General features: G+C 41.4%; 1 protein-coding gene across 2 annotated transcripts; it reads right to left on the bottom strand.

Moving 5' to 3' along the window:
* Positions 1 to 8,238: 8,238 nt before the first annotated feature.
* Positions 8,239 to 52,954, bottom strand: GSDMC (gasdermin C). 2 transcript variants are annotated; one of them, XM_005564063.5, is made up of 14 exons: positions 52,337 to 52,954; positions 43,152 to 43,372; positions 41,965 to 42,148; positions 32,001 to 32,166; positions 29,000 to 29,105; positions 26,902 to 26,946; positions 12,704 to 12,826; positions 12,113 to 12,154; positions 11,869 to 11,898; positions 11,547 to 11,573; positions 10,436 to 10,575; positions 9,997 to 10,126; positions 9,461 to 9,534; positions 8,239 to 8,763 (listed from the first exon to the last, which is right to left on the bottom strand). In XM_005564063.5, the coding sequence occupies exons 2-14, from the start codon at positions 43,366 to 43,368 to the stop codon at positions 8,524 to 8,526; spliced, it is 1,524 nt and encodes a 507-aa protein (XP_005564120.3). In that variant the 5' UTR covers positions 43,369 to 43,372; positions 52,337 to 52,954; the 3' UTR covers positions 8,239 to 8,523. The 2 variants fall into 2 exon arrangements, with proteins under 2 accessions (XP_005564120.3, XP_073856158.1); XM_074000057.1 differs by lacking the exons at positions 43,152 to 43,372; positions 52,337 to 52,954 and having other exon boundaries at positions 32,107 to 32,166; positions 41,965 to 42,119.
* Positions 52,955 to 72,089: the final 19,135 nt, after the last annotated feature.

Consider the following 72,089-nt stretch of genomic DNA (forward strand, 5'->3'; position numbering starts at 1 on the left):
ATTGGATTTTATCCAAACTTCAACTGCTCTTTAAAAGACACTGTTAAGAGAATGAAAAGACAACTGACAGATTAGGAGAAAGTATCTGCAAACATATATCTGATAAGAGACATAAAGAACACTGATGACTCACTAATAATAAGACAACCCAATTTTAAAATTACGAAGAATTTGAGTAGACATTTATCCAGAGAATATATGCAAATGACCAATAAGCACATGAAAATATGTTATTAGCCAAAAGGAAAATGCAAATCAAAACCACAGTGAAATACCAAATCATATCCACTAAGATGGCTATATTCAAAAAGACAGATGTAACAAGTGTTCTCAAGGATGTGGAGAAACCTGAACCCTGTTACACTGCTGGGGGGAATGTAAAATGATACAGCTGGTTTGGAAAATGGTTTGACAGTTCACTAAGATGTTAAACACTGAGTAACCATAATACTTAGAAAATCCACGCCTAGCTATACAGTCAAGAGAAATGAAAGCATATATCTAACATAAAAATGTGCACATGAATATCCATAGCAAAGTAATTCTTAATAACCAAAATGTAGAAATAATCCAAATGTCCATTGATCAATGAATGGATAAAATAAAATGTGGTATATCTGCACAATAGAATATTATTTAGACTTACAAAGAAAGGACATTCTAATAAAAACTACAACATGGGTGAACCTTGAAAACATTATGCTAAGTGAAGGAAACCAATTGCAAAAGATCACAAATCGTACGATTCCATTTACATGAAATGTCATTAAGCAAATCCATAATGCCAGATTAGTGGTTGCCTAGGATTGGGGAGAATGCTCAGTGGCTGAAAATGGGTGTGTGGGGTTTCCTTTTGGGACGATAAAAATGTTCTAACATTTACTGTGGTGATAGTTGCACAACTCTATGAACATATGAAAAAAACATTGAATCACACACTTTAGGGGAATTAGGTTGTATGTGAATTATATCTCAAAGCTGTTTTTAAAAATGTAAATTATGTACATTTTTACATTTTATACATGTAAAATGTAAAAATGTAAATTAAAAAATGTAAATAAATAAAACATCTGATAAAAGACTGGTATCAAGAATATATAAAGAACTCTCAAAACACAATAAGAAAATAAACAACAAAAAATTTTTTTTGATACAGTCTCTCTCTGCTGCCCAGGCTGGAGTGCAGCAGCATGATCAGAGCTCAATGAAGCTTCAAATTCTTGGGCTCAAGTCATCCCTTTGCCTCAGAGTCCTGAGTAGCTGGTTCTACAACACCTGGCTAATTTCCTTTTTTTTTTTTTTTTTTTTTTTTTTGGAGTGCAGTGGTGTGACCTGGGCTCACAACAAGCTCCATCTCCCGGGTTCATGCCATTCTCCTGCCTCAGCCTCCCAAGCAGCTGGGACCACAGGCAGCCGCCACCACGCCCGGCTAATTTTTTTATGTTTTTGTCGAGACAGGGTTTCACCATGTTAGCCAGGATGGTCTCGATCTCCTGACCTTGTGATCCGCCCGCCTCAGCCTCCCAAAGTGCTGGGATTACAGATGTGAGCCACCGCGCCTGGCCAGACAAAATATTTGAATCAACATTTCGCCAAAGAACACATGTATGGCAAAAACTGAAAATTAAAAGACATCATTAGTCATTAGGGAAATGAAAATCAAAGCCACAATGAGACACCACTATATAATTATCAGAATGGCTGCAATCAAAATGCATGACAATGCTATTGAGACTGCTCTGGAGAGTAGAGAGAAACTGGAACTCTACTGGGAATGCAAAATAATGCAGCCACCTTCAAAAAGAGTTGGCAATTTTCTATAAAGTTAAAGAGCACATACCATACAACCCAGCAATGCAATGATTAAGCGTTTAAAGTGAAATGAGAACTTATGTTCACAGAAAAACATGCTCACAAATGTTTTTAGGGTCTTTATTCAAAATTGCTGAAAACTGGAAACAATCCAAATATTCTTCACTGATGAGTGGATCAAGAGACTGTATAAAATGGAATAACAACAAACAAACTCAGAAATGAAAATGAACAGCTGATACACGCAAAAAACATGGATGAATCTAAAGTGCTTTAGGCTAAGAAGCCAAACTCACAAGGCTACCTAGAGTATGATTCCATTTCTGTGTTAGGACACAAAACCAATCAATGCTTATAATGGACTGAAGGTCAGAAGAGTGGCTAACTACAAAAACCCACAAGGGAAATTCAGGAGGGTGACAGTATTCTGTGTTTTGATTGTTGTGGTGGTTACATACTTGTATGCATTTGTTAAAACTACTAGAATTTTTAAGGGTGAATTTTATATTATGCCAATGATGCTATATGAAAAAGGAAACCTTCTCTGACCCCCCATACCAGAGGTGCTCCCCCATTTGGGTGCTGTCACACCATTATGCCATTTGTCTCTTGGGTTGAAATAACAATATTTTACATATAATACAATCATGCCATTATGAGCATTAATTTTACTGGTTTCATGTTTACTGTTTTAATGCGGCTGCTGGGAAAGTTAAGATTTTATATGTGGCTGCATTCTATTTCCGTTGGACAGCTGTGCCTTAGCACCTGCCTAAATTGGTAGGAGAGGAGACCCTTGGACCTTTAACCCTCACCAGTTAGAAAAAGAAATAGTTTGGCTATATTCTTTTCAAATCCATCCTTTGGTATTCCCACTATAAGTTCTATGCTGAACTAGACTCAATATAGATGTCTCACTTTTCCTCGTCCTTTTCCATTCAGTAGAAAATCAGCAGATCATCTTCCCGTCCCAGCTGGTGCACGCTCCCCTTTCCACGTCCATTCACCCTGAGAGTTTCTCCACACTTGCACAATATGCCTGTCAGTCAGTCACGTAGTTAGACAACAAGGAACCTGAACTGCAAAGCTCCCTCCAAAGGACGCCCCTTTGTACCGTACAGGCTTAACAAAGTCAGTATTTATTTTTGTCTTCTGGAAACACTTGTGTGATGTGAGCCAATTCCTCTAATAACTCTCTTCATAGATATATGGTTCTGTCTTTCTGGAGAACCCTAACTTGATATTTCTATTATTCTCACTTTTTTTTTCCCATTCCCTAGAGAAGAATGGGCTCAATCAACGTATGTCAGAATGGGACAGCAAGGAAGGCAGACGTCAGCTTCAGGAGCAGGGACAAATCCAAGGGCCAGGACCCTGGGAAGCACCTCTGAAACGCCTGGCTGTAGGAATCTGGACATCTGTACAAGCGGAATTAATGTTTTTAACACCTCCTTTCTGTCAAGCACCTTGCATATATTGTATAATCCAATCTTACAACAATATCCTAAAGATAAAGCAAAAGGACAAAAAAAAATCTTGCCCCAAACCCATTCCCTTTCCATTTATTCCCTGTAGGTTTACAGGAATAAGTGAAGTGCCTGACGGCGGAGAAACTGTGTTAACAGGATTGCCACACCTATAACTTCTGAGTAACATCCCAGAACTGACACACAAAATAGTCCCGTTCCTTTCCATTGATAGTATTCACAATGCATTTATTTTACTTTTGCCTCCTCTAATATTCATAAAAGTCCCATGCCCTCCCTTCTCAGTCTTAGGAATCTGATATGCAGCCCATTGAGAACCTAGCTTAGAGCTGTACTTTCTGCATATCACCCCCAGACAAGATTTACCAAAATGGAGTCTTACTTCCTATCATTTACATTGTAAAACCTACGGACTTGAAATATAAAATCTTAATTACATATGCCACTCCTCCGTGCACCAACATGCTGAGGGTCCTGCTTCAGGTAAGGTTCCTTGATTGATGATATTCTGTATACCTAGATGTGCCAAGAGGGTGAGCCGTCCCTGAGGACATGGAGTTTCACATTTATGTTCATTTGCTTCACCATAGTAACTGATATGGTTTGGCTGTGTCCCCACCCAAATCTCATCTTGAATTGTAGCTCCTATAATTCTCAAGTGTTATGGGAGGTACGGGGTGGGAGATAATGAATCAAGCGGGCAGTTTCTCCCATACTGTTCTCATGGTAGTGAATAGTGGTAGTGAATAAATCTCATGAGATCTGATGGTTTTATAAGAGGTTTCAAGGGACAAATGAAAAGATTTCTCTTTTCGTTTGGTTCTCATTCCCTCTTCACCTGCGTCTTTTTTCTTTATAAATTACCCAGTCTCGGGTATGTCTTTATCAGCAGCATGAAACCGGACTAATACATTTTACTATTTATATGCATGCCATAATATCATGTCATATACCTTAAATATACAAAATAAAATATATTTTAAAAAAAAACAAATTTCACATATCAGAACCTCCTAGACCTCACCCTATGCAACTCTACCTTTTGCTGATTGATTTGCATCCTTTTGCTATAATAAAATGTAAATGCAAGTATGACACTTTCAATGAGTTCTGTGAGTTGTGTCAGTGAATTATTGAACCTGAAGATGTAGTGAGAAACACCAAGTTTCTAGCCAGCTGGTCAAAAGTGAAGATGTCCTGGGAACTCCCAAATTTGTAGCTGGTGTCTGAAGTGAGGGCAGTGCCCTGCATCTGCAAAATTCAGTCTGACTCCAGGTAGTTATTGTCAAAAGTCATTTTTCTGATCTCACAAAAGTGGTATTGGCTACAGTGACCCGGACTCACTGAAACATGTGCTTTGGGAAGAGAAAGAATGAGAGGGTGAGAGATGAATACTCATTGATTCCTGAATGGCTACCTAGTCCCTAGTGACCTGTGATACAAAACTGCACCTGTGCAGTGACCAGTTATGATAGAAGTTGAGGATCTCTGTTTTCTGATTGCTAACTCTGATCTTAACTGATAAGAGTTAAGCAATGGAATTTTTCTCTTTTTGAGACAGAGTCTTGCTCTGTCACCCAGGTTGGAGTGCAGTGGCACGATCTTGGCTCACTGCAGCCTCCACATCCCGGGTTCAAGCGATTCTTCTGCCTCAGCCTCTAGAGTAGCTGGGACTACAGGTGCACGCCACCACTTCTGGCTAATGTTTGTAATTTTAGTAGAGACAGCTTCATTATGTTGGCCAGGCTGGTCCCAAACTCCTGACCTCAAGTGATTCACCCGCCTCAGACTCCCAAAGCACTGGGATTACAGACATGAGCCACTGAGCTGGGCCAACAATGGAATTTAGGAAAGAGAGATCCAACTCCTAAGGGGGCTGCCTCATTGTAATGCATCAGGAAATGCAAAGTAACAAGAAAGAGCAAAACATACAATTCCTTGCTTATTGTGATCCATGGTTAAAATGGAAGAAATAGACAAGTCAAGCTTAGATTCTGGCTGGCCTGACTACAGCCTCAGGACTCAGGATCGTCATGGAAAGAATGTGCTGGGGCAGATCCTGATGCTGGATCAAGTTCAGATGCTGGCCCACTGGAGATATAGCCACTAGCCTCAAAGCCATTTCCAAAGGGAAAGGTTATGCTGAAACCTGGACAGTGAAGAAGACTGGTGTAGTTCCTAAGAGAATGGGGAAAAATGAAGAGGGTGAAATAAAGGAGAAAGAGAAAGGATGTCAGGCGTCTCATCCCAGCAGGGTGGAAATCTTTAAATGCCTATAAAGAAATGGAGTGAATAAAGCAGATGTTCATGGGCCAAAAAAAGCTCTTAATGCCACAGTCTTAGGATTTGGGATGGGAGCCCCTGCTGTTCCTCCAACAATGAAGAGTCTGCTTCATTCACCCTAGTTTGAAGGAATTAAGAAATCTGACCTCAGATCACCTGCCATGATGATCCCACAATCTAATCAGTACAAGGATTGACAAAAGGACCTGAGTTCCTTGAATGAATTCAGGGAGTTCACGTCAGAAGTCATTTCCAAAAGGGCAAAATCCCTTGATGAGGTGAGGGAACTCGGGTACAGAGAATGTTTAAAATTGTAGAAGGAGAGAGAGAGGCCTGGGCAATCATCCAAGACTGCCCAGACCTCCAGGTGAGCCCTCCTTCCCTTCCACATGCCATGACCTTAAGCACTGGAAAACACAGGTTTTAATCCAAAGTTTGCAGAGGAACAGAAACCATCTCATTTCATTTATAAGATAGTTGAGAAAAACTCATTTACCCTATTGTCTTTGTGTAAATAGAGTTTGGACAGAGCTGCTCATGCTGAGGATGAGCTTTACATGGCAGGGGAAGGTAGAGGGTGACAAGAGATTCCATACAAACACACTACAGGAAAAGAAGCGAGTAGAGGAATCAATTCAGGTAGAAAACATAGCTCAAGAAAAAGAATTGTTTTATGCCATGGAAGAATTTAAGATAAATACTTTAATAAGGCAAAACCTCAAACTGCAAAGATAAAACAACAGAAATATGTGAAGAGAGATTGCAAAGCTAAGGAAAGGAAGTGAGATCACAACACAATATCTGAACTGATAAACTGGAAAGAATTATAGTTGATAGTTGAGTTATAGACATAGAGCAAAGACCTGCCGTGATCTCAGAGAATGCAGACGAAAAAAAATCAAAGATGCAGGAATTAGACAAAATAATATATGACAGTCCTACAGGACAATTGGTACCTGTGAGGTAGAGAATCTAACTAATAGAATATGAAAGATATTTAATTATTATAAGAGGAAAAATTCCTAAAAGAATTGAATCTGCAGCTCAGAAGGCACAGTGTCCCAGGAAAAGTGACACAGAGTGACCGAGACACGGGTATTGCCTGATTAAAGTGCTTAACTTCAAGGATGAAGAAATAATTCTTCAGGCATACATTTAGATGTACATGCAAAGAGTTTGGGAAAATTTGACTAGCCTTGATCTTCTTCAAGGCATAAAGAAGTCAACAGGAGACCTTTGCATGGCTACAAAAGACTGAGGGCAAGAAGGTGTTACCTAAAAATATAATCTCTCCCCAAGGAGTTCTTCAAGAATAAAGGCAACAGGCAAAGTTTCTCAAATATGAAGGGACTTGGGGAGTGAAGCACTACTGAAAAAATTATTTGATCACAGCCATTCAAGGAATAAAATAAAATGACTGGTAGTTAGCAATGAACAAATTTAAATAGACTGGAAATGGTGGCTCACACCTGTAATCCCAGCACTTTGGGAGGCCGAAGCGGGCAGATCAGTTGAGGCCAGGAGTTCAAGACCAGCCTGGCCAACATGGTGAAACTCCGTCTGTACAAAAAACAAATACAAAAACTAGCCGAGTGTGGTGGTGCATGCCTGTAATCCCAGCTATTCAGGAAGATGAGGCACAAGAATCACTTGAACCTGGGAGGTGGAGGTTGCAGTGAGCTGAGACCATGCCACTGCATTCCAGCCTTAGTGACAGAGCGAGACTCTGTCTCAAAAAAAATAAAGAATTAACACTAAACAGACATGAGGAATATGGTTACACTCCTTGGCAATTTACAAATAATAAAATAATTGGAGATAGGAGATGATAGAAGAGCAAGATGGGAGAAGAACTCATTTTCTTGCCTTTTTTAGCAAAAAATAAGTAAACACTGTCTAAAAGTGAAGACATGACGTGAGCAATAAGGATTACTGGAATACACTGGAGTGAACTAGTGATAAGGCACTTGATTATTGTCATGTGGAAATGCGGGCCAAGGTGATTCTGATGAGACATCATATTTAAAATCTTGGTTGATGATTCTAGATGACAGGGAGCCTCTAAAGGATTTTAGGCAGAGGAGTGACATATAAAGGTTGCATTTTTTAAATTATTCCCCATGCCTGCTGTGATAAGAGCCTCCAGGATTCAAGGAGAATTTGAAGAGAACAAGATGGTGGCAGGACAACCAGCTGGGAGCAGTAGACCAGCTGTCCAGGTGAGAAGAGGAGGGCTATAGTGAGTCGGCTGGCTAGACTGTGTTGATTGGGGGTTAAGGGGAGAGAGAGGAGTCAAGGTGGACTCCCAGGTTTCAGCTTATGAGGCCAGGTGGCATTAGCAAATGACACAGAGAGCACAGAATGAGACAGATATATGACCAAGAAAATGTGATAAAATGTTAATAATGGAGGAATATGCACATACATACACACGTGGGGGCTAATATGAAACGTCAGAATCACAAAATGTTTCAAGAAAAAGAAAAAAAACCTCTTCTATATCCTTCACCCATATTCCCCAATTATTAATACTTTATCACATTTACTTGGTCATGTATCTATCATCAAGTCAACTTACTTTTTGTTGCATTTCAATATCAGTTACCGTTATCAGTACACTTCACCCAAAACAATTCAAAATGCACACTGTTAACTAGAGTCAGTATTTGTTTTTATTATTTTGAAGTAAAATTTATACATAGTGAAATGCTTACATCTTTAACATACTATTTGAGGAGTTTTGACAAATATATAAACTCTTATCAATATATAGAGTATTCCACCACCCCAAAACATTTCCTAAAGTCTCTACCCATTACTGTCTCTACTCCACCTGGAAATGCAGAGAGGCACAGCCCTCTCTCTTGCACCCATAAGGACACTCACAGCGTAGACTGGGCAAGGGCCAGTATCTCTGGACTGACTGCCCATCAGGGAGAGCTTAGGCCTCAGCCAGCTGCTGTAGCAATGAGAGAGTCCCATAGAGGGCAGACAGGGGTATCTTTGCTTCTAGATCCCAGGTTGACCTGGGGTTATCCAGCTCCATCCTCAGCCCACACTCCTCCAGCAGGCCATAGGTGATGGCCAAACCCTCACTCTGGAGTGGGGCAAGGAGCTCGGGTTTGAGGGTGAAGGGAATGCTCCAGGGGTATCTGAAGTTCGGCTCCAGGATGCTCCTTACCTAGAAGAAGGATGATCAGACTCTACAGACCAGCCTTTAAGATCAGGAAGAAAAGGCTTCTACCCAGCGTCCAGGGGCCATGCAGGATAACAGAAGGAGCAAGAGCTTTGGGATCCAGAGGACCAGAAGTAACATGCTCGTCATATCCTATGATCCGCAGATCAAGTTATGGGAAATCAGGGAGCATTGGTTCCACATCTATGAAATGGTGAAAATAAAACTCTCCTCGTAGAATAGTGGTGTTTTTATTTCTAAATGTATATGCACATATGTAAGAATACAGTAAATGCATATAAAGGTACGTATTTATATGTACATATACTTGGAGAGAGAAATTAGCAAATCATAACAGTGTAACTAGAGCAGAAGTAATTAGCAAATGGTAACAGTGTGAGTAGAGCAGGAATATTATATCCCCTTAGTCCTCAAAGTCCTGTGCTCCCATATGGCTATTTTAGACCATTGGGGAATGCTGCAGAGATTGCCATGGAAGCTAAGACCCTCCTGAGGGAGGCTCATACCCACTGGACCAGGTGTCCAGAAGGACACTGCAGCTAGGGATTTCCCAGTGGCCACCGTTGGATAAGGACTCCCCTCCCAGCATAAACCTGTATCATCTCTTTCCTCAGAATCTTTCTTCTTACCTCTGGTTCCCTCACCCTCTTCCCTGAACTTCTGGCCCCTGGGAAGTTCTCACCAGTTCCTGTTGCTGAAGCAGGATCCTCATCTCCACAGAACAGGCCAGCAAATCGTGTTGGATGTCATTCAGCACTGAGGGTGGAGGACATGTGGGGAAAGACAGTAGTGAAGAATCCAGATTTTTCCTCCCACCATAAAGCAGGAGACTCCCTGAGAGAATAACTCCAAAGTAGAGGAATAAAACCCATTAGACTTAAAGGTCAAGCTCCCTGCCCTGGGAAGCCCTTCAGAATGGTCTCCAGGATGCTAAATAAGAGGGACCAGAGGATGGGATTCAGGGGCTGAAGGCTGGAATCACCCACCTCCAGTGATCTGTGGATGAACATAAACTGGTGACTTCCTAGGCCTTAAACTCATTCTGTATCATATGGCAAGTTATCACAGTGAGCCCTCTGACCTTAGAGAGAGCTGTGATGTAAGGACGAAAGATCATGGCATTCAAAGGGTTTTGGACACATGGCATCTAACACAGCTTTTTGGGGGTCTGGGGACCAAACTTATGATTCTCCCATTCTTCCCTTTAATTAATCTTACCCATTATGGCTTCAAGGAGATAAAGAATGGGGTCCTTTGGGTTAAACCATGCAAGGTTTGAATCCTGTTGAAGTTTCTTTAGGATGGCACCACCAGGGCCATCCAAATGACCTGAGCTGTCCAATTCCAGCTATAGAAGACAGGTATTATTGTTAATAAATAATACTAATAACAGTAACATTATATAATTTTCCTGTGTCTACTGGTGATAACCAAGGGGTAGGGGTGAGGGTTCTCTACCTCCTACCGGGGTTTCCAAGCAGCCTCAGTAGTGGGGGTGGCACTTTCTGGCCCATTGTGCCCGGCGCCAGAGTCCCGAGCCTTTCTCATTCCCCTGGCATCTTGCTTATTCTTCCTCCCCCCTGTAACTTGGGAGTCGTATCTCCTAACCAATCCCATTTACAGCTTACCAGACCTATGCAACTGTGGAGCCCCTCACCATGTCCATCAGGTCCTGTAGAGCCCCTCTGTCTCCGAGCATGGCCAGGATACTATAGAACACGACATCCTGAACATCCTTTGAGAGCTGAGCCAGTGTCTTTATTTTCTGGAAAACCTCCTCTTGTAGATGCTTGAAATCTGCTCTCAGGCATCATCAATGCCAACCAGAAAGTGGGGCAAGTATTTGATTAGAACATCCTTGAAATGATAGCCTGTTTGCATGAATATGAGCCAAACTCTTCCATCCCTTTCAGCTACTAACCAAAATTGTCTCTGCTAATGGCACACTTGAGCTCTGTGGATAGAGCTGTCATAGAAGCTAAAAAGATGGACAATCCAGCATTCTGAAAAGAGGAAATAGGATACTGGGAGCAGAGATTGAGCTTTTGAAAAGACATCATCACTAATGGAAGATAATGACAAAGTGGTCATTTCTAGGACATGTCAGGAATACTGTAAAATCTAGCACTGGGCTTTAGAGGCGAAAATCTTAGGTGCTCTGGAATCAGTTTCCATATTGGTTAAATGGGATGCTATGAGGATTAAAAGAGTTTATGTAGGCCAAGCATGGTTGCTCACACTGTAATTCCAGCTCTTTGGGAGGCTGAGATGGGGGGATTGCTTGAGGCCAGGAGTTCAAGACCAGCCTGGCCAACATAGTGAGATCCCATCTCAAAAAGAAAGAGAGAGACAGAGTTTATGTATGTAAGGCACTTGGCACATATAGGCTGCCCTTATTATCGGGCAACTTTGCCAGTATCCTCAAAGTCTATGAAGAATTAACCATGGGGTGGATGTTGGGGGCCCTCTGTTTCTCCCAGGAGGCATCAGGCGCCCTCAGGGTGATCTGCTTGGGATGACAGATCACTGGATTGGAAGCTCCAATGAGGCAAGAACTTATGTCTGTTTGGTTCACAGCCATAACTTTCAAGTTCAGAATAATGTTTGTTGTCCAATAAGTCCTCAATAAACGTTTGTTTGTTTCATGAGCAAAGTGTAAATTTGGAAGTGGATCTAGATTTCTGACTTGCATGGAAACCACCAATTTAGGTGCTCAGATTTGCAGCTCCCACCTAGAAGCCCCAGGTTTCCCCTTAATAAATACTTACTTTGCCAGAAGGGTTCCTCTATTCTTCCTAGAAGGAGAATCAAGTCATCATCTCACTTCCTCATCCCCCCAAATTTGCTTTTCAGATGTTTTGGAGGGTTCTGCTCTCCTACCACCTCCTCCCTCTCACTTAACTTCTTCCTGCCCCCATCACCATTCATCCCTCCATGTTCTCAGCCTTTCTGGACCCTTTCCATTCCATATGACCAAGGGCCAGTCCCTAGGGCAGTGGTGGCAAAGGCAAGGCAGGAGCAATCTGCCCTACTTACCCCATGTGTGCAGGATGGGATCCCCACCACCACCTCCAGCAAACTCACACTCACCTACTGGGAGAATGCAAACTTGTTCGTATTCTAAAAAGAGAAATGAAATTCCTCATCAAAGAGGCTCAAAGACTGGATTTCTCCAGTCTTCTGCCTTTCTTTCCCTGAACCCCTCTTCTCTATCTGTTCCAGCCCTTTTCCCAAGGGGCCAGACTCCAAGACCTTGGGTAATAGTACCAAAGGCAATCAGGTGAGTTTTTGTTGTGCAGATTGTCCTGGGAGGGGAGGGCCATATTCCACTCACTTGGCAAATGCCCTCTCAAAAATTTCGGTTTCAGAAATAGCTCTGGAAAGAGAAAGAAAAATGTTTACTCACCAAACGTTAGTCTACCCCTACTTTTCCTCTTCTACTTCTTTCCCTCTTGGTCTCACCTCTAACTCCTCTATCCTCCCCTTATTTCCCACATGTACCATCAGTTCAGTTGAAAAACTTCCCTAGAAAGATGGATCCCCAGGCAGCCTCTCTCCCCAACAGACTCACACCATTCCCAATGTTCAAAGGAGAAAGCCTGGTTTCCCTGTGGCCCCAGGGGACAGTGGCGCAGTCAGAGGAAGGGGTCAATTGCAGGAAATGGAGGAGCCTGATTGGGGGAAAGTTCTCTGTGGGTCTGTGTGGGCTGAGCCCAAGCAGGTCTCTTGTGGGAATTCAAAGGGGGTCAGGGATCAGCAATGCCTCAGTTCTAGGCAAAAAAAACTGCCAGAGGAGGATGAGCGAGATGGTGCAATAGAAGCCTACCTGGTTCATACACCCCACACAAACACCAAATTTTAACAACTGTCTGCACAAAGAAAAGCACGATCATAGAAGCAAAAATCAGGTGAGTAATCACAGTACCTGGTTTTAACTTCATATCTTTGGGCGAGGCATTGAAGAGGGTTGGAGAGATAGTATGAAATGATGGTAGCCACTCCTCACTCCTCGCAGCACAGGAGACTAGCCTCTGGGAAATTTTGTACTCTTGGGAGAGAGGGAGAGCACAGTGACTGGGTGAAAAACTTTACATTGAACTCAGTACTGCCTTGTCATAGCAGAGAGCAGAGCCAGGCTGGGCTCAATCAGTGCCAGTGCACAAAGGGAAAATTTGGATAAGACCCAGTCAAAGGGGAATTGCCCATTCCTTCTTTCAGAACTCAAGTTTCTTGGCAAGCCTCACAAATGCCAGCCAGAGTGCTCTGGAGTCCTAGGTAAACTTAAAGGTCAGTCTAGGACAGAAGGACTGCAATATTTAGGCAATTTCTAATGCTGAGCTGGGCTCAGAGCCAGAGGACTAGAGTGACATGTGACCTAAAGAGATACCAGCTGGGGTGACTAAAAAAAGGTGCTTGTGCTACCCCACTCCCAACCTCAGGCAGTGCAGCTCACAGCAAGGAAAGTGTTTCATTCCCTTTGTTTAAGTGGAAGAGAGTGAAGAGTAGAGAGGATTCTGTCCCGCATCTGGGATGCCATCTCAGCCACAGTAGGATAGGAGACTAGGTAGAGTTGTGAGGCCCCCGTTCCAAGCCCTAGCTCCTGGACAACATCTCTAGACACCCCTGAGTGAAAAGGGAACCTACTGCCTTGAAGGGAAGAACACAGTCCTGGCAGAATTCATCATCTGCTTAATAAAGAACCACTGGGCCCTAAATAACCAGCAGCAGTACCCAGGTGGTATGTAGTGGGCCTTGGGCTCTGAGATGTACTGACCAAAGTTGTGACCCAGCATATTCCCAACTGTGGTGGCTATGGTGAAAGACTCCTTCTATTTGAGAAAAGCAGAGGGAAAAGTCAAGAGGAGGCTTTGCCTTGCATCTTAGGTACCAGTTCAGCCACAGTGGTGTAGTGCACCAAGCAGGCTCTTGGGGCCCTCAAGATCAGGTCTAGGGTCTTCAACAGCATTTCTGGACCTGCCCTGGGCCAGAGGAGAGCCCATTTCCCTAAAGGGTGAGACCCAGGCCAGACAGCATTTACCACAAGCTGACTGTTGAGCTCCTGGGCTGTCAGCAAACATATGCAGTGGCCTGGCAGAACCCCTCATGGGCCAGTGGTAATGGTGACCACAGAGAGAGCTTCTCTACCTGTGAAAAGGGGAGGGAAGAGTGGGAAAAACTTTGTCTTGTGATTTGAGTGACAGCTTAGCAGTAGTAGAGTAGAACATAAGGTAAATTTATAAGATTTTTTACTTCAATCCCTAGCTGCCAAACAGCATCTCTGCACTTACCCAGGTCCTGGGAAAACTCAGTGCTCTGAAGGAAGTGAAAAAACCTCACTGGTTTTGTCACCTGCTGATTGTAGAGCCCTAGGGCCTTGAGTGAACACAGGTGGCAGCCAAGTAGTGGTTACAGCAGGCCTTTGGTGAGACCCAGTTCTGTGCTGGCTTCAGGTCTAACCCAGTGCAGTGCCAGTGGTGGTGGCCACAGGGGTGCTTGCATCACCACACTCCCAATTCCAGGTGGCTCAGCAGAGAGAAAGAGAGACCCCATTTGTTTGGGGGAAAGTAAGGGGAAAAAGCAAGAGTCTCTGCCTGGAATTCCAGGTAATTTTTCTGGATCTTATGCAATACCACCAAAGCAGAACTTCTATGAGTCTAAAACAACCACAGAGATATTCAACAGGAAGTCCAAGTCCCTTTGAATACCTGGAAAGCCTTCTCAAGGACAGGCACAAACAAGCCCAGACTGAGAAGACTACAATAAATACCTAACTTGTCAATGCCTAGATACCAAAAACACCTACAAGAATCAGGATTATCCAGGAAAACATGACCTCACCAATGAACTAAACAAGGCACCAGGGACAAATCCTGGGGAAAAAAAGAGACATGTGACTTTTCAGATAAAGAATTCAGAATAGTATTTTGAAGAAACTCAAAGAAATTCAAGATAGTATGAGAAGGAATTCAGAATTCTATCAGGTACATTTAAAAAAGAAATTGAAATAATTAAAAAGAATTAAGCAGAAATTCTGGAGTTGAAAAATGCAATTGACATACTGAAGAATGCAAGAGAGTCACTTAATAATAGACTTGACCAAGCATAAGGAAGTATTAGTGAGCTTGAAGACAGCCTATTTGAAAATATACAGTCAGAGGAACCAAAAGAAAAAAGAATAAAAAGCAATGAAGCACACACATATGATCTAGAAAATAGCCTCAGAAAAATCTGAAAGTTGTTGACTTTAAAGAGGACATAGAGAAAGAGATAGGGTAAGAAAGTTTATCCAAAGGAATAACATTAAATAATTTCCCAAACCTATAGAAAGATATCAACATTCAAGTACAAGTCAGTTATAGAACACCATGCAGATTTAACCCAAAGCAGACTACCTCAAGGCGTCTCATAGTCAAAGTCTCAAAGATCAAGGATAAAGAAAGGATCCTAAAGCAGCAAGGAAAAAGAAACAAATAACATACAATGAAGCTGCAATATGTCTGGCAGCAGACTTTTCACTGGAAACCGTACAGGCCAGGAGAGAATGGCATGACATTTAAATTGCTGAAGAAAAAAAACTTTTATCGTAGAATAGTGTAACTGGCAAAAATATCCTCCAAGGATGAAGAGAAATAAAGACATCTCCAGACAAACAAAAGCTGAGTAATTTCATCAACACCAGACCTGTCTTATAAGAAATGTTAAAGGGAGTTCTTCAGTCTGAAAGAAAAGGACATTAATCAGCAAGAAGAAATCACCTAAAGATACAAAACTCACTGGTAATAGAAAGCACATGGAAAAACATAAACATTATAACACTATAATCGTGGCATGTAATACTCAAGCAGAAAGACTAAATGATGAATGAATCAAAAATAACAACTACAACAACTTTTCAAGACATAGTACAATAAGACATAAAGACAAACAACAAAAAGTTAGAAAGTGAGAAGGTAAAGTGTAAAATTTTTATTTTATTAGGTTTCTTTTTGCTTACTAGTTAATTTGCTTATGTAATCAATGTTAAGTTCTCATCAGTTTAAAATAATGGGTTATGAGACAGTATTTGCAACTCTGACAGTAACCCCAAATCAAAAATCTTACAATGGGTACACAAAACATAAAGCAGAAAATAAAACACCACCAGAGAAAATCACCTTCCCTAAAAGGAAGGCCAAAAAGAAGAAAAGAAGGCCACAAAACAAACAGAAAACAAATAACAAAATGGCAGGAGTAAATCCCTATTTATCAACAATAGCATTAATTGTAAATGGGCTAAACTCATCAATCAAAAGATGAAGAGTGGCTAAAAGGATTAAAAAAAAAAAAAAAAAAAAAAAAAAAAAAAAAAACAAGATTCCATGATCTGTTGCCTACAAGAAACACACTTCACCTATAAAGATACACACAGACTGAAAATAAAGGGATGGAAAAAGATATTCCATGCTAAAGGAAACCAAAAAAAAAGGCAGAAATAGCTATACTTATGTCAAACAAAATAGATTTCAAGACAAAAACTGTAAGAAGAGACAAAAAAGGTCATTATATAAAGATAAGGGGGTCAATCTAGCAACAGGATATAATGATAGTAAATATATATGCGCTCAACACTGGAGTAACCAGATATATAAAGCAAATATTATTAGAGTTAAAGAGAGAGATATTATTAGAGCTAAAGAGAGAGAGAGCTAAAGAGAGATTCTTAGAGCTAAAGAGACAGTAATAGGTGAAGACCTCAACACCCTACTTTCAGCACTGAACAGATCTCCCAGAAAGAAACTCAAGAAAGAAACATGAGACTTATTCTGCACTATAGAACAAATAGACCTAATAGATACTTACAGAAAATTTCATCTAAAGGCTGCAGAATACACATTTTTTCTCCTCACCATATGGATAATTCTCAATGATACACCATGTTAGGTGATAAAACAAGTGTTAAAACATTCCAAAATATTGAAATAATATCAACCATCTTCTCTGACCACAATGGAATAAAACTAGAAATCAACAATAAGAGGAATTTTGGAAACTATACAAATACATGGAAATTAAACAATATGCTCCTGAATGACCAGTGGGTCAAGGAAAACATTAATAAGGAAATTGAAACATTTCTTGAAACAAATGAGACTGGAAACACATCATACGAAAAGCTGTGGGACAAAGCAAAGCAGTACGAAGAGGCATATTTCTAGCTATAACTGGACAAATCAAAAAAGAAGAAAAATTTCATTAAAAACTACCTAATGATGCATCTTAAAGAACTAGAAAACAGGGCGGAGCAAGATGGCCGAATAGGAACAGCTCCAGTCTCCAACTCCCAGCGCGAGCGACACAGAAGACCGGTGATTTCTGCATTTTCAACTGAGGTACTGGGTTCATCTCACTGGGGAGTGCCGGACGATCGGTGCTGGTCAGCTGCTGCAGCCCGACCAGCGAGAGCTGAAGCAGGGCGAGGCATTGCCTCACCTGGGAAGCGCAAGGGGGAAGGGAATCCCTTTTCCTAGCCAGGGGAACTGAGACACACAACACCTGGAAAATCGGGTAACTCCCACCCCAATACTGCGCTTTAAGCAAACAGGCACACCAGGAGATCATATTCCACGCCTGGCCGGGAGGGTCCCACACCCACGGAGCCTCCCCCATTGCTAGCACAGCGGTCTGTGATCTACCGGCAAGGCAGCAGCGAGGCTGGGGGAGGGGCGCCCGCCATTGCCGAGGCTTAAGTAGGTAAACATAGCCGCTGGGAAGCTCGAACCGGGTGGAGCTCACAGCAGCTCAAGGAAACCTGCCTGTCTCTGTAGACTCCACCTCTGGGGACAGGGCACAACTATACAACAACAAAAGCAGCAGAAAACTCTGCAGACGCAAACGACTCTGTCTGACAGCTTTGAAGAGAGCAGTGGATCTCCCAACACAGAGGTTGAGATCTGAGAAGGGACAGACTCCCTGCTCAAGTGGGTCCCTGACCCCTGAGCAGCCTAACTGGGAGACATCCCCCACTAGGGGCAGTCTGATACCCCACACCTCACAGGGTGGAGTACACCCCTGAGAGGAAGCTTCCAAAGCAAGAATCAGACAGGTACACTCGCTGTTCAGAAATATTCTATCTTCTGCAGCCTCTGCTGCTGATACCCAGGCAAACAGGGTCTGGAGTGGACCTCAAGCAATCTCCAACAGACCTACAGCTGAGGGTCCTGACTGTTAGAAGGAAAACTATCAAACAGGAAGGACACCTACACCAAAACCCCATCAGTACATCACCATCATCAAAGACCAGAGGCAGATAAAACCACAAAGATGGGGAAAAAGCAGGGCAGAAAAGCTGGAAATTCAAAAAATAAGAGCGCATCTCCCCCGGCAAAGGAGCGCAGCTCATCGCCAGCAACGGATCAAAGCTGGACGGAGAATGACTTTGACGAGATGAGAGAAGAAGGCTTCAGTCCATCAAATTTCTCAGAGCTAAAGGAGGAATTACGTACCCAGCGCAAAGAAACTAAAAATCTTGAAAAAAAAGTGGAAGAATTGATGGCTAGAGTAATTAATGCAGAGAAGGTCCTAAACGAAATGAAAGAGATGAAAACCATGACACGAGAAATACGTGACAAATGCACAAGCTTCAGTAACCGACTCGATCAACTGGAAGAAAGAGTATCAGCGATTGAGGATCAAATGAATGAAATGAAGCGAGAAGAGAAACCAAAAGAAAAAAGAAGAAAAAGAAATGAACAAAGCCTGCAAGAAGTATGGGATTATGTAAAAAGACCAAATCTACGTCTGATTGGGGTGCCTGAAAGTGAGGGGGAAAATGGAACCAAGTTGGAAAACACTCTTCAGGATATCATCCAGGAGAACTTCCCCAACCTAGTAGGGCAGGCCAACATTCAAATCCAGGAAATACAGAGAACGCCACAAAGATACTCCTCGAGAAGAGCAACTCCAAGACACATAATTGCCAGATTCACCAAAGTTGAAATGAAGGAAAAAATCTTAAGGGCAGCCAGAGAGAAAGGTCGGGTTACCCACAAAGGGAAGCCCATCAGACTAACAGCAGATCTCTCGGCAGAAACTCTACAAGCCAGAAGAGAGTGGGGGCCAATATTCAACATTCTTAAAGAAAAGAATTTGAAACCCAGAATTTCATATCCAGCCAAACTAAGTTTCATAAGTGAAGGAGAAATAAAATCCTTTACAGATAAGCAAATGCTTAGAGATTTTGTCACCACTAGGCCTGCCTTACAAGAGATCCTGAAGGAAGCACTAAACATGGAAAGGAACAACCCGTACCAGCCATTGCAAAAACATGCCAAAATGTAAAGACCATCGAGGCTAGGAAGAAACTGCATCAACTAACGAGCAAAATAACCAGTTAATATCATAATGGCAGGATCAAGTTCACACATAACAATCTTAACCTTAAATGTAAATGAACTAAATGCTCCAATTAAAAGACACAGACTGGCAAACTGGATAAAGAGTCAAGACCCATCAGTCTGCTGTATTCAGGAGACCCATCTCACACGCAGAGACATACATAGGCTCAAAATAAAGGGATGGAGGAAGATTTACCAAGCAAATGGAGAACAAAAAAAAGCGGGGGTTGCAATACTAGTCTCTGATAAAACAGACTTTAAACCATCAAAGATCAAAAGAGACAAAGAAGGCCATTACATAATGGTAAAGGGATCAATTCAACAGGAAGAGCTAACTATCCTAAATATATATGCACCCAATACAGGAGCACCCAGATTCATCAAGGAAGTCCTTAGAGACTTACAAAGAGACTTAGACTCCCATACAATAATAATGGGAGACTTCAACACTCCACTGTCAACATTAGACAGATCAACGAGACAGAAAGTTAACAAGGATATCCAGGAATTGAACTCATCTCTGCAGCAAGCAGACCTAATAGACATCTACAGAACTCTCCACCCCAAATCAACAGAATATACATTCTTCTCAGCACCACATCGTACTTACTCCAAAATTGACCACGTAATTGGAAGTAAAGCACTCCTCAGCAAATGTACAAGAACAGAAATTATAACAAACTGTCTCTCAGACCACAGTGCAATCAAACTAGAACTCAGGACTAAGAAACTCAATCAAAACTGCTCAACTACATGGCAACTGAACAACCTGCTCCTGAATGACTACTGGGTACATAACGAAATGAAGGCAGAAATAAAGATGTTCTTTGAAACCAATGAGAACAAAGATACAACATACCAGAATCTCTGGGACACATTTAAAGCAGTGTGTAGAGGGAAATTTATAGCACTAAATGCCCACAAGAGAAAGCAGGAAAGATCTAAAATTGACACTCTAACGTCACAATTAAAAGAGTTAGAGAAGCAAGAGCAAACACATTTGAAAGCTAGCAGAAGGCAAGAAATAACTAAGATCAGAGCAGAACTGAAGGAGATAGAGACACAAAAAACTCTCCAAAAAATCAATGAATCTAGGAGTTGGTTTTTTGAAAAGATCAACAAAATTGACAGACCACTAGCCAGACTAATAAAGAAGAAAAGAGAGAAGAATCAAATCTACGCAATTAAAAATGATAAAGGGGATATCACCACCGACCCCACAGAAATACAAACTACCATCAGAGAATACTATAAACACCTCTACGCAAATAAACTGGAAAATCTAGAAGAAATGGATAATTTCCTGGACACTTACACTCTTCCAAGACTAAACCAGGAAGAAGTTGAATCCCTGAATAGACCAATAGTAGGCTCTGAAATTGAGGCAATAATTAATAGCCTACCAACCAAAAAAAGTCCAGGACCAGATGGATTCACAGCTGAATTCTACCAGAGGTACAAGGAGGAGTTGGTACCATTCCTTCTGAAACTATTCCAATCAATAGAAAAAGAGGGAATCCTCCCTAACTCATTTTATGAGGCCAACATCATTCTGATACCAAAGCCTGGCAGAGACACAACAAAAAAAGAGAATTTTAGACCAATATCCCTGATGAACATCGATGCAAAAATCCTCAATAAAATACTGGCAAACCGGGTTCAGCAACACATCAAAAAGCTTATCCACCATGATCAAGTGGGCTTCATCCCTGGGATGCAAGGCTGGTTCAACATTCGCAAATCAATAAACATAATCCAGCATATAAACAGAACCAAAGACAAGAACCACATGATTATCTCAATAGATGCAGAAAAGGCTTTTGACAAAATTCAACAGCCCTTCATGCTAAAAACGCTCAATAAATTCGGTATTGATGGAACGTACCTCAAAATAACAAGAGCTATCTATGACAAACCCACAGCCAATATCATACTGAATGGGCAAAAACTGGAAAAATTCCCTTTGAAAACTGGCACAAGACAGGGATGCCCTCTCTCACCACTCCTATTCAACATAGTGTTGGAAGTTCTGGCTAGGGCAGTCAGGCAAGAGAAAGAAATCAAGGGTATTCAGTTAGGAAAAGAAGAAGTCAAACTGTCCCTGTTTGCAGATGACATGATTGTATATTTAGAAAACCCCATTGTCTCAGCCCAAAATCTCCTTAAGCTGATAAGCAATTTCAGCAAAGTCTCAGGATACAAAATTAATGTGCAAAAATCACAAGCATTCTTATACACCAGTAACAGACAAACAGAGAGCCAAATCAGGAATGAACTTCCATTCACAATTGCTTCAAAGAGAATAAAATACCTAGGAATCCAACTTACAAGGGATGTAAAGGACCTCTTCAAGGAGAACTACAAACCACTGCTCAGTGAAATCAAAGAGGACACAAACAAATGGAAGAACATACCATGCTCATGGATAGGAAGAATCAATATCGTGAAAATGGCCATACTGCCCAAGGTTATTTATAGATTCAATGCCATCCCCATCAAGCTACCAACGAGTTTCTTCACAGAATTGGAAAAAACTGCTTTAAAGTTCATATGGAACCAAAAAAGAGCCCGCATCTCCAAGACAATCCTAAGTCAAAAGAACAAAGCTGGAGGCATCACGCTACCTGACTTCAAACTATACTACAAAGCTACAGTAACCAAAACAGCATGGTACTGGTACCAAAACAGAGATATAGACCAATGGAACAGAACAGAGTCCTCAGAAATAATACCACACATCTACAGCCATCTGATCTTTGACAAACCTGAGAGAAACAAGAAATGGGGAAAGGATTCCCTATTTAATAAATGGTGCTGGGAAAATTGGCTAGCCGTAAGTAGAAAGCTGAAACTGGATCCTTTCCTTACTCCTTATACGAAAATTAATTCAAGATGGATTAGAGACTTAAATGTTAGACCTAATACCATAAAAATCCTACAGGAAAACCTAGGTAGTACCATTCAGGACATAGGCATGGGCAAAGACTTCATGTCTAAAACACCAAAAGCAACGGCAGCAAAAGCCAAAATTGACAAATGGGATCTCATTAAACTAAAGAGCTTCTGCACAGCAAAAGAAACTACCATCAGAGTGAACAGGCAACCTACAGAATGGGAGAAAATTTTTGCAATCTACTCATCTGACAAAGGGCTAATATCCAGAACCTACAAAGAACTCAAACAAATTTACAAGAAAAAAACAAACAACCCCATCAAAAAGTGGGCAAAGGATATGAACAGACATTTCTCAAAAGAAGACATTCATACAGCCAACAGACACATGAAAAAATGCTCATCATCACTGGCCATCAGAGAAATGCAAATCAAAACCACAATGAGATACCATCTCACACCAGTTAGAATGGCGATCATTAAAAAGTCAGGAAACAACAGGTGCTGGAGAGGATGTGGAGAAATAGGAACACTTTTACACTGTTGGTGGGATTGTAAATTAGTTCAACCATTATGGAAAACAGTATGGCGATTCCTCAAGGATCTAGAACTAGATGTACCATATGACCCAGCCATCCCATTACTGGGTATATACCCAAAGGATTATAAATCATGCTGCTATAAAGACACATGCACACGTATGTTTATTGCGGCACTATTCACAATAGCAAAGACTTGGAATCAACCCAAATGTCCATCAGTGACAGATTGGATTAAGAAAATGTGGCACATATACACCATGGAATACTATGCAGCCATCAAAAAGGATGAGTTTGTGTCCTTTGTAGGGACATGGATGCAGCTGGAAACCATCATTCTTAGCAAACTATCACAAGAACAGAAAACCAAACACCGCATGTTCTCACTCATAGGTGGGAACTGAACAATGAGATCACTTGGACTCAGGAAGGGGAACATCACACACCGGGGCCTATCATGGGGAGGGGGGAGGGGGGAGGGGGGAGGGGGGAGGGATTGCATTGGGAGTTATACCTGATGTAAATGACGAGTTGATAGGTGCAGCACACGAACAAGGCACAAGTATACATATGTAACAAACCTGCACGTTATGCACATGTACCCTACAACATAAAGTATAATAATAATAATTTAAAAAAAAAAAAAAAAAATTAAAAAAAAAAAAAAAAAAAAAGAACTAGAAAACAAGATCAAACCAAACCCAAAATTAGAAAAAAAGAAATAATAAAGATCAGAGTAGAAATAAATGAAATTAAAGTGAAGAAAACAATACAAAAGATCAATGAAACAAAAAGATCAATGAAACAAAAAGTTGGTTTTTTGAAAAGATATACAAAAATTGACAAAACTTTAGCCAGACCAATAAAAAAAATGGAGAGAACGCAAATAAATAAAATCAGAGATGAGAAAAGAACACTACAACTGATAGAGCAGAAATTTAAAGGATCATTAGTGGCTACTATGAGCAACCATATGCAAATAAATTAGAAAATCTAGAGAAAAAGGATACATTCCTAGACATATAAAACCTACCAAGATTAAACCATGAACAAATTAAAAACCTGAACAGATCAGTACTGAGTAATGAGATTGAAGCTGTAATAAAAAGTCTCCCAGTAAAGAAAAGCCCAGGACCTGATGGATTCACTGCTGAATTCTACCAAACATTTAAAACGAAATATGAATACTAGTCTGACTCAAACTGTTCCAAAAAATAGAAGAGAGAATACTTTAAAACTCATTCTATGAGGCCAGTATTACCCAGATACCAAAACTAAACAAAGACGCATCAAAAAAAAGAAAAAGAAAAAAACCCTATAGGCAATATCTCTGATGAATATTGACGCAAAAAGTTTCAACAAAATACTAGCAAACTGAATTCAATGAAACATTAACAAGGTCATTTACAGCCAGGTGTCATGGCTCACACCTGTAATCCCAGCATTTTGGGAGGCCAATGTGGGCAGATTACTTGAGCTCAGGAGTTTGAGACCAGCCTGGGTAACATGGTGAGACCATGTCTCTACAAAAAATACAAAAATTAGCCAGGCATGGTGACACAGGCCTGTAGCCCTAGTTACTTGGGGGCTGAGGTGGGAGGATCATTTGAGCATGTGAGGCAGACGTTGCAGCGAGCCATGTTCATGTCACCACACTGCAGCCTGAGCAACAAAGTAAAACCCTGTCTCAAAAAAAAAGAAAAGATTCATCATGAGCAAGTAAGATTTATCCCAGGGATGCAAAGATGGTTCAACATACGCAAGTAAATCAATGTGATACATTCTATCAACAGAATGAAGTACAAAAACCATATGATCATTTCGATTGATGCTAAAAAGCTATTTCACAAAGTTTAACATCCCTTCATGATAAAAAACCCTTTAAAAACCAGGTATAGAAGAAAGATACCTCAACATTATAAAATCCATATATGACAGAGCCACAGCTAGTTTCATACTGAGTGGGGAAAAACTGAAAGCCTTTCCTCTTAGATCTGGAACATGACAAGGAAGTCCACATTCATTATTGCTATTTAGCATAGTGCTGGAAATCTTAGCTGGAGCAATCAAACAAGAGAAAGAACTAAAGGGCATCCAAATTGGAAAGGAAGAAGTCAAATCATCCTTGTTTGCAGATGATATGATCTTATATTTGGAAAAACCTAAAGGCTCCACTAAAAAAACTATTAGAACTATTAGAACTCCACTAAAAAAACTATTAGAACTAAAAAACTATTAGAACTATTAGAACTAAAACTATTAGAACTGTATTCCTCAGTAAAGTTGAGGAATACAAAATCAACATACAAAAATCAGTAGCATTTCTATATGCCAACAGTAAACACTCTAAAAAAGAAATTTAAAAATTAATCTCATTGACAACAGGGATAAAATTAAACACCTAGGATTTAACTTAACCAAAGAAGTGAAAAGTCTCTACAATAAAAACTATAAAACACTGATGAAAGAAATTGAAGAAGACATGAAAAAAGTGAAAAGATATTCCATGTTCATGGATTGGGAGAAATACTATTGTTAAAATGTGCATACTCCCCAGAGCAATCTATAGATTCAATGCAATCCCTATCAAAACACCAATGACATTCTTCACAGTAAGAAAAAAAAAATTCTAAAATTCATATGGAACCACAAAAGACCCAGAATAGCCAAAGCTATCCTCAGCAAAAAGAACAAAACCAGAAGAATCACATTACTGGCTTCAAATTAAACTGCAGAGCTATAGTAACCAAAACAACATGGTACTGCCATAAAAGCAGACACAAAACCAATGGAACAAAATAGAGAACTTAAAAACAAATCTATGTACCTACAGTGAACTCATCTTTGACAAAGGTGCCAAGAACATACAATGGAGAAAGGACAGTCTTTTCAATAAATGTTGCTGGGAAAACTGGATGTCCATATCCAGGAGAATGAAACTAGACCCCTATCTCTTACCATACACAAAAATCAAATCAAAATCATTTAAAGATTTAAATATAAGGCCTTAAACTATGAAACTACTAAAATAAAACATTAAGGAACCTCTTCAGGACAATGGTCTAGGCAAAGATTTCTTGAATAAATAACCCACAAGCACTGGCAACAAAAGCAAAAGTAGACAAATGGGATCACATCAAGTTAAAAAGCTTCTTCACAGCAAAGGAAACAATTAACAAAGTGAAGACACAACCCGCAGAATCGGAGAAAATATTCGCAAACTACCCATCAGAGAAGGGATTAATAACCAGAATATTTAAGAAGCTCAAATGACTCCATATAACTAAATCTAATAATCTGATTGAAAATGGGCAAAAGATGTGAGTAGACATTTCTCAAAAGAAGACATACAAATAGCAAACAGACATATGAAAATGTGCTTACATCATTGATCATCTGAGAAATGCAAATCAAAACTACAATGAAATATCATCTCAGCCCTGTTAAAACGGTTTATATCCAAAAGACAGGCAATAACACATGCTGGGGAGGATGCAGAGAAAAGGAGACTCTCATATGCTGTTGACAGGAATGTAAATTAGTACAACCACTTTGGAGAACAGTTTGGACCTTCCTCAATAAACAAAAACTAGAGTTACCATATGATCCAGCAATCTCACTGCTGGGTATATACACCAAAAGGCAGGCAATCAGTATACCAAAGAGAGATTTAAGAACAAACAAACCATGTTTGTTGCAACACTGTTCATAATAGTCAAGATTTGGAAACAAACTAAATGTCCATCAACAGATGAATGTATAAAGAAAATATCATCCATATACACAATGGTATACTATTCACCCATAAAATAAAGAATGAGATCCTATTATTTGCAAAAACATGAATGAAACTGGAGGTCATTATGTTAAGTGAAATAAGTCAGGAATAGAAAGACAAACATCTTATGTTTTCACTTACTTGTGGGATGTAAAAGTCAAAACAGTCAAACACATAGAGATAGAAGGATGCTACCTGAGACTGGGAAGGGTGGTGGGGGGCCTGGGGGAGAGGTAAGGATGGTTAAAGGGCACTTTTAAAAAGCTAGAAAGAATGAATAATACCTAGCATTTGATAGCACAACAGGGTGACTACCGTCAAAATAATTTAATTGTACATTTTTTAAAAACTAAAACAGTATAACTGGATTGCTTATAACATGAAGGATAAATGCCTCAGGCGATGAATACTCCATTTTCCATGATGTGATTATTACACATTGCATGCCTGTATCAAAATATCTTGCGTACCTTATAAATATATATACCTCCTGTGTACTCACAAAAATAAAAAAATAAAAAGACCAGGCTTTGGAACTCACCATCTTGAAAGGTTCTCTGTTCATCATCATCTGAGATGAGAATGGCTGAATGGAAAGAACTTCCATTAGGAGAGTTGAGGTTATTCCTGCCTGAGTCTTTCCCACAGCCCCAACCTGGACCAGGGAACCCCTTGTATCAAAACCACTGGGACGCCTGTTAAATGTGACCCCTGGCCTCACTCTGTGCCTTCTGAATCACTTTGAAGGGTGCCATAGAATCTGTATTTAAATAAGCAATTTAGGTAATCATTTTGCCATCCAACATTTGGAAATTACCTTGATAGAGTAAAGGAATTCAGCTCCCTTTGACCTTCACTAGGTAGGATTGCTTCCTGCTGCCCTTTTCTTACTGACCTGCCTTACTTACCACTCTCAATCTGGCATCTTCTTGGATGATTTCACATTCCATGTAGAGAAATATGCTGAAGTCTGAAACTCACCTAACACTAAAGTGTAAGTGTTCAACAGGGGAAAGAGCCTATGAAGAAGACAAAAAGGTTGTATAAGGGTTGAAAAGTGTGAACTGAATGAAGTTAGAGGAAAAGCTAACCTCACAGCAGTGACTGCAAGTCGTGTTCTGACTACTAGCGGGGAAAGTGGCACTCCTCTATGTCAGACGTCTCATCTGTAAAATGGAAATGAGATCTTCTCTCCCTAGCTGATGCAAGGAATGGAGATACATGTCCAGCAATGTAACTGACACCAATTCATCTTCACCCTCTCCAGTTCATCAGGATCTTTCCCCTAGCCTGAGAACAGGCTTAAGTCTTCACCATCTCGTAAACTCCCTTTCCAAAGCTAAGTATCCTCCTTTAGTTATCTCCTCCTCCCACCTATTGTCTCCTCACAGCCAACTTCCTTCAAGAACCATCTACACACTGGTTCCTCACTTCCCCTCTTTGCATTCACACTTCAACTACTGTAGTTTATTCTCCAATGAATCTACCTGGCTTCAGTCACCAATGAATACTGACTTGATTCTATCTGGATACTACCACATCATGTTTTGTGGGGTCTTCTTTTACCTGACCACATCATTCTTTGTTTGTTGTTGATGATGATGATATTTTGAAACTACAGCTCCTTTTCTTTTCCTTCTGTTAAAATCATCTTATCATTCACCATGACCTTTGGTAGTGCCACCATCTCATGGTGCCCTTCGCAGGAGTCTCTGACCTCTCCCGAGAGTGGGAATCCCATTCTCACCCCTTCTCCTCATTAGAGAGTTGCTTTGGATATGGTCAGTCTTTCCAGAAGCCAGAGTCTACTAACTGAAAGATTGGAGAGAGTTCAGCCTCATTCTGTCTATGGCCACTGGTGGGAGGTAACTGACATCAGGACATTCCCTTGACCATGTTGCAGTGAGGATACTATAGGCAGTAGAGTGTGAGAGTGAGTGTGCGAGAATGAGGAGCTGAGCTCGATCTGTATTTGAATGAGCTCTAGCTGGGACTCAGCATTTGGGAAGGGAGAGAACAAGAACTCTGAGAGCTGGTTGTGTTCCCAGCACTCACCATCACACCCAGGTATGCAACTGACACAGATGCTTCTGCCCACATGGAGTCAAAACCCAAAGTGTGTGTGGTCAGGAACTGTGCATTTTGAGGCTGATGAAGGAGGGAAAGATGTAGATAAAATTCAGGCTTATGTTCTTAGGGCATTGTGTGTGCAGTTTTGTTTGTGATTGTGATGTTGTTACCTCATAGGACCTTAATATGGGATTATGGGTAAGCTTGGGTAATTCTCTGTGACTGAAGAGTTGCTGAGGGTACTTAAGTGAATAAGGATGGTTAGGAGTAGGGTTGGAATTTGCCCAGTGCTAACAACACTCCAAGATGAACAAGTTGGATTATTTTGCATGTATGAGGCTGTCTCTGTATCTCCCAGTAGCAGCATTTCAGCCAGGCCATGCTTGGAGGTACCTCTGTGTGGTAAGATGGGTGTGTGCCCTGGACAGTAAGAAATGTGCATGCTTCTCCTTGGATAGGCAGAGCAAAGATTGCATATTATGGCTATTTTCCTCTCGCTTCTCTCTCTCAGGAGAAGCAGACACCCCCCTCCACCACCATCTGCCTTGCTGAGCTCTGCTTACTCCCACCTTTCTCCTTGATAACCAGCTGTTTTCTCTTATAAGCCATCACCATGCCCTTCTGCAGAGTCAGCGCCTTCTTCTTCACTCTGAGACTCTCTCCTTGGCCTTGACCCTGGGGAGAGAAACCAGACAATACAGTATTAAATGTATGTAATTTTAAAGGTCAGATGGCTCTAGAAAGCTCATGAGGAAAACCACCAGCATTCCCTGCTCTCATCCTCCCTACTGCTGACTTGTGATTTCCAATCACTGCTCTTTCTTCCTTGTTTCATCCTGTGCTCATCTTCCCATTTCTCAATTTCATGTTGATATTGCAATGTTTTTATTTCTTTCCAGATTTAACTATTTATTCTCTTTTTGATTATGATGAATTTGTTTTCCTTCTCTTTCCTCATTCCTTATTTCCCTTCTCCTATCTTCCTAAAACATGAATATCCCAATTTTTAAGGTAATATTCACTGTTTATACTTGGACAAAACTGCTTTTCACCACTCCCATCTTTCCTTTATCACCACATTCAGTTAATGTGATGTCCCTGTGCCTTCTCTGTTTCTTTACTCATTCTCTCCAGAGGAGATGGGGGACACATTTTTTTGAGAACTTGTGCGTCTAAAAACATTTTTATTGTACCTCTCACACTTGATTGCTATTTTGACTGGTCATACAATTCTTGGCTGGAATTCTCTGGAATATGACTTTATTTCCCTTTTAGAAATATTTATTGTTGTCTTTTTGAGGTAAGTGTTCTGAAAATTCACTCTTAAGTTTTATGGGGTAGATCTATGTTGACTCAAGAAACCATGCCTTCAGTGGACATTTTCATTCTGGAAACACATTCTTTGGGTCTCAGAACCTTCCTTGTATTTCCTCCTAAAAGATTTTCCACATTGCATTATGTCTTTGTTCTCCCCTTCTGGAACTCCTATTATTCAGGAGTAGTTAAATCTCCTTGACTGATCCTCAAGTTTTGTTTTGTTTTAATTGAGACAGTGTCTCATTCTGTTGCCCAGGCTGGAATGCAGTGGCACAATCATGGCTCACAACAGCTGCAACTTCCAGGCTCAAGCAATTCTCCCACCTCAGCCTCCCAAGTAACTGGAACTACAGGCATGCGCCACCACATCTGGCTAATTTTTTGTTTATATTTTATAGAGACAAGGTCTCACTATGTTGCCCAGGCTGGTTTTGAGCTCCTGAGCTCAACCAATCCACCTGCATGAGCCTCCCAAAGTGCTAGGATTACAGGCATGAGCCACTGTGCCTAGCCTCCAAATTTTTTTAATGAATATTCTCCTGTCTTTTTGCTTACTTTTTCCTGGAAATTTCTTTGATTTTGCTTTTTGATTCTTCTATTTAAGTAAAAGAATAATAAATTTCTACTACTCTATTTTTAATTTCTAAGAGCTATAAATACCCTTTTTACAGAGCATTATTCTTTCATGAAAATAAAATATTATCTCTTTAATGGGATCAAGTATTTCTTACCTTCCTATGTTGTTTTTGTTTCCTCTAATTTCCTAATTTCAAAGTGTTTTTGTTTTGTGTTTTAGGCTTTCCTCAAGTGTCTGTGATTTTTTTCTGTTTCGCTAACGAGTGAAGCATGAAAGCTGCTAAGTGTGCCTAGGCAGGGCATGTTGAGTAGAGGTTTCACTTTGGGGCAACCAGGCAGGGATTAAACTATCTCTTTGGAGTCTCCAGTCGTTGGGGGATTTTTAGTTATTTCTTCTGTACTGGTTAATTTTCCTAGGAAATAATTCTTCAATATCCTGCCTAGGCTGTGTGTTGTGGGGGTAGAAAGGGTAGAGACATGATGCCTGGAGCTGAATGGGGAAAGGGACTCAATGTTCCCACTCTCAATGAGGACTTGCACCTATTTCCCTTTTCCAATATGGCTTCTCACTCCCACCCTTCACTGTAACTAGTCTCCGTAAATCTAGAATCCACAGGGAATAAGTTTTCCACAAGATCTTCTGCCAGAGTGGTGAGGGTAGGTGCCTGGCTATGCAGAGGTGGGAGGGGATTTGGGCTCTGAGTATTCCTTATAAAGATTCCCTGGAGTGATTATTACACATTGTATGCCTGTATCAAAATATCTCATGTACCCCATAAATGTATACATCTACTATATACCCACAAACATTTTTTAAAAAATTAAAAAGATTTCCAATCAATATTCTTACTTTCAGTCCCACCTATACCCTATCTTCAGAGATAGCTAGTGCCTCCGATTCCTGAACCGTTTGGGGATTCTTGTTTCTAGACTTTCTTCCCTGCTGCAGGTGGGGGTCCACTATTCCAGCTTTCCGGAGTCTGTTACCATTTGTCGAATTTTTAGCAGTAACTCACTGGCATTGGGAAAGTTAGTATGCATATCAGGTTTCTTCTTTAGTTTCTAAAGCTCTTAAGTAAGGACAAATTACACAGACATAGTGTAAAAGCACATTATAACACATACAAACTTTATATGTCCTTGACCCATACTTAATCTGAATATTTGATAAATGAATTTATTTATATTAAAAATATTATACTTGGTTATTGTGAATGACTCGTGTAAGTCACATGTTCTTGAAAATACTTTGATCTCACTCCTTGAAATATTTCTCATCAGGTTATCTTAAAGTACTTTAACAACTGGGGTTTGGTGCTAGTGGTCCCACATCTCTTCTAGCCACAAAACTAGACTGTATATAACACAGAGGTCACACACTTGCATTCTGCAGAATTTATCATTTACCCAAAGCAAAACACAATACTAAATAATTAAATATATTTCTGATTTTGTCAATACTGCATGACCCCATAGTAAAACACTATAATGGAGGATATTAGAATATACTCTCAGATCAGAAGTCAGGATATACTGACAGGTAAGAAGTGGGAAATAATGACTCCATCCTTTGTAATCCCTGGAAACAGAGTCCAGAGCCCTCTAGGAAATGAAGCTTGGCTGCCAGGATGGGCTATATGTTTTGTATTTCAATCCCACTTCAGGACAACTTTATACCTTGCCATAGGTAATCCAAAGAGAAATGTTCCCTAAAATATTCACACCACTGCTATTGTACAGCACAGTATTGTTGATCAGTTCAACAGCTTCTGTCACCACGTACAGGTTGTCCCCTCTCCTCCGGCACTCCTTCAGAAATGATGGCTCTGGATCCAACAGTTTCCTGGGGATTTAAGGAAGGAGGAGGAGAGTCAGAGTGGGAAAGCAATGCCTTTTCAGGTTACCCTGGGAGCCCTTCTCTTCAAGACCTGGGAGGGGTGCAATGCCTTTGGACCCTGAAAGGTGAGCCCCCAGTGGGTGTTAGGGCAGCAGAAAGTTTTATCTGACATACAGAATGAAGGAGATCCCATTGATGGTGGTTCAGGTGTGAGAGTATATGTACCATATTGTTAAAGGCATCTGCATTTTGCTAAATTATACTGGTCCTGTTAAGGGGTAATTTATAGAATTTCAACACTAGGGTCTCTCAGGAAAAAAAAGGCTAGAAGCAGACAGGTCCAGATGATTGAGAACGGTCTTTAGGAAGTCCTGTTGTCAAAGCTGGGTATTCACATCAAACATGTCCATTAGCACAATCAGGGTGGGCTGGAGAGCAGACAGATAAAGTGGGATGAAGCAGGGAAGACTCTGGATGATTTTATGACCTTTACAGATTTACTGCCCTCGGTGGGTGGATTGGTAGGGCTGACTTGATGATGTAGTTTCTGGGGATACATATGAATGGTTTGAAGTACTGAAGACAGATTTCATTTCTATTTCAGTTCTTTCTGAGGCTCAACCTTGATTCTATTCAAGGCACCCATGGAGTCAGTGTCCTAGATAACAGTCATGTGGAATATTGAGGGATTCTTAATTTGCCTTTCAGTAGAGGAGGTCACTGAACACACAATATTAGGTTTTGTCATTGCTGTCTTCTTACCATGTCCTTAGATGCTATGTTATGTGACATCTACTTATCTTCCAAGCTTCATGTTATATCTCCTTTATCCTGGTTGTCTAGGCTTCCAACTCACTGACCTTGCCACTTATCCTTCATTAGAAGGGTAAGAGTAAGAGTTTTACTTTGGCAGAATCACCCTTCCCCCAAGCGCCATCACAACATGGATGGAGTTCCCCTGGGCCCACAATCTCTTCAACAGGAAAAAAGAGAGCCAAAGTAGCTATCCAGCTTCAAAAAGCATTCCAAAGCACATCCTAGGAGGTCCAGCTCTGTCCCATGTCACAGAGAACATTGAGGGAATCGGCAGGACTGGACCACCTGGGTCACCTAGAAGCAAAGAAGTGGTCAAGGCTTCAGCAATCACTGCATGGATCTTGGCAGTGACACTGCATTCCTACTAGCAGTGGCACCCAATCAGAGAGACCAGCCAGCAGCTTGCCCGCCTGCAGACCCAAGCCAACCAAATTGTCTGGCCAGGAAGTATGGTAGGCAGTTTCTGTCTGGCTTGCATCCTTAGCCAGTGGTATAGCCTCACTGTGGAGGTCAGTCTCAGAGCCCAACCTAAGTTCCTTGTGAGACAGGAAAGCCAGCCAGCAATGCTGCCTAACTGTGGAGCACAGCCTCTGGCCCCAACGGACCAAGGATCCTCCACAACTCTGCCCAGCCTCAGGGCCCAGCCTAAGACTTTGCCCAAATAGGAAGGCCAGCCAGCAACCACACCTAACTGCAGAGCACAGCCTCTGCCCTGGCCTGAACAGGAAGTCCAAACAGTGATGCTTTCCAAGTTCAGAGCCCAGCCCCAGGCCCTGCTCAAGCAGGAAGTCAAGCTGGTGACTCTGCCTAACTGTGGAGCATAGTCTGTTACCCTGCCTCATGAAGGAGCCTGATCAAGAACCCAACACAGCCTTGAAGTTCTGCCTGCAACCACACCCAAATGTGGGGACACAGGCTACAAACCCAGCCAATCTGGGAGTTCAGTGACCATGACTGACCATGGAGCAAAGTGAGTAGCCCTACCTGGATCAAGTTCCCAGTCAGTGACCCAGCACAAGCACACAGTGCAGCCTGTGCCTCTACCCACACATGGAACCCAGCCTGTGGCCTGCCCAACTACAAAGCACAGCCTGAGACCATCACCAATTACAAAACCTAGTCTGTGGCTCCATCTGAACATGGCATTCAGCCAGCAGCACACCCAGTCAGGGAGCACTTCATGGGCCCCCACCCAACCAGGGGCAATTTCAGAGCCCAGCCTAAAGCCCTGCCCAATTATATACCTTAAATAACAGTATCACAAGGAGCACAGGCTGCAACAACATCTGACAAGAGGTGATTGTGGGGTCCAGCCAGTGGCCCCACTTGACCACAAAGCCAGTCAAAATCCCCACCCTATGAGGGAACCCAGCCAACAGCTCTTCCTGATCACAGAACCCAGCCAGTGATCCAGCCCAACCATGAGCACAGCCAGCAGTTCCACCTCAGAGTGTGGGCAGTGGCTGCACCAACTAGAGAGTGTGAATAGCAACCCACACTTACTCATGAACACTAACAGCCAGTCCATCTAGAACCAAAGGCTGGACTGACTGGTGAAGGTCTATCTCTACTGATATGAACTTGTTAAGGCTAGAAGAAGTGGCTGCTGCCTCAAAAGCACAAAAAGAAATGCAAGATACAAGGATTATGAGGTATCAGGAAAACGTTATACCACCAAAGGAAACTAATAAAACGCCAATGACTGACTCTAAAGAAATGGAGATCTATAAACCAACTGACAAAGAATTCAGAAGTTCAATGAACTACAAGAAAATACAGATAGACGATGAAACAAAATTAAGAAAATAATATACAAAATTAGTTCCACAAAGAAATAGAAACCATTAAAAAATCCTACAGATAAAGAATACAGTAACTAAACTGAAAAAAAATTAGGAAAGTTTCAACAGCAGATTCAATCAATCAAAAGGAAGAATTAGTGGACTCAAAGACAATTTGAAAGTACCTAGTCAGAGGAATAAAAAGAAAACAGAATGCAGAGTGAAAAAATATATATGGCACTTATGGGATACCATCAAGTGAAACAAAATATAATATTCTCCAGAAACATAAGAGAGTGAGAAAGAGATAAAAAGCCTATTTGTAGAAATAATGATAGCCAAGGGCAGTGGCTTACACCTATAATCCCAGCACTTTGGGAGACCAAGGTTGGAGGATCACTTGTGTCCAGGAGTTCACAACCAGCCTGAGCATAATATTGAGACCATGTCTCTCCAAAAAATAAAAATTTAAGCAAGTTGGTGGCACACACCTTGAGTAGCTAGGACCTGTAGTCCTAGCTACTCAAGAAGCTGAGGTGGGAGGATCACTTCAGCCCAGGAGGTAGAGGCTGCAGTGAACCAGGATCGTGCCATTGCACTCCAGCCTCAGTGACAGAGCAAGACCCTGTCACAAAAGAGAGGAGAGGAGAAGAGCAGAGAGGAGAGGAGAGGAGAGGAGGAAACTCCCAAATTTTGAGAGAGAAGGGGGCATCAAGATTTGTGACACTAAAAATTTCCCAAATAGGTTGAACCCAAAAGGGTCTACACCAAGACACAGTACAATTAAATTATCCAAAGTCAAAGATAAAGAGAAAATACCAAGCGTAACAAGAGAAAAGCTACTCATTACATACAGGGGAGTTATCTATGAGACAATCAGCAAATTTCTTAGGAGAAACCTGGCTAGGAAAGGATGATATATTCAAGATACTGAAAGAAAAAAAAACTGCTGTCTTGTTCTGTTTTCTGTTGCTGTAAGAGAATATGACAGACTGGCTAAATTATATAAAACTGAAGTTTATTTGGCTCATGATTCTGGAGGCTGGGAAGCCTCAGAGCATGGCACCAGCATTTGGTGTTATGTCATCTCACAGAATATGGTGAAAAGCAGAAGCAAACACACAAGACAAAGAGAATATAAGCGCTGAACTTCACCCTTTTGTCAACAGCCCACTCCTGCAAAAACTACCCAACTCCCACAATAATGATATTAATCCATTCATGAGGGCAGAGCACCTTACAAGAAATGCAAAAGGGAATTCTTCAAGTTGAAATGAAAATATGTTAATTAACAACATAAAACACATGAATGTGTAAAATTCGTCAGTAAAGGAAAATATATAATCAGAGTCAGAATTCTGTAATATTCTAAATGTGGTACATAAATGATTTTCAACTCTGGTATAAAAATGTTTTAAGTATATTAAAAATAACTCTACAATAATTTGTTTTTAGATATACAGTATAAAAATATGTAAATCATAATATCAATAACCTAAAATATCAATGAGGGGAAGAAGTAAAGGTATAATGCTTTTTATGCAATCAAAATTAAGCTGAAGGCCAGGCATGGTGGCTCATGTCTGTAATCTCAGCATTTTAGGAGTCCAAGGCAGGCAGATTACTTGAGGCCAGGAGTTCAAGACCAGCCTGGCTAATACGGCAAAACCCTGTCTCTAATAAAAATACAAAAAATTTGCCAGTTGTAGTGGCACACGCCCATAGCCCCACATACTTGGGAGGTTGAGGCATGAGAATTGCTTAAATCTAGGAGGCAGAGGTTGCAGTTAGTTGAGATTGTGCCACTGCATTCCAGCTTGAATGACACAGTGAGACTGTCTCAAAAATGTCCAAAATAGGTTGACCCCCCAAAAAAAATTAATCCCCCAAAATTAAGTTATCAGCATAAAATAGGATATTATAACTATAAGAGATTTTATGTAAGCCTCATTGTAACTACAAAGGAAAAACCTGTAGTAGGTATGCAAAAGATTAAGAGAAAGGAATCAAGCATCCTACCACAAAAAGTAATCAAATCACAAAGGAAGATGGCAGGTGAGAAAAAAGGAAAGAAAAAAACTATAAAAGTCATAAAACAATTAAAATGACAATAGCAAGTAGTTACCTATCAATAATTATATTAAATGTAAACAGATTAAATTTTCCAAACTAAAGACAGAGTGGATAAATATATAAGAAAGCAAGATCCAATGACTTGTTGCCTAAAAGAGATTCGTGTTAGCTTTAAGGACACACAGGCTGAAAGGGAAGAGATGGAAAAAGAAATTCTAATGCAAAAGATGGCCAAAAAAGAACAAGGGTGGCCATACTTACATAGACACACACACACACACACACACACACGCACACATACACACACACACACATATTATATATATATATACACATATATGTCAGATAAAAAGGACTTAAGTCAAAAACTGTAACAAGATAGAAGAATGTCATTATATAATACTACTATAAATATGCACGAAACATCAGAGCACATAAATATGTAAATCAAATATTAACAAAACTAAAAGGAGAAATAAAGAGCAATACAAAATTAGTAAGAGACTTTAATACCCACTCTAATGGCCACATCACCCAGAAAAAAAAAATCAATGCAAAAATATAAGACTTGAAAAAAATATTATAAACCAAATGAGCCTAACAGACATATACAGAACATTCCATCTAACAGCAGCAGAATACAAATTCTTCTCCAGAGCACATGGAACATTCTCCAAGATAGACCATATGTTAGCCCACAAAACAAGTCTTAACAAATTTAAGAAGACAGAAATTATTTCAAGTATCTTTTCCAATAACAATGGCACAAAACTAGAAATAACAAGGAATTTCAGAAAATTCACAAATATGTGGAAATTAAACTGAACAATCAGTGGGTCAAAGAAGAAATCAAAAGGGAATTCAAAAAATATCTTACACAAACAAAAATGAAAACACAACATACCAAAACTTATGGGATACGGCAAAAGCAGTTCTAAGAGGAAAGTTTATAAACACCCACATTAAGAAAATAGAAATAATTCTGATCAACAACCTAACTTTATACCTTATAGAACTAGAAAAGAAGAACAGACTGGGCACAGTGGCTCACACCTGTAATCCCAGCACTTTGGGAGGCCAAGGCGGGCAGATCACAAGGTTAGGAGACCGAGACCATCCTGGCTAACATGATGAAACCCCATCTCTACTAAAAATACAAAAAAAAAAAAAAAAAAAAAATTAGCCAGGTGTGGTGGTGGGTGCCTGTAGTCCCAGCTACTTGGGAGGCTAAGGCAGGAGAATGGCGTGAACCCAGGAGGCGGAGCATGCAGTGAGCGAAGATCACACCGCTGACCACTGCCCTCCAACCTAGGCAACAGAACAAGACTCTGTCTAAAAAAAAAAAAAAAAAAAAAAAGATTAGAGCAGAATAAATTAAATGGAAAATAGAAAAACAATAGAAAAGGTAATAAAACTGAGGGGTTTTTTGAAAAAAATTAAAAATTGACAAACCCTTAGCTAGACAAACCAAGAAAGAAGAACTCCAATAAATAAATTTATAGTTAAAAGGAGACATACAAATGATGCCACAGAAATAAAAAAGATCATGAGAGCCTATTATCAACAATTATATATCAACAAACTGGGGCATCTAAGAGAAATGGATAAATTCCTAGAAACATATGACATATTGAGATTGACTCATGAAGAAACAGAAAATATAAACATATCATTAACAAGTAAGGTGATTGAATCAGTAATCAAAAAAGCTCCCAAAAAACATGCCCATGACCGAATGCCTTCACTGGTGAATTCTACTAGACATTTAAAGAAGATTACATCAATGCTGCTCAAACCAAAAAACTGAAGGGGAAAGAATAATTCAGATTCATTGTGCAAGGCCAGCATTACTCTAATACCAAAGCCAGATAAGCACATTACAACAAGAAAAGAAAATTACAGGCCAATATATCTGATAAACATAGATGCAAAAGTCCTTAACAAAATTTTAGCAAACCAAATTTAACAGCACATTAAAAGGATCGTACAGCATAATCAAGTGGAATTTATCCCTGGAATGAAAGGATGGTTCAACACATGCAAATCAATAAATACAATACAACATACTGACATAATCAGGGACAAAAACCATATGATCACCTCAGTAGATGTAGAAAAAGCATTTGGTGAAATTTATCATCCTGTCATGATAAAAACTCTCAGCAAATTAGATATAGAAGAAATGTACTTTAACATAATGAAAGCTATACATGGTCATAATAAAGTCCACAGCTAACATTATGCTCAATGTTGAAAAGCTTTTCCTTTAAAATAAGGAACAAAACAAGAATGTCCACCCTCACCACTTCTCTTCAGTATAGCACTGGAAATGCTAGCCAGTGAAATTAGGGAAAAATAAATAAATAAAAGGCACCTAAATAGGAAAGAAAGAAGTAAAATTATCTCTTTACAGATGATATTATCTTATACATTGAAAATCCTAAAAACTTCATTTTAAGAATATTAGAACTAATAAATAAATGCAGTCAAGTTGCGGGATACAAAATCAACATTAAAAATCAGTTGTATTTCTATAAATTAACAATGAACTATCTTTAAAAATCAATTTATAGGCTGGACATGGTGGCTCTCACCTGTAATCCCAGCTCTTTGGCGGGCTGAGGCAGGTGGATCACCTGAGGTCAGGAGTTCAAGACCAGCCTGGCCAACATGGCAAAACCCCATCTCTACTGAAAACACAAAACATTAGCTGGGCATTGTGGCAGGCACCTGTAATCCCAGCTACTTGGGAGGCTGAGGCAGGAGAATTGCTTGAACCCGGGAGGCAGAGGTGGCAGTGAGTCAAGATCATGCCATTGCACTCCAGCCTGGGTGACAGAGTGAGACTCTGTCTTAAAAAAAAAAAAAAAAAAAAAAAAAATCCATTTATAATAGAATCAAAAATAATAAAATACTTGTGAATACATTTCACCAAGGAGGTGAAAGGTCTATATACTGAAAACTACAAAATTGATTAAAGAAGACAAAAATAAACAGCAAAATTTTGGTGCTCATGGATAAGAAGAATTCATATTATTAAAATGTCATACTACTCAAAGCAATTTATAGATTCAATGCAATTCTTATCAAAATACCAACGACAATCTTCACAGAAATAGAAAAAATAATCCTAAAACTCTTATGGAAAGACCCAGAATAGCTAAAGCAATCTCAAGAAAAACAAAGCTAGACACCCCATACTTCCTGATTTCAAAGTATATTACAAAGCTACAGAAGTTAAAACTTACGGCACTTGCGTAAAATCAGACATATAAACTAGTGGAATCAAGTAGAGGGCCAAGAAATAAACTCATATGTGTATGATCAATTAATATTTGACAAGCGTGACAAGAATAGATAGTGGGATAAAGGATAGTGTCTTCAAAAAATGGTGTTGAGAAAACTGGATATTCACATGCAAAAGACTGAAACTGGGTCCTTACCTTATACACAAAGATCAACTCCAAGTAGATTAGAAACCTAAATATACGATACGGAACCTTAAAACATTTTTAGAAGAAAATACAGGGGGAAAGGTCCTCAAGATTGGTTATGGCAACAGTTTGTTTGATATGACACCAAAAGCACCAGCAGCTAAAAAAAGAAAAGTGGTATTCAGCAAACTAAAAAGCTTCTGCACAGCAAAGGAAACAATCAACAGGGTGAAAATGCAACCTACAGAATGGTCAAAAATATTTGCAAACCTGATAAAGGGTTAATATCTAAAATATATAAAGAATTCATATAGCTAAATTGCAAAAACAAAAACAAAAATCTTGATTTAAAAAATGGGCAAAGGACCTAAATAGATATTTTCTCCAAATAAAAGACATACAAATAAGCTAACAGGCACATGAAATGGTGCTCAAAATTACTTATCAGGGACATAGAAATCAAAACCACAATGAGACAAAACTTCGCATCTGTTAGGATGGCTTTTAACAAAAAGATAAGTGTTGGCAAAAGATGTGAATTAAAGGAAATCCTTGTATGCTATTAGTTGGAATGTAATTGATATAGCCATATGGAAAACAGTATGTTGGTTCTTCAAAAAACTAAAACTAGAACTACCATATGATCCAGCAATCCCATTTCTGGGTATACAGCCAATGAAAACTAAATCAGTAGCTCAAAGACATATCTGCACTTCTATGTTCATTGCAGCATTGTTCACAAAAACCAAGACACCAAAACAACCTAAGTGCCTGTCAGCAGATGAATGGAAAAAGAAATCATAGTATGTGTGTACAATGGAATATTATTCAGCCATAAAAAAGGAAGAAACCCTGCTATTTGCAACAACATGGATAAACCTTGATGGCTTTATGCTAAATAAAAATCAAACAGAGAAATACAAATACTGTATAATCTCACATATATGTGGAACCTGTAAATGTCAAACTTATAGAAACAAAATATAATGGTGGTTAGCAGGGGTTAGGAAGTCAGGGAAATAGGGGGACATTGGTCAAAGGGAACACAGACTAACAATACTGTATTGTATATTTGAAATTTGCTGAGAGTAGATATTAAATGTTCTCACCATAAAAAAAAAAAAACGATAACTAGGTGAAGTAATAAATATGTTAACTGCCTTTATTGTGGTCTTTTCACAATATATACATACATCAAATCATCACATTGTACACCTTAAATTCACACAATTTTATATGTCAACTATATCTCAATAGAGCTGGAAAAAAAAAATAAATCCCAAGACAGTAATGTACATGTTATTTAAATAAATAGTTTTAGAGTCTTTGTCTCACTTAAATTAATACTTTGTTAATTTATTTTTTATTGCTTATTTTCTTACTCCCTGCCCATCCCTTGTCTCCACTAAATGTAAGCTGCTTTATGACAGGTATTTACATCTGTCTTGTTTTCATTCTATCCCCAATGAATAACAACACAGTAGTGGGTAGTTACTGCTCTAATAAGTATTTGTTAGGTAACTAATAGCTATTACTCGAGTAAAGGAAGGTATGAATACTTAAAAAGAGTAGCAAAATCTGGGATGTCATCATCTTGATTTTCATTCCTACAACAAGACTTGCTAGACGTATTTTTGTGTTCAAGGATAGCACCCCCTGGGATACTGATGATCCATTCCCTTCCTCTCCCATGGCCTCACCTTTTTTGAAAGTCTTCCAGGTTTGGAGATGGGATGGTAACAATTTGAAACTCAAGGGAGCATCCATGGTCCACAGAGGCCTCCCCTGACACACTCACTTCTACACCAACATTCACACTCACATCAGCCTTATGCTTCTGGATCACAATGTCACTGAAGTGGAACGGTCCTGTCACAACAGTTTCTGGGAAAGAAAAGATGACCATAGGTTTAGCCAGGAATTCATTCAAGAATTCAAAGGTTTAGCCAAGAACAGCTGGTGAGCAGAATGAAATCACAAAGACCTATTTTGCCCCAACCCTCCCACTCATTTAAAACTCTGTTGAAAACTAACTAATCAACTGAACGTAAATTATTACAGACAGAAAATGTTTAAATGTTTAAAGGGGCACCGTGTGACAGAGATAAAATCTTCACCCTGAGAAATAGTGGTGTCAAATGTACAGTGTCCAGAAGACCCCTGGGATCATCCTTCCAGGCACACTGTCTCCTCTGCAGCAGGCACAGCACCCAGCCGCAGAGGGCAGCACACAGGGGCCGAAAATGTTTGGGATGTGGAGCCAGACAGACCTGGGTTTGGATAGCAGTTCTACCAGTTCCCAGAGACAAACTGTTTTTGGTTTGGTGGTGGTGGTTGTTTTGAGACAGAGTCTCACTCTGTCATCCAGGCTGGAGTGCATTGGTGCAGTCTCAGCTCACTGCAACCTCCACCTTCTGGGCTCAAGCAATTATTGAGTCTCAGCCTCCCGAGTATATGAGAGTACAAGAGTGCACCACCCTGTCTGGGTTTCGGCATGTTGACCAGACTGATCTCGAACTCCTGGCCTCAAGTGATCTGCCCACCTCAGTCTCCCAAAGTGCTGGGATTATAGGCATGAGCCACAGTGCCCAGCCCCCAGGTACATAACTTTGAACAGACAATTGTATAACCTTCTATTTACTCTTATGTAAAATGGGGATAATATCCTCATGAGCCTGATGCAAATATTAAATGACCTAATGAATGCCTACATCCAGATAATTAGTAGGATTCTCAATTTGTCTTTGTTTCTTGCCCCTTGTCTACAGGCAAGGCTAGTCCTGAGAGTTCTTTTCTAGGTGCTCAGTTATTTTTGGATGCTGGGCCATCTTTTTCTGACCACCCATGTTTTTCACCCCTCACCTCCTAGGCCTCTGGCTGACAATACCTGGGACTGAAGAACTTGGCTCCAGGATATCATTGAGGGAGAATCCAACTGGAACATAGTCAGATTGTCCCCAAATAGATGAACGAGAATCCTTCTTTCGTAATATAACAAACTGACGTAATTTGGTGGCACTCAGTAGGTATTTGACAGGTGTCAAGTCTTTGCTTCCAATCTCTTTGATCAAATTTTTGCTAATGCGTTCAAACATGGAGGGCATGTTGCTAGGAGGAGATGAAAGGAGAACATCAGTTGGGAAAGCAAGAAAATGGTTAAACTCTCACCAATTATTGATATTTCCCCTAAAGGAAAATATCTACATATGAGATTAGCAGGTCTTAACTTAAAATAGTGACTAGATTATAACTTTCTCAACTTTGAGTTCATTTTTTTGTTGTTTTTGAGACAGGGTCTTGCCATGTTGCCCAGACTGGTCTTGAACTCTTGGGCTTAAGTGATTCTCCCACCTCAACCTACCTAGCATCTGGGATTATAGGCACACACCACCACAACTGGCTTCCAACTTTGGGCTTCTAAAGACAATTTGGGCTTCTGACAGAGGCACTGCTGTGAAATTCATTGCCCCTTATGGTTGGAGTAGGAAATCCTGGGTATCTCCTCACCTCTAACCCAGGGATACTCTAAATAACAAGAAGAAGGAAGGGCTCAATACTGTCATCAACTAAAGGGCCAGAGGGAAGGCGGGGTTTATGTTAAGATGATATGAATAGTGGTAGAGAATATGTTGGTGTTTGCAATTTTACAGAGAAAGCCACACTGAGAAGTGACAGTTGAACAATAATGTAGAGGAGGCAAGGTATAAACAATGAACATTATGTGGAGAAAAGAATTCCAGGTAGAGAAATCAGCAAGTGAAAAGATTTAGAAGCAATGCATGCCTGGAATATGTGAGGTGGAAAGGAAAGAAGATGAGGTCAGAAGAAACTGAAGGCAAGTTGGTGAAGGCCCCTGTCGGTCATTTTCATCACTCTCTTTTACTTGAAGTGAGATTAAAAGCCTTTGGAGGGATTTGAGCACACAAGTGACATATCTGATGCATCTTTTGCAGAGAGATGTCTGTGGTGGCTGGGTTGACATTAGCCTGCAGTAAGGGAGTTCAGGCAGAAGTGGGAAGTCTAGTAGGGCAGTTTTGCAATAATACAGGTAATCATTAATGACAGGGTAGGCCAGGGCATTGCACTCAAAGTAATGAGAAATGATCAGGTCCTAGTCTACACTGAAGGTAAAAACAACATATATGAAAAGGATGGTTTGTGGAGGATCGTTCCAAGATGGCCGAATAATGACAGTTCCAGTCTGCAACTCCCAGTGTGATCAATGCAGAAGACAGGTGATTTCTGCATTTCCAACTGAGGTACCTGGTTCATCTCGCTGGGACTGGTTGCATAGCAGGTGCAGTCTACGGAGGGTGAGCCCAAGCAGGGCAGGGTGTTGCCTCACCAGGGAAGTGCAAGGGGTTGGGGGATTTCCCTTTCCTAGACAAGGGAAGCCGTGACAGACTGTACCTGGAAAAACGGGACATTCCTGTCCTAATACTGCACTTTTCCAATGGTCTTAGCAAACAGCACACCAGGAGATTATATCCTGCGCCTGGCTTGGCAGGTCCCACGCCCACAGAGCCTTGCTCAGTGCTAGTGCAGCAGTCCAAGATTGAACTGCCAGCTAGCAGCCTGGGCTGACAGAGGGGTGTCTGCCATTGCTGAGGCTTGAGTAGGTAAACAAAGCCACCAGGAAGTTCAAACTGGGTGGAGCCCACCGCAGCTCAACGAGGGCTGTCTGCCTCTGTAGACTCCACCTCTGTGGGCAGGGCATAGCTGAACAAAAGGGAGCAGAAACTTCTGCTGACTTAAACGTCCCTGACTGACAGCTCTGAACAGAGCAGTGGTTATCCCAGCACAGAGTTTGAGCTCTGAGGACAGATAGACTGTCTCCTCAAGTGAGTCCCTGACCCCCGTGTAGCCTAACTGGGAGACGTCTGCCAGTAGGGGCCGACTGACACCTTATACAGCCAGGTGCCCCTCTGAGACGAAGCTTCCAGAGGAAGGATCAGGCAGCAATATTTGCTGAGGCACTTTTCAAAAAAAAGACATACATGTGGCCAACAATCTTATTTTAAAAAAGCTCAACATCACTGATCATTAGAGAAATGCAAATCAAAACCACAATGAGATATCAACTGACACAAGTCTGAATGGCTATTAATAAAAGTCAAAAATAACAGATGCTGGCAAGGTTGTGGAGAAAAGGAATGTTTATACACTGTTGATGGGAATGTAAATCAGTTCAACCATTGTGAAAGACAATTTGGTGATTCCTCAAAGGCCTAAAGACAGAAACACCATCTGACCCAGCAAGCTCATTACTGGGTATATACCCAAAAGAATAGATACCATTTTATAATAAAGACACATGCTTGCGTATGTTCATTGCAGCACTATTCACAATAGCAAAGACATGGAATAAACCTAAATACCCAACAATTGTGGGCTGGATAAAGAAAATGTGGTACATATACCTCATGGAATACTACGTAGCCAAAAAAAGAACAAGATCAAGGACAGCTCCCAGTGGAGCTAGCGGCCATTATCCTTAATAAACCAACACAGAAACAGAAAACCAAAAATCACTTGTTTTCACTTATAAGTGGGAGCTAAATGATGAGAACACATAGACTCATGGAGGGGACCAACGCACACTGGGGCCTACTGGAAGGTAGAGGATGGAGGGTGGGAGGAGAGAGAGGATCGGGAAAAATAACAAATGGGTACTAGGCTTAATACCTTGGTGACAAAATAATTTGTACAACAAACTCCCATGATACAAGTTTACCTATATAACAAACCTACACATGTACCCCTGAACTTAAAATAAAAGTATAGAAAAAGAAAATATATATATAATTTTAAAAAGAAAGAAAGAAAATGTAAGTCTCTAGTCCAGGAAGCCTATAAGGAAAACTATTTTTAAATTCTGCAATAAAATGTAATTTTGAATTTAAAAAAAAAAAAAAAAAAAAAAAAAAGACTATTCAGGAAAACATAACCTTACCAAATAGACTAAATAAGGCATTAGGGACCAATCCCAGAGAGACAGAGATATGTAATCATTCAAACAAAGAATTCAAAGTAGCTGTTTTGAGGACACTCAAAAGAATTCAAGATAACACATAAAAGGAATTCAGAATTCTATCAGATACATTTTTTAAGGAAATTGAAAAAATCAAAAAGAAGCAGAAATTCTGGAGTTGAAAAATACATTGACCTACAGGAGAATGCATCAGCATCTCTTAATAACAGAATTGATCAAACAGAAGGAAGAATTAATGATCTTGAAAACAGGCTATTTGAAAATATATAGTCAAAGGAGACAAAAGAAAAAAGAATGAAGCATGCTACAAGATGTAGAAAATAGCCTCAAAAGGGCAAATCTAAGAGTTATTGGCCTTAAAGAGAAGATTTAGAAAGAGATAGGTGTAGAAAGTTTATGCAAAGGGAGAACTTCCCAAACTCAGAGTAAGATACCAATATTCAAGTACAAGGTACAAGAAGGTAACAGAACACCCAGCTAATTTAACCCAAAGAAGACTACCTCAGACATTTGATAATCAAACTCCCAAATATCAAGTATAAACTAAGAATCCTAAAGTGGCAAAAGAAAAGAAAACATAAGAAACAATAAAATTCCAATACATCTAGTATCAGACTTTTCACTGGAAACCTTACAGGCCAAGAGACAGTGGCATGACATATTTAATATGCTGAAGGGAAAAAAAACTTTTACCTTAGAGTAGTATATCTGGCAAAAAATATGCTTCAAGGATGAAGGAGAAATAAAGACCTTCCCAGACAGACAAAAACTGAGAGAGTTCATCAACACCAAACCTGTCTTACAAACAGGGAGTTGTTCGGTCTGAAAGAAAAGGATGTTAACGAGCAAGAAGAAATCATCTGAAGGTACAAAATTCAATGGTAGTAGGAAGCACACAGAAAAACACATAATATTGTAACACTGTAATTGTGGTATGTAAACTACTCTTACCTTAAGTAGAAAGGCCAAATGATAAACCAATCAGAAACAACTACAACTTTCAAGACATAGTACCATAGGACATAAAGAGAAACAACAAACAGTTAAAAAGCAGAGAGACGAAGTTAAAGTGTAGAGTTTTTATTAGTTTTCTTTTTGTGTTTGTTTGTTTATGCAATCACTATTAAGTTGTCATCCATTTAAAATAATGAGTTATAAGATAGCATTTGCAAGCCTCATAGTAATTTCAAATCTAAAAACATACAATGAATAAGCAAAAAATGAAAAGCAAGAAATTAAAATATGGCCATCAGTGAAAATTACCTTCACTAAAAGGAAGAGGAAAATGAAGAAACAGAAGATCACAAAACAACCAGAAAACAAAAAATAAAATACCAAAAGTCCTCACTTATTAGTAATAACATTAAATGTAAATGAACTAAACTGTCCAATCTAAAGACATACAGTGATTGAATTAATTAAAAAACAAGAGCCAATGATCTGTTACCTACAAGAAATACACTTCTCCTATAAAGATACACATGGAATAAAAACATAAGAATGGAAAATATATTTGTGACAATGGAAACCAAAAAAGAGCAGGAATAGCTATACTTATATCAGACAAAATAGAGTTAGATTCAGATTAGAGCTAAAGAGGTAGACCCCAATACAATAATAGCTAGAGACTTCAACACCTTGCTTTCAGCATTGGACAGATCTCCCAGACAGAAAATCAGCAAGGAAACATTAGACTCAATCTGTACTATAGAACAAATGAACCTAATAGGTATTTACAGAACATTTTATCCAATGGACGCAAAATACACATTTTTTCTTCTCATCACATGGATCATTCTCAAGAATGGACCATATTTTAGGTCACAGAACTAGTATTAAAACACTCAAAAAGTTGAAATAATATAATGTATCTTCTCTGAACACCATGGAATAAAACTAGAAATCAATAATAGGAATTTTAGAAATTATACAAACACATGGAAAGTAAACAATATGCTCCTGAATGACTGATGGGCCAATGAAGAAATTGATGAGGAAATTGAATCATTTCTTGAAACAAATGATAATGCAAACATACCAAAACCCATGGATACAGCAAAAGCAGTACAAAGAGGGAAATTTATAGCTATAAGTGTCTACATCAAAAGAGAAGAAAAACTTCAAATAAATAACCTAATGATGCATTTTAAAGAACTAGAAAACCAAGAGCAGACCAAACCCAAAATTAGTAGAAAATAATAAACAATAATGATCGAGCAGAAATAAAGTTAACATGAAGAAAACAATATAAAAGATGAATGAGATGAAAGTTGCTATGTTGAAAAGATAAAATAGACAAATCTTTAGGCAGACTAAGAAAAAAGAGAGAAGGCCCAAATAAATAAAAACATAGATGAAAAAGAAAACATTATACCTGATACTGCAGGAATTCAAAGGATTATTGGTGGCTACTATGAGCAACTATATACCAATAAATTGGGAAATCTAGAGGAAATTGATAAATTCCCAGAAACATACAGCCTACCAAGATTGAACCTTGAAGAAATCCAAAACCTGAACATATCAATCACAGTTAATGAGAGCAAGGCTATAATAAAAAGTCTCCAGTAAATAAAAGCCTGGGACCCAATGAATTTAATGCTGAATTCTACCAAACATTTAAAGAAGAGCTAATACCAATCCTATTCAAACTATTTTTAAAAACAGACAAAGAGGGAATACTTCCAAACTCATTTTATGAGTCCAATATTACCCAAATAAAAAACAGGACAAAGAAACTTCAAAAAAACTACAAGCCAATATCTCTGATGAATATTGATGAAACGTCCTCAACAAAATACTAGGAAACTAAATTCAACAATATATTAAAAACATCATTTATCATGACCAAGTGGGATTTATCCCAGGGATGCAAGGATGGTACAACATACACAAATCAATCAATGTGATACCTTATATCAACAGAATGAAGGACAAAAACCATGTGATCATTTCCATTAATGCTGAAAAACACTTGATAAAACTCAATATCCTTTGATGATAAACCCCTCAAAAAAGTGGGTATAGAAGGAACATACCTCAACATAATAAAAAGTCATATATGACAGACTCATTAAATGGGGAGAAGAAAAAAATAAAGGGCATCCTAATTGGAAAGGAAGAAGTCAAATTGTCCTTTGGGAGGCCAAGGTGGGTGGATCACAAAGTCAGGAGATCAAGACCATCCTGGCTAACACGGTGAAACCCCGTCTCTACTAAAAAGTACAAAAAATTAGCCGGGCGTGGTGGTGGGCACCTGTAGTCCCAGTTACTTGGGAGGCTGAGGCAGGAGAATGGCGTGAACCCGGGAGGCAGAGCTTGGAGTGAGCCAAGATCACGCCACTGCACTCCAGCCTGGGTGACAGAGTGAGACTCCATCTCAAAAAAAAAAAAAAAAAGAAGAAGAAGTTATAAATTCATTAAAGTTACAGGATACAAAATCAACATCCAAAAATCAGTAGCACTTCTATATGCCAACAGCAAAGAATCAGAAAAGAAAATCAAGAAAGTTATCCCATTTACAAGAGCCACAAATAAAATTAAATTCCTAGGAATTAATTTAACTGAAGAAGTGAAAAATCTCTTCAATGAAAACTATAAAACATTAATGAAAGAAACTAAAGATGACACAAAAAAATGAAACGATATTCCATGTTCATAGATTGGAAGAATCAACATTGTTAAAATGTCCATACTATCCAAAGCAATCTTCAGATTCTATGCAAATTCTATCAAAATACCAATGACATTCTTCACAGAAAGAGAAAAAAAATCCTAAAACGTATATGGAAACACAAAAGACCCAGAATAACCAAATCTATCCTAAGCAAAAAGAGCAAAACTCAAGGAATCATATTATCTGACATCAAATCATACTACAGAGCTACAGTAACCAAAACAGCATGGTACTGGCATGAAAACAAACACATAGACCAAAGAAAAATAATCAAGAATCCAGAAACAAATCCATACACCTACAGTAAGCTCATTTTTTACCAAGGTGCCAAGAACATACATTAGAGAAAGGACAGTCTCTTCAATAAATGGTGCTGGGAAAGCTGGATATTCATATGCAGAAGACTGCAACTACACCATTCTCTCATCATGTACAAAAATAAAATCAAAATAGATTAAAGACTTCAATCTAAAGCCTCAAACTGTGAAACTACTACAGGAAAATATTGGGGGAAACTCTCTAGGACATTGGTCTAGGCAAAAATTTCTTAAGTAATACACCATAAGCACAGGTAACCAAAGCAAAAATAGACAAGTTGGATCTCATCAAGTTACAAAGCTTCCTTCCAGCAAAAGGAAAAATCAGCAACAGAAAAATACAACCCATAGAATGGGAGAAAATATTTGCAAACCGCCCATCTGAAAAGGGATTAATAACTAGAAAATATAAGGAGCCCACGCAACTCTATAGGAAAAATATAACAATTGGATTAAAATATGGGCAAAAGAGTTGAATAAACATTTCTCAAAGGAATACATACAAATGAAAAACTCATATGAAAAGGTCCTCAACATTTTTAGTTATCAGAAAAATGTCAATCAAAATTACAATGAGATATAATCTCACCCATGTTAAAAATGGCAATCAAAACTACAATGAGATATAATCTCACCCCTGTTAAAATCTCACCCATTAATAAAAAATGCTGGAGAGAAGGTGGAGAAAAGAGAACCTTGTACCCTGTTTGTGGGAATGTAAATTAGTACAGCCACTATGGAGAACAGTTTGGACCTTCCTTAAAAAGCTAAAAATAGAGCTGCCATACAACCCAGCAACCTCTCTACTGGGTATACACCCAAAAGAAAGAACAACAGTATATTGAAGAGATATCTGCACTCCCATGTTTGTTGCAGCACTGTTCACAATAGCCAAGATTGGGAAACAATGCAAGTGTCCATCAACAAATGAACAGTTAAACAAAATGTGGTACATATACATAACAGAGTACTACTCAACCATAAAAAAGAATGAGATCGGCTGGGCGCGGTGGCTCATGCCTGTAATCCCAGCACTTTGGGAGGCTGAGGCGGGTGGATCACCTGAGGTCAGGAGTTCAAGACCAGCCTGACCAACATGGAGAAATCCCGTCTCTACTAAAAATACAAAATTAGCCGGATGTGGTGGCACATGTCTGTAATCCCAGCTACTCGGGAGGCTGAGGCAGGAGAATCGCTTGAACCCAGGAAGTGGAGGTTGTAGTGAGCCAAGATCACGCTGTTGTACTCCAGCCTGGGCAACAAGAGCAAAACTCCATCTCAAAAAAAAAAATAAATAAAGAGATCCTGTCATTCGCAACAACATAGATGGGACTAGAGGTGATTAAGTAAATAAACCAGGCACAAAAAGACAAATTTTACATGTTCTCACTTATTTATGAGAGCTAAACATTAAGACAATTGAAGTTATGGAGATAGAGAGTCAAATGATGGTTACCAGAGGCTGGGAAGGGTATTAGGAGGTGGGAGGGAGGTGGAGATGGTTAATGAGTACCAAAAAAATAGTTAGACTGAATAAGATCTAGTATTTCTGAATAAGATCTAGTATTTGATAGCACAACGGGGTGACTATAGTCAATAATTGTACAGTTAAAAATAGCTAAAACAGTATAATTGTATTGTCACAATTAAGAGTATAATTGTATTGTTACAATTAAAACAAATAGGAATAGGATTTCCTAACTATAGGAATTCGGTTTTTGAACATTCTAAATATGTTCAATAATGAAGAGAGTCAGAATTTTCAACAGTTCATGTAAAAGTCCTGATGTGACCATTTCAATTCTGTCTGATATGGGCCACGTAAGAGCTCACTGGACAACAGAGAATAATAAGAACATAAGAAGCTTCTCCAAGACTGGACGTGTACAACAATGTATCAAAGATATATTCCTCAGCCTTACATGCTATCAGGAATTCTCCATTATTAAAAAGAACTTAACTTCCTTTTCAGTCAAATTATGTAGGAAAAGAAAATTCTTTGACTCATTTCACAAACCCATCCTGAACATTTTTGTCGCTGATGATGGTACCTTTTCTTTTTCATCCCCGATCCCATTAGGACTTACCAGATTATATATCCTTTTGTCCTGTAGAGAAATAGCACAATTGGCCGGGCGCGGTGGCTCACGTCTGTAATCCCAGCACTTTAGGAGGCTGAGGCTGGTGGATCACAAGGTCAGGAGTTCAAGATCAGCCTGGCCAAGATGGTGAAACCCCGTCTCTACTAAAAACGCAAAAATTAGCCAGGAGTGGTGGCAGGCACCTGTAATACCAGTTACTTGGGAGGCTGAGGCAGAGAACTGCTTGAACCCAGGAGGCAGAGGTTGCAGTTAGCTGAGATCACACCACTGCCCTCCAGCCTGGGCGATTCCGTCTCAAAAGAAAAAAAAGAGAGAGAGAGAGAGAAATAGCACAATTGAGTGGGGCCCCTTCCAGTCTTCAGACCTCCTGCAGTCAAGCAGAAATTGTCAGACAAATTCCAGGACCAGGTCAATGTGATTCTGCTCACTGTTCTCTTCTCAACAACGGGTCCCTGATTCAATTTCCAATCCTGGAAAAATAAGCACAGGGAGGGCCCTCTTCATTTCCAGAAGAGTAAGTCTGGAACCAGTTCTGGATCACAGAACCTTAGCTCTCAAGTCCTTCTCAGCCAAAAATCTGTGGAACAAAATCAAGTAGCATCTAATTATGTATCTCCTGAATCAGAATTAAAAAGGCTTCTTCAGCGTCACACCCATTTCCTTTCACATACAGAACTAGCTGAGCAAGTCTTTGATTCATGGATTCCCAGCAACTGTAGCTGTAACAACTTCTTTGGCTCGCGTTCCTCTGGCATATGTGCTGAATTTAGAATTCAATCATTGGACACCAGGAAAGGCAACTTCAACAGGAGGGACAGGCACCAGTGCCAGGGCCCTGGGAAGTACCTCTGAACTGCCTACATGTGGAGCTCTGTACAACAGGAATTACTGTGCTTAATGCTTCCTCTGTATTAAGTACCATGCATGTATTATCTAAATCCATTCTTGCAACAATCTTTATTTTAAAGATAAATAAAAAGGGGATTTGTGAAAAGAATTAAAAACTTGCCTGAAACCCATGTTCTTTCCAATTTACTCCCTATGGGTTTCAAGATGAAGTAAAGTGCCTATAGGAGGAGAAACTGTATAAACAGGATTGCTACACCTTTAAGTTTTGAGTAACTTCCTGGAACTGACACTCAATACAACAACATTCCTTTCAGCTGACAGTATTTCACAATGCATTTACTTTACTTTTGTTTTCTTTTAATATTCAAAAAAGTCTTAAGCCTTGCCTTTCCACTATAAGAACCTGATATGCACTTCACTTGGGACAAAGCTCAGACTGTACTTTCTGCATATCACCAGCAGACACAATGTACCAAATTAACTTTCATGTTCTATAATTTTCATTGTAAAACCTATAGACATACATAACCCTTTTGTGTACCAACATTCTACAGGCCCCAACCTGCTATTGGGTAATTCAGAAGTCGGAGAAAAGTAATTTAGCTGTTTGGGAACAGTTATGTGAGTCACATCAACTTACATAACAGATAAAGAAAAGCTCTCTAAAAGAAAGCGATATTTATTCAAGAATGAGCATTGCAATGGGAATATGCATGCCATCACAAACTATGTGTGTATTCAGAGAAGGGTGAATACACTGTAAGGGAAGAAAAAAGTTTTAAAGAGAAAAATAAGGATTGCACAATTGTTTTGAATCGATTATCTTTGGTTACAAGGATCAGTAACAAAGGTGGCACCAGTCCAAGGTTAGACAGGCAGTTGGTGGGCAGATGTCCTGGCAGAAGTATTTTTTGTTTAAGGTTGCAGTAGCCTTTGTGCAAAGCTGTGGTTTTTGGTTTTGTTTTGTCTTTAATTTTTATGGGTACATAGATTTATATACTTATTTATGGTATATATGGGATATTTTAAGACAGGCATACAATGTATAATAATCACACCAGGGTAAATGAGATATCCATCATCTAAGACTTTTTTGTTGTTTACAATATAATTATACTCTTTTAGTTATTTTTACGTGTACAATTAAATTATTATTGACTATCGTCACCCTGTTGTGTTATCAGATATTAGATCTTATTCATTCTAAATTTTTTTGTACTCATTAACCATTCCCCCTACCCCTGCACACCCACCTCATTACACTTCCCAGCCTCTGATAACCATCCTTTTATTCTCTATCTCCATAAGTTCAATTGTTTTAATTTTTAGCTTTCACAAATAAGAGAGAACATGTAAAGTTTGTCTTTCTGTGCTTGGCTTATTTCACTTAACATAATGACCTCCAGTTCCATCCATGTTGCTGCAAATGACAGGATCTCATTCTTTTATTTGTAGAGTCAGGGTTTTACCATGTTGCCCAGGCTGATCTCAAACTTCCAGGCTCAAGTGATCTACCTGCCTCAGTCTTTCAAAGTACTAGGATTGCAGGCATAAGCCTCCACACCCAGATTAAAGTTTTTTAAAAATACAAATACTTTACAGTGCTGCCAATAATACAGTAAAACCAGAACTCATATAAATATTGGTAGGAACATAAGCTGTACGATATTTCTAAGCTTGTAGTAGTAGGTATTAAAATCATTTTTTGACATTCTTGTTCTTTGAATCAGTAATTTTGCACATACAAATACGTCTTAAGAAGATAATCCAAAAGTTAAGCAAAGATTTAGGTATAGATACTTATTATGGCATTATTATGATACTAAAGAACTGAGGGTACCTAAATTACCAACATTATGGAAATTAAGTTGGAGCAATAACTTCAGTTTTATTCTCCATCCTGGAGACCCTCCCAAGAGCAGAGTGGGGAAGGAGTCCTTGTCCTCTCCCTTTCCAAATGCTGAGTCCCAGCTAGAGATCATCCTGATTCATCTGGGGTTCAGCTCTTCTGAGACAAGGGAATGCCCTCACCCCATCACTCACTCTCACACTCTGCTGCCTGTATCTACAACATCACTATATCTGGTCAAGGGAGCATCCTGGTGTCAGTTACCACCTATTGGTGGCCATAAACAGAAAAAGGCTAAACCCTCTAAACCTGTGCACTTAGCAGACTCTGCTTCTACAAAGACCAACCATATTCAAAGTAGCTCTCTAATGAGGACTAGGCATGAGAATCGGATTCACCCTTTAGAGAGAGGTCAGAGACACCTGCCGAGGGCACCAGGAAATAGTGGTGCTCTTCAAGATCATGGTGAACCATACGGTGATTTTAATTTAGAGAGAGAAAGAAAAGAAACTCCATTTTCAAAAATAGCATATTTCATATGTGTTGACAAGCGGGAAGTGAATGAAATCAGGTTAACTTGGTAGCAGAGCCTGCAAGTCACGACCTGACCACTAGGAGGCGAGCGAGGCATCTCTGAACACAATCTGGGCCTAGGGGACAAGGAAACCAACCTGGATTGTGCCAGTGAAGGAAACACTGGCCGGACACCAAGGACTTAACCCTCACAGCAAGTCAAGAAGGAAAATACTGTGCGGAAATGTTCAATAATTTCCAATCGCCTCTGCTGTGTAATTTCAGAGGAAATTCGAATCCCTCTTTAAGTATCAGCTGTTGGGAAAATATAACTAAAAACGAAATATTCTTCCAACCCAGAAAACCTGTGTCCAAAGGTAGTAGAAAAAGAAAACACTTTTTTTAATGGAATAAACATTAAACCACAAGCAATCCACTAAAAGACTGCAAAGACAAGGATAAAATTGTATTCTTTATATATACAAGCAGATATCACCAATTACATACTTGTTTTCAAGATAAGCAACAACTACTCCCCAAGTATGAGGATCTGACAGCACCATCTGTCAGACACGGCGCATCCCAGATTCACCTGGTAATTGGTGTGACCACCTGTTAGCAAATTGGCTTTATCCAGAAAAAAAACAAACCTCTAATATCTTTATGACAGGAGGGAATTTTGCAATGTGAAGTAAGATACACCCCCTCCCCACCGCACCCAGTTCGGGTCCTGTCTTCCCACAGAAAATAGAAGATAGGGTTGTTTCCATTTGAAAGACAGGTTCTCAGATCCTTGAGAAAGACATTCCACAGTCATCAAGCTGATAAATAACCTATCTAGTTTTCAAAAAGATTTATATATGGTTTTGTTTTTTTTTTTTTTTTTTTTTTTTTCTGAGACAGGATCTCACTTTGTCACCCAGGCTGGATTGCAGTGGTGCAATCACAGTTCACTGCAGTCACTAACTCTCAGGCAAAAGCGATCCTCCCATCTCAGCCTCCCAGATAGCCAGAACTGCAGGTACACAACGCCACACCCGGTTAATTTTTGTATTATTTGTAGAGACAGTGTTTCACTGTGTTGCCCAGGCTGGTTTTGAAGTCCTGAGTTCAAGCGATTCACCCGCCTCAGTCTCCCAAAGTGCTGTGATTACAAGGCGTGAGCCACCACGCCTTATCTATACATTTCAAAGAGAAGAGAAAGTACTTACAAGTTTTCTAAATTTAAGAAAAAGGAGGCCAGGAAACCCTCTTCCCTTACATTCCACTGGGAGAATTAGCCTTATTTTTAATTTCTATTTGTCCTTACACAGCCTTCTCTAGCAAATAATGGAAACGAGACCTTCTCTCCCTGGCTGACACAAGGAATGGAGTTGCATGTCCAGCAATGCAACTGATACCGATTTCTCTTCACCTTATCCAGTTCAACAGGATCTTTCCCCTCACCTGACAACACGCTCAGGTCTCTGCCATAAACCCTCTTCTCCGAGTGCCCTCCCCACCCCATTAGTTGTCACCTCCTCCCACCCATTGTCCCCTCACAGCCGACATATTTCAAGAGTCATTTATACACTGGGTTGCCACTTCCTCCCCTGGCATTACCATACACCTCAACCACTGCAGGCCACCCTCCGGTGAATTTACTCATAAGCCACTAACAAACACGGCTTGATCACTCCATCATAGGAACTCTCTTCTCCCTGGATACCAAGACACCACGGTCTGTGGGGTCTCTTTTTATCGGATTCTATCCTGTCCCTTTCAAAGGCTCTTTTCCCCTCCTGAACACTTAACTTTCAGTCTTATGCTATCCTCAGACATCAATACATTTCTCTCCATAGATTTGAAATCACCCAAGAAGATGGCGGGCTTGGGAGTGGAGGAGGGAAGGAGTCCCCATGACAGCAAGACCAAGGGCAACAGGAGGAGAAGCCTGCATGACACGGGAGGGAGGAAGCCAATCTTCTTTACCTTACAAAGGCAGTGCTCCGGTGTTAGAGGGCAGAATGATCACCAGGAGGGCCTATTTTAAATGTAGGTTCCGGCTGGGCACAGTGGCTCACACCTATAATCCCAGCAATTTGGGAGGCCAAGGCAGGTGGATCACTTGAGGTCAGGAGTTCAAGACCAGCCTGGCCAGCATGGTGAAACCCCATCGCTACTAAAAAATACAAAAATTAGCCTGGTGTGGTGGCATATGCCTGTAATCCCAGCTACTTGAGAGGCTGAGGCAGGGGAATCGTTTGAACCTGGGAGGCGGAGGTTGCAGTGAGCCAAGGTCATGCCACTACACTCCAGCCTGGGCAACAGAGCAAGACTCCATCAAAATAAATAAATAAAATAAAAATAAGCAGGTAGGCCGGGCGCGGTGGCTCAAGCCTGTAATCCCAGCACTTTGGGAGGCCGAGACCGGCGGATCACGAGGTCAGGAGATCGAGACCATCCTGGCTAACACGGTGAAACCCCGTCTCTACTAAAAAATACAAAAAACTAGCCGGGCGAGGCGGCGGGCGCCTGTAGTCCCAGCTACTCGGGAGGCTGAGGCAGGAGAATGGCGTGAACCCGGGAGGCGGAGCTTGCAGTGAGCCGAGATCCGGCCACTGCCCTCCAGCCTGGGCGACAGACCGAGACTCCGTCTCAAAAAAAAAAAAATAAATAAATAAGCAGGTTGCAAGGCCTTCTTTCAGAGATCCTGATTCAGAAGATACAGTGAGGTCAGAGATCAATTTAACAATCATTCCAGATGACTCTAATGCCAGGGGTGGGGAGCCAGACCACACTGAGAAAAGCTGCCACACCTGGTCTGACAGAGGCAGCCAGGGAGGCTGCAGCGCAGAGCCCATGAAAGACTAAGCAGCAATGACCTCAGCATCCTTTGGCTTTCCTAACTAAGTGGCTCCTTCTTCCAGCCAGTCTTTTCATCTCAGATAACAATAAGCATAAAATCTTTTAAGTAGGGGAGTTTCAGAGCTGGGCAGGTCCTCTGTCTGGACCCTGGGCCCTGCTGAGCCCTGACCCCCTGCTGATATCACTTGGCTATTTGTCTCCTCCAAATCTCATGTTGAAATATGATTCCTAATGTTGGAGGTGGAGCCTGGTGGGAGGTAATTGGATCGTCGGGGCCCCGGGGAATGGGGGGTGGGTCTCTCACAAATGGGTTAGTTCCACTCCCTTGGTGATAAATGAGTTCTCGCTTAGTTAGATCATTCAAAATCTGGTTGTTTAAAACAGTCTGGGACCTCTCCCTTCTATTAATCTCTCTCTCTCGCTCCTGCTCTTGCCATGTGACATACTGGCTTCCCTTTACCTTCCGTTATAATTGGAAACTTCCTGAGGCCTTCACCAGAAGCAAATGCTGGCACCATACTTCGGGTACAGCCTGCAGAACCATGAGCCAATTAAACCTCTTTTTGAAAAAATAAATTACCCAGTCTCAAGCATTTCTTTATAGCAATGCAAGAATAGCCTAATAAAGGCCTCAACACCATTTCAGAAGTCATCCGAGAGCCCCTCCCATTAGAGGCCCACAGGGTTAGGAGGAAATAATGGTTTCATAGACCAGGCCCAGGGTCCCGCGGCCCTGCACATTCTCAGGACATGGCTTCGCTCATCCTTGCCACTCCAGCTCCTTCCTTGGCACAAAGGGGCCCAGGTACAGCTTGGGCCACCAGTCCTGAGGGCACAAGCCTTAAGCCTTGGTGGCTTCCACATGGTGTTAAGTCTGCAGATGCTCCAAATGCAAGTGTGAAGAAGGCTTGACAGCTTCCACCTAGATTTCAGAGGATGTATGGAAAAGCCTGGGTACCCAGGAAGAAATCTGCCACAGGGGCAGAGCCCCCCAAAGAGAAATTCTACTAGAGTGGTGCCAAGGGGAAATGTGGCTTTGGAGCCCACACACAGAGTTGCTACCAGGGCACTGCCTAGTAGAGCTGTGGGAAGGGAGCTACTGCCTCCAGACCCCAGAATGGTAGCTTCATGCAGCTTACGCCCTCTGCCTGGAAAAGCTGCAAGCACTCAACTCCAACCCATGAAAGCAGACATGAGGGCTGCCCAAGACTTTGGGATCCCATACCTTGCACCAGAATGCAGCACATGGAGTCAAGAATTATGTTGGAGCTTTAATATGTAATGCCTTCCCTGCTGGGTTTCAGACGTGTATGGGGCCTATTACCCCTTTATTTTGGTCAATTTCTCTCTTTTGGAATGGGAATGTATACTCGATGCCTATATGCCCATTATGTCTTGGGAGTCAGCAACTTGTTTTTGATCCACAGGTTCCTAGGCAGAAGGAGCTCATCTCCAGATGAGACTTTGGACTTTGAGACGTGGGCCTTTTGAGTTAATCCTGGAATGAGTTAAGGCTTTGGGGGACTACTGTGAAGGTATGAATATATATTGAAATGTGAGAAGGACCTGAGATTTGTGGGACCAGGAGTGAAATGATATGATTTGGACGTTAGTACCCTCCAAATCTCGTGTTGAAATGTGATTCCCAACGTTGGAAGTGGGACCTGCTGGGAGGCGACTTGCCCATGGGGGCAGATCTCTCACGAATGGTTTAGCTCTATCCCCTTGGTGATAAGTGAGCTCTTGCTCAGTTAGCTCACATGAGATCTGGTTGTTTAAAAGAGTGTGGGACCTCCCCCTTCTCTCTGCCTTGCTCCCACTCTTGTCATGTGACATGCTGGCTCCCCTTCATCTTCTGCCATGATTGGAAACTTCCTGAGGCCTTCATCAGAAACAGATGCTGGCATCATGCTTCCTGAACAGCCTGCAGAACTGTGAGCCAAAGAAATCTCTTTTCTTTATAAATTACCCAACCTCGGGTATTGCTTTATAGTGATGCAAAAACAGTCTAATACAGATGCTCCTAAGAGCCCTGTTGGGGGCCCAGCCCCCAATGACCCACAAGGAACCTTTCCCAGACAGGCTCCTACACCACCTGCCATTCTCACCTAGCTCTGACCATCCACAACCCTTGGGGACACAGGGAATCCAACCTTTCTCCTCTGAACTCTAGGATAGAGGTGTGTGTGTGTGTGTGTTGGGTTGGGGGCTACCTGGGGCTCCACCTCTTTCATAGTGGTTAGAGGTAAGAAATAAGGGGGAAGAAGAGGGACTTGGAAAGAGGAGAAGAGGGAAATGGAAGAGAGAAAGAGGGAGAGGAGACAAGTCTTGGTGAGGGAGCAGTGCTTTCTCCTTCCAAAACAATTGTGGATGCACACAGAGCTCCAACATGCCATCTGCAAAGAGGTTTCTGGTTGATACCTAAAGGAATGGAGGTGCCTGGCTCATACTGATGGGGAGTAACATAGCATTTCAGGGATGTTCTCACCAAGGAACTGTGTCCACTTTCTGGTTGGTATTGATGCCTGAGGCAGATTTCAAGCATCTACAAGATGAGTTTTCTCAAGAAAAGGAGGCACTGGCCCAGCTCTCAACAAACCTTCAAGGTGTCATGTTCTATAGTATCCTGGTCATGCTTGAGGAGAGAGGAGCTCTCTTCATGGACGGTGAAAGGTTTCACAGCTGCCTAGGGAGATCAAAGCTGTAAAGAGACAGGTTTGGGAGATATGACCACCAAGACATATGGGGGAGGAGGAATGAGAAAGATGCCAGAGCAATGAGAAGGACAGGGGACGCTGGCCCAAGGCATAATCAGGGCCAGGGAGTGCAGCCCCACATAAGGAGGCTGCTTGGAATTTCCTGGGGGAGATAGAGAGCCCTCACCTTCACCCCTTGGTCATCACCTATAGATACAGAAGATATAGGCAAATTATATGATTTATGGTATTACGATTATTACCAATAAATACTTGCCTCCTGTAGTTAGAACCGGGCCCCTCAGATTCTTTGGATGGCCTTGGCAGTGCCATCCTAAATGAGCTGGGAGAGAATTCATGCAACCCATGGCTCAACCCAAGACCCTACCTCGTCTACCTCCTTGAAGCCGTAATGGGTGACCATGATTTTGGGGAAGGGTGGAAGAGTCACAAGATTGGCCCTCGACCTCATGAAAGGAATGGGTTATATGCCACCTCTCCAAAGCCCTTCCCATATTGTGATCTTTCATCCTCACATCACACCTCTCTCCAAGGTCAGGGTGTTCACTGGGATAACTCACCAGTAATGCAGACCGACCCTGAGGCCTGGAAAGTAACCGGCCATTGATCATGGAAGGTGTCCTTGGAGGTGGATGACTCCAGGCTCCAGCCTCAGAGTCCCAGCCTCTGGGCCGTTTTATTCAGCATCCTGGAGACCCTCCCAAGAGCAGAGAGGGTAAGGATTCCCTCCTCAGGAGTCTTCGGTTCCTTGAGAGCACTAGCCTCCCTTGCCTGGGGGAGACAAAGTGACTCAGAGCCTAGGCAAGCCCTCTCACTGTGAGAGCAGGGTCACAGGTGTGACAGCCACCTTTCACTTAGGTAGCTTTGCTGTCCCCAACACTTGCATTCCCAGTCACCTCTCTCTTCCCAGGAGCCAATCTTTCCCTCCCCACATCCCATCTCCCGTATCTCTAATGTCCCACCCAAGCAGATGAGACGGAAAGATCGACTAAGGCTTGAGCTCAAAGCCTATGAGGTGGAAAAGGACACTTCAGCTTCCTCCTGCTCCCCAGGAGATCGTGTGTCATTCATATTTTCTGTTTTCACCTATATTGAAAATGTTCTGGGGTGTTTTTGTTTGCTTTTTAAACCATAACAATTAGCTCTGGGTGTTTCACATTTATTTTTTCTTTCTACCCGGGGGGAAAAAAAAAAAACAGAATGGTACATTCCAGAAGTTTCCCATGTCTCTAGCGGGGCACAGAAGTGGCCAGGGAGAACGCTGCTTTCAAGGGAAGATCAGGGTCATGCCCTAGGCAGCACACACTTCTCCCCTCCCCTGTTCTACAAGCTGAAGGTTTTTTGTGTCGTCTTTCAGAATTGACTCACTCCTGTTCCTAGCGCCTCTACAGCAGTCAGTTATGAGCGACAGGAGAGTTTGCCAAGCTGAGAAGCACAGATTCATCCTCTCTCGCTTGCCATCTATGTCCTTGCCTTTTGGTAACTTCTGCTACTATTAAAAAGAATTGCTATTTAACATCCCTTGTATATTCTTATGTTCCCTTTCTCCCTTAGGGCAGTTATCTTTTGTAACCAAATAATCCTCAATTAAGAAAAATAATACAACCTCATCTCCCACTGAATATCTGAATATAAGATCCAGGAAGTCTCACTTTCACCTTTGAAAAAGGAGAGAGGGGAAGAAGAGAATTCGCGTTTACTAAGTATCTACCATGTGCTAAATTACATGCTGGACACTTTCACACAGCAATACATTTAATCTTCCATCCAGTTAAGAGATAGAATCCCCATCCTACAAATAAGGACGCCTGGACTCACAGGGGTCAGTAACTTTCCAAAGATCATAAAACTGGTAAGAGTCAGAGCTGGGATTCAAATCAATGTTTATCTCATCCCAAAGTCACTACTATACTATACTGTCTCTCCAGGGAGACAGAGGTTGGGGAAGAGAAAGAGACAGAGAGAGAAACTGATTCAGCACCAGGGATAGGGGACCCTCACTCAAAGTTACATGAAAGTCTTGGCATGGCCACTCATGGTGGCTCACACCTGTAATCCCAGCACTTTGGGAGGTCGAGAGGGGTGGATCACCTGAGGTCAGGAGTTCAAGACCCTCCTGGGCAACATGGTGAAACTCCGTCTCTACAAAAACACAAAAATTAACTGGGCATGATGGCGGGCACCTGTAATCCCAGCTACTCAGGAGGCTGAGGCAGGAGAATCGCTTGAACCTGGAGGCAGAGGTTGCAGGGAGCCAAGGTTGTACTCCAGCCTGGGCTACAGAATGAGACTCTGTCTCCCCGCAGCTTTGGCCTACCCAAACCCTTCCCATTCATTATCTCATTGCATCCTCATGCTACACCTATGAAATAGATAGGACAAGTATCATCCTTGGCCAGACCTCAAAGTACATAGAGGTCCAAGGGACCTGATTGGGATCGCACAGCATTCAGAGACAGAGCTGGTACTTACATCTGAGGCCAGAACTGCTTCCAGTTAACCATGGTCTTGAGTGGAATCCCCGACCTTACATGGAGAACACAAGAAGAAAAAGTCAGGAGTTCACAGGAGTTGTGTCATCTATTTTTAGAAGGTAATTAGAGATCACCTAGCCTACTCCTTTGCTTCTCTGAAGCTCAGAGAAATGAGGTAGCTGCAGTGCCTTCCATGTCACCAGAGGGGTTGTTGACTGAGCTGGGCAAGGAAGCCTGTCCCAGGCTCCCACAGCAGAGTCAGAGACTAGTGATCCCAGGAATGCGTACTGAGGCCTTTCCTCCCACCGTCCCACCCATTATTGGATAGAATAACTTTCCAAAGGTCGTGAAGCTGGTGAGAAACAGAGCTGCGGTTCAAACTAAGGCTTCTCTGACTCTGGCTCTGCTGTGCTTAAAGAGCAGTAGATTGAAAACCCCAGCTGTAGCCCCAGCAACACTTGAGGAGGAAAGGTAGAGGCCAGGCCTACATGGTGCCCTGGCTCAGTGGCCAGGAGAGGAAGCGGTCAGGGGTCAAGGAACACCAGCCACCAGCTCAAGGCAGGACATCCTCTTCTTATGAATCTTCCTCGGGTCCCCCAGACACTGCACAAGAGAAGCTCCAGCCAAACACACACCTTTATTCCTAAACAAAGGCAGCACTGCCTGCTCCTCCATCTCTCTATGTAGATCTCCCACTAAGGGTGTCACGGAGCCCAACCTGGTTATGAACCTGGTTATGAACATCCATGCTACAGCGAAGAGATTCATCTGCTCAGGCTGCCATTGCAAAATACCATAGACTTAGTGGCTTACACAATGGAAATTTCTCTTTCACAGTTCTGGAAGCTGGAAGTCCTAGATCAATGTACCAACATGGTCAGGTTTTGGTGAGGGCTCTTGTCGTAGCTTGTAGAAGCCCACCTTCTCACTGTGTCCTCTGGCGGAGACAGTGAGAGCTCTGGAGACAAGCTCTCTGGAGTCCCTTCCTATAAAGGCACTAATCCCATCATGAGAGCCCCGCCCTCATGACGTAATCTAACTCCAGTTACCTCCCAAAGACCGCATTTCCAAATACTACTGCAAGGGATTCAGTGTGAATTTGGAGGAGACACATACATTCAGACCACAACAAAGGGGAAACCAAATGCAAGCCCTGTGCTGTCTGTTGTGAGGCTGGTAGCTGGAAACCCAGATCTTTTTCGTTCATTTTTTCTTTTTTTTTTTTTTTTTTGAGACAGAGTCTCACTCTGTCACCCAGGCTGGAGGGCAGTGGTGCGATCTCGGCTCACTGCAACCTCCACCTCCCCGGTTTAAGCGATTCTCCTGCCTCAGCCTCCCGAGTAGCTGGGATTACAGGCACGCACCACCACGCCCAGCTAATTTTCATATTTTTTAGTAGAGACAGGGTTTCACCATGTTGGCCAGGTTGGTCTTGAACTTCTGATCTCAAGTGATCCACCCACCTCGGCCTCCCAAAGTGTTGGGATTACAGGCGTGAGCCACTGCACCAGCCCGCAACCCAGATGTTAAAGTTGGAGAGAACTGGAGAACAAATGCAAGGCGCAGGAATGGCATGAGAACTGGCAGTCCTCATCGACGCAGGACCCAGCCTATTGAAACCCGGCACTGCAGGTCACTCTCGTCAGCCGCATTAGCAGTGGCCACAAGCGCAAACAGCCACCCTGGAGCTGTCCTTGCCAGACGCCTGTGCCCCCACCCGTGCTCTGCCAACTCACCATCGGATCCTCCCGGTTGTAGGTTATTTCTTCCTGCTAACTCGGACTACACAGGAAGGCTCAGGCGGAAACTGTTTCTCAATGTGTAACCGCAGGGCGGCAGCAGAGAGCAGCAATAAAGATGCACTATTTTCTCAGCGACTTTGAAACTGGATTTTACTGATGGTGGCTTTTTGTTCATTTGTTTTTAAGTATAGCACAGAGGTTAAGACTGCAAACTTCATAGCTAGACTCCCTGGGTGCAAACCCTAGCGCTGTCACTTACCAGTTGTGTCAGGGGCAAGTCATTGAACCTGTGCTTCAAATTCCTATTGTTAAAATAGGGATAATCACGTTGTTGTAAATCCGCTGAGACATATGAAGCACCTGGCTGGCGCTTCGCACTCAGAAAGCGGGAGCTTGTGTTCGTATACAGAACTGTTCCAGGATGGCCTCCAGGGAACTTTACACTCAGGTTCCCCAAGCCTCTCCCATCCAAACAGGCCTGGTCCGAGTCCCTAGGATGGGCTCAGATCGGCCCCGCGGGTGCAGTTACTTTGGCACAGCCGGCGCGTCTTTATGGAACTAACAGCAGGAAAAGCACCTCTTCAAGCAGAAGATAATCTGGGCCTGAGGGGTCACACAGAGGGACTCTGGGTCAATTAAGGCGGTCGGAGCTGGGGGACAGGGTTTGGAAAGAACAGAATCCCCTCCACTCTCAGGCTGACCCCAAGCCACCTCTGTCCTGGTTCTCCAAGTGCAGCAGCACCAGCCTCCCGGAGGAGTGGGGGGAGCTTGTTAGACCTGCACCTTCTGGGGCTCCATCCTGGACCTGCTCAGAAACTCTGGGGCGAGCCCTCCTGGTGATTCTGATGCAGCTAACGTTTGCCAGCCACTGCAGTAAATAGATGGAGACTCCTGATTTTGGCTGGGAAATGGTCAGGTGTCCTCCTATAGCCCTTAATTTTTAGCAACAAAAATATTAGGATGCACAGGACACAGTACTTCACAGCCCGTAAGCTCAGCACTCTGGGAGACCGAGGCGGGCAGGTTGCTTGAGCTCAGGAGTTCAAGACCAGCCTGGGCAACATGGTAAAACCCTGTTGTATGTATTAGTTCGTTTTCATACTGTTACAAATAACTGCCCAAGACTGGGTAATTTATAAAGGAAAACGGTTTAATTGACTCAGTTCAGCATGGCGGGGGAGGCCTCAGGAAACTTACAATTATGGTAGAAGGTGAAGGAGAAACAAGGCACCATCTTCACCAGACGACAGTAAGGAGAAGTGCAGAGAGAAGGTGGAGAAGAGCCCCCTATAAAACCATCAGCTCTCGTGACAACTCACTATCACGAGAACAGCATGTGGGAAACTGCCCCCATGATTCAATTACCTCCACCTGGTCTATTCCTTGTCACGTAGGGATTACGGGAATTATAATTCAAGATGAGATATGGGTGGGGACACAAAGCCTAACCGTATTACCCATCTCTACAAAATAGTTAAAACTTAGCCAGGCATGGTGGTCCTGCCACCCAAGAGGCTTTTAAATTTTTTTTATTTAAAAATTAGCTGGGTGCACGTGTGGTCCCAGCTACTCGAGAGGTTGAGATGCGAGGATCACCTGAGTTCAGCAGGTCAAGGCTGCAGTGAGCCGTGATTGCGCCACCGCACTCCGGCCTGGGTACAGAGTGAGACCCTCTCTGTCTGTCTGCCTCTCTCTCTCTCTCTCTTGCTTTTATATATATATAAAGAGAAAGAGAGAGATATCAGGATACTTGATACACAAAGGGCAAGAGGCAGGTAGGGAGAGGAAGGTCAGGTGCCAAAATAATGGAATACCTGGATCTTCCAAAATTCCTGGTGAGTTGAGGACAGAAAATTTCAAATCAGAAGCGTATAGAAGAAAATTGGGGCATCCATTACTAGAATACACAAAAGCACAACAATTATTATACAAGACAAGAAGTGTTTCATATGAGATAGTCACAGTCACTTCAGCCTGGGGCAACCAGTGAAGACACAAGCCTTTTCTGTTCCTATACTACTTGATATTTCGATAGTTTTCTTTCTCTTTGTTCTTCAGGGGTCAGCAGGATAATGCAATCAGAATAGCACATGGTTTATATCTGTGTTGTCCAGTTCAATAGCAATTAGCCCGTGTGGCTATTAATCTCTTGCAATGTACCTATCCCAAATTCAGATGTGCTGGAAGACTAAACTACATACCAGATTTTGAAGGTTTAGTATGAGAAAAAATAATGTAAAAGACATCATTAATATTTTTATGTTGATGATGTGGTGAAATGTTTTTAATATGTTGTATTAAATAAAATGTTACATATTACATTAATTTATTTGCTTTTACTTAAATGTAGCTACTAGAAAAATTTAATTGTGTATGTGGCTTATATTATATTTTTATTGGGTAGAACTGATTTAGAGTAAAGGAAAATAAGAAAAGAATTCACACCCTAGTACTGCTGTGTGTCCTTAGTCAAGTCTCTCAACCTCTCTGTTCCTCTGTAAAATTAAGATAACCTTCATTATATTTTACTCATCTACTTCAGGAACAGAATTATCATGACATTGGAATGTGATTGTGGATGTGAAAATAATTATGAAGTGTAAAGAATGATTCAAATTTTAATTAGTATCAGTCAGTAACAGGCCATGTGTTTATTTCCATTCCTCCCTTCCACCCACCAGTTGATGACATTGTTCTGGAGAATTCTCTCCCTGCCTCATTCATCTCAAAAGAAATGACATGGCACATGAAGATACCCCAGGCCTCGGCAGTGAGACTCAGGAGAAGGCATTCAGCAGCTAGCCCCGAATACCCTCCTTCCCTGGCTCATGGACCTTTAGGTGCAAACTCTGGCAGCCTCCCCAGCCCCGACGTTCTCTGCCCTGCTCCCTCCTTCCCCCGAGACAATGAACAGAGTCCATTTTTTTACCTAAATTGGGTGGGAAGGGAATGCGAAAATCAGGAAATACAGAGGATTTTTAAAAAGACACTATCTCAGTATTCTTTTTTTATTTTTCTTCAGAAAAATGTGTATAAAGATATTGCACTGGGTTGATTAGTGTCACCCCCACAAAAATCTGTCTATCAGGGATCTCAGAATGTGGCCTTTTTTGGAAATAGGGTCTTTGCAGATATAATTAAACTAAAATGAGGTCTGACAAAGAGTTTCTCCTTAACCAAACTTTAGTCAGGCTCCTCTTAACTGTCTTCCCAACCAGGCTTTGACTTTTGGACTTCCATATCTGTCCTGCATTATCCAAGTTTTATGAAGAATCCTACTAAGTCAGTTTAGCCAGAACCCCCCACCCTCAATATCTGGGCACCCTCAATGTCTGACCAAATTCCTCATTGCCCACCACACCCCAGGTCATGTGTGATCACTTTGGCCTGCCCTCAGCAAGAATCCTGTTGAGTCCGTGTATTAGTCTGTTTTTACGCTGCCGATAAAGACATACCTGAGACTGGGAAGAAAAAGAAGTTTAATTGGACTTACAGTTCCACATTACTGGGGAGGCCTCAGACTCATGGTGGGAGGTAAAAGGCACTTCTTACATGGTGGTGGCAAGACAAAATGAGGAAGATGCAAAAGTGGAAACCCCTGATAAAACCGTCAGATCTCATGAGACTCACTCACTTCCCTGAGAACACTATGAGGGCAACCACCCCCAGGGTTCGAATTCTCTCCCACCAGGTCCCTCCCCAACACGTGGGAATTACGGGAGTACAATTCCAGATGAGATTTGGGTGGGGACACAGAGCCAAACCATATCATTCTGCCCCTGGCCCCTCCAAATCTCATGTTCTCACATTTCAAAACCAGTCATGCCTTCCCAACAGTCCCCCAAAGTCTTAACTCATTTCAGCATTAACCCCAAAGTCCACAGTCCAAAGTCTCATCTGAGACAAGGCAAGTCCCTTCCACCTATGATCCTGTAAAATCAAAAGCAAGCTAGTTACTTCCTCGATACAATGGGGATACAAGTATTGGGTAAATACAGCCATTCCAAATGGGAGAAATTGGCCAAAACAAGGGGGTTACAGGGCCCATGCAAGTCCAAAATCCAGCAGGGCAGTTAAATTTTGAAGCTCCAAAATGACCTCCTTTGACTCCAGGTCTCACAACAGGTCAGCTGATGAAAGAGGTGGGTTCCCATGACCTTGAGCAGCTCTGCTTCTGTGACTTTGCAGGGTACAGCCTCCCTTCTGGTTGCTTTCATGGGCTGGTCAGTTGAGTGTCTGTGGCTTTTCCAGGCGCACAGTGCAAGCTGTCAGTGGATCTAAATTCTGGGGTCTGGAGGACGATGGCCTTCTTCTCACAGCTCCACTAGGCAATGCCCAAGTAGAGACTCTGTGTGTGGGCTCTAACCCCACAATTGCCTTCTGCACTGCCCTAGCAGTTCTCCATGAGTATCCCACGTCTGCAGCAAACTTCTCCCTGGGCATCCAGGCATTTACGTACATCTTCTGAAATTTAGGCAGAGGTTCCCAAACCCCAGTTCTTGACTTCTGTTCACTCACAGGCTCAACACCACGTGGAATCTGCCAAAGGTTGGGGCTTGCACCCTCTGAAGCCATGACGTGAGCTCTACGTTGGCCCCTTTCAGCCACGACTGGAGCGGCTGGGATTCAGGGCACCAAGTCCCTAGGCTGCACAAAGCAAGCCCAGCCCATGAAATCATTTTCTCCTAGGCCCCTGGGAAGACATCCAACATGCCCTGGAGACATTTTCCCCATTGTCTTGGGGATTAACATTTGACTCCTTGTTACTTATGCAAATTTCTGCAACCAGCTTGAATTTCACCTCAGAAGATGGGTTTTTCTTTTCTATCACATTGTCAGGCTGCAAATTTTCTAAACTTTTATGCTTTGTTTCCCTTATAAAACTGAACGCATTTAACAGCACCCAAGTCACCTCTTGAATGCTTTGCTGCTTAGAAATTTCTTCCACCGGATACCCTAAATCCCCTCTCTCAAGTTCAAAGTTCCACAAATCTCTAGGGCAGGGGCAAAATGCTGCCAGTCTCTTTGCTAAAACATAACAAAAGTCACCTTTGTTCCAGTTCCTAACAAGTTCCTCATCTCCATCTGAGACCACCTCAGCCTGGACCTTATTGTCCATACCACTATGAGGCTTTTGGTTAAAGCCATTCAACAAGTCTCTAAGAAGTTCCAAACTTTCCCACATTTTCCTGTCTTCTTCTGAGCCCTCCAAACTGTTCCAACCTCTGCCTGTTACCCAGTTCCAAAGTTACTTCCACATTTTTGGATATCTTTTCAGCAATGTCGCACTCTACTAGTACTAATTTACTGTATTAGTCCTTTTTCACACTGCTGATAAAGACATACCCAAGACTGGGAAGAAAAAGAAGTTTAATTGGACTTACTATTCCACATGGCTGGGGAGATCTCAGAATCATAGCGGGAGGTGAAAGGCACTTCTTACAAGGAGGTGGCAAGAGAACATGAGGAAGATGTAAAAGCAGAAATCCCTGATAAAACCATCAGATCTAATGAGATTTATTTACTACTATGAGAACACTATGGGGGAAACTGCCTCATCCAAGATTAAAATTATCTCCCACCAGGTCCCTCCCACAACACGTGGGAATTATGGAAGTACAATTCAAGATGAGATTTGAGTGGAGACACAGCCAAACCGTATCAGTCTGTTTAGCAAGAATTCCCCTGATGTTTCCTCCTCTGAACAATTTTCTATCCACAGACCCCACTACTCTGTTACTTGACTATAAATGCCCGCTTTTCTTTGTTGTATTTGGTGTTAAGCCTAATCTCTCTCCTCTACTGCAAAACCCCACTTTCGGGGTCCCTATGCCTATGGCAATGGTCCTGTATAAAGTCCTTCATACCATTCTTTAATAAGAGTCTTGAATAAATTTTTCTTTAACAGGACATCCTGAGTGAACATGGGCCCTAATCCAATGACTGGTGTCCTTACAGAAGAGCAGATGGAAATACAGAGACCCTCAGAGAAGAGAAGGCCATGTGAAGATGGAGGCAGAGGTTGGAGTGGTGCATACAAGCCCAGGAACACCAAGGATGCCGGCATCCACCAGAAGCCAGGAAGAGGCAAGGAAGTGTTCTCCCCTAGAGCCTACAGAGCAGTAGTCCCCAACATTTTTGGCACCAGGGACCAGTTTCCTGGAAGACAATTTTTCCACGGATGTTGGGGGAATGGTTTCAGGATGATTCAAGTACATTACATTTATTGTGCACTTTATTTCTATTATTATTACATTGTAATATATAATGAAATAGTTATACAACTCACTATAAGGTAGAATCAGTGGGAGCCCTGAGCTTGATTTCGTGCAACTGGACAGTCCCATCTTGAGGTGATGGGAGACAGTGACAGATCATCAGGCATTAGATTCTCATAAGGAGCACACAACCTAGAGCCCTCAAATGCACAGTTCACAAGAGGATTCATGCTCCTGTGAGAATCTAATGCCTCTGCTGATCTGACAGGAGGTGGAGTTCAGGTGCTAATGTGAGTGATGGGGAGTGGCTGTAAATACAGATGAAGCTTCACTCACTCGCCCCCCACTCACCTCCTGCTGTGCAGCCCATTTCTTGCAGGCCACAGACTACAGAGTCCTCCAGAGGATCCAGTATCTCAGGGAGGGGGTCATGGGAGGAAATTGGGGGTCAGAGGCACAGAGGCTAAAATAAGCTTTGAAAAAGTATTGTTGTTTTTTTTTTTGTTTTTTTTTTTTTTTTTTGAGACGG

Source organism: Macaca fascicularis, chromosome 8, assembly GCF_037993035.2.
Source record: "Macaca fascicularis isolate 582-1 chromosome 8, T2T-MFA8v1.1".
Classification (NCBI taxonomy): Eukaryota; Metazoa; Chordata; class Mammalia; order Primates; family Cercopithecidae; genus Macaca; species Macaca fascicularis.

Coding starts and splice junctions, on each gene's coding strand:
- GSDMC (XM_005564063.5), bottom strand. CDS start 43,368: ATGCCCTCCATGTTTGAACGCATTAGCAAAAATTTGATCAAAGAGATT. Junction 42,149..43,151: donor GCCAAGTTCTTCAGTCCCAG/GTATTGTCAGCC, acceptor TTTCTTTCCCAG/AAACTGTTGTGACAGGACCG. Junction 29,106..32,000: donor TTTGGATTACCTATGGCAAG/GTATAAAGTTGT, acceptor TTCTCTCCCCAG/GGTCAAGGCCAAGGAGAGAG.